The 57129-nt window shown below is 41.8% G+C and overlaps 1 protein-coding gene across 6 annotated transcripts; it reads right to left on the reverse strand.

The window, feature by feature from the left end:
• Positions 1–1702: 1702 nt before the first annotated feature.
• dennd3a (DENN/MADD domain containing 3a) lies at positions 1703–47426 on the reverse strand. Of its 6 annotated transcripts, XR_006080492.1 has the most exons (27): positions 47134–47426; positions 31670–32108; positions 31068–31362; positions 30643–30758; positions 28247–28377; positions 27931–28042; positions 27602–27721; positions 27127–27345; positions 26111–26122; positions 25655–25770; positions 23782–23937; positions 23165–23261; positions 22920–23023; positions 22277–22461; positions 20643–21170; positions 18931–19029; positions 17817–18076; positions 16682–16852; positions 15489–15618; positions 15149–15256; positions 10312–10454; positions 9694–9854; positions 9108–9247; positions 7625–7743; positions 4995–5116; positions 3006–3143; positions 2501–2642 (listed from the first exon to the last, which is right to left on the reverse strand). XR_006080492.1 is itself a non-coding variant. In XM_024395415.2 (26 exons), the coding sequence occupies exons 2-26, from the start codon at positions 31748–31750 to the stop codon at positions 2442–2444; spliced, it is 3933 nt and encodes a 1310-aa protein (XP_024251183.1). In that variant the 5' UTR covers positions 31751–32108; positions 47134–47419; the 3' UTR covers positions 1703–2441. The 6 variants fall into 6 exon arrangements, 5 of the variants coding, with proteins under 5 accessions (XP_024251183.1, XP_024251182.1, XP_024251185.1 ...); XM_024395415.2 differs by lacking the exon at positions 4995–5116 and having other exon boundaries at positions 1703–2642; positions 28247–28368; positions 47134–47419; XM_024395414.2 differs by lacking the exon at positions 4995–5116 and having other exon boundaries at positions 1703–2642; positions 47134–47419.
• Positions 47427–57129: the final 9703 nt, after the last annotated feature.

Below are 57129 nucleotides of genomic sequence, written 5' to 3' on the forward strand. Positions count from 1 at the left end.
TAGGGAATCATCCAATCCCCATGATTTACAGAAAACAGGTTTACAGAAAAATGACAGAGACCCAGGTCAGGACAATGGTGCTCCAAGACCATCTTACATAATGGTTTGGTAAATTGGTAATGCAGTTTTGCTAGGGATTTATCTTCAATATTTCATGGCCTTTTACTGTAAATACAAATAGTCTGTGAAAAAACACCCCCACTATCAGCCATTATGAAGCAACACTATATGACCAGCAACCAGACCTTACTCTGTATAGTAGCTAGGTCCCAAATGGCATCCTATTCCCTATATAGTGCATTACTTTTGACAAGGGCCCAGATCTAAAGTGCACTGTGTAGGGAACAGTGTAGGCTGCTGAGGGGAGGATGGCTCATAATGTCTGGAACGGAGCGAATGGAATGGCATCAAATGAATGGAAACCATGTGTTTGATGTTGTTGATAACTTACCACTTATTCTGCTACAGCCATTACCAGCCCACACACACAATACTTCTTCTGGGAATTGATATGTCTGTGAGGGGAGGAGTCTTCCTGTTATATACTGTACGTGTGTATAAATGATGTCATGATGTGTGTTGGACTAATCTTGTTGCTGTCACCCAGTCTGTGGGTTGGTAGCAGGTAGCCTACCCATAGTAGCTACCGGCACTGGGCCAGTAACCGAAAGGTTTCTGGTTCAAATTCCCAAGCTGACTAGTTAAAAAAAATCTGTTGAATTATGCCCTTGAGCAAGGCACTTAACCCTAATTGTGACTAAGTCGCTCTGGATATGAGTGTCTGCTAAATGACTTTATGTATAGATGCTTGATTCAACAGGGCCCCTGTGTAATGTAATCCTAGTATTATAGATTCAACCTCAAAAGGTCTTAAACGGCCCTGGATTCAATTACTACAACTCATAGCAAAGTTGTAGTTATGACCAAAAAACATTGTTTTTAAAAATCCCCCATCTCTAATCTACAGCTGGATTTAAAATGTGGTCTGTGATTGTTTATGTGTTGCATTGTATGAACACAGAGAGGAGAGGGATTTATATTTGTAGAGCTGGCAACAGTTAGATAATAAAAATTGGAATACTCTGGCATTTGGATGATGATTTTGCCATCTGCTGGTGTGATTAATGAGAGGATTCTCAGATGATGTAGATACGGGCTTGCCTGTAGACACCTTAACGGGATTTAATACAAATCTGAATAAAGATTACTGCATGAAGGCAGCCAAATTATTACATCTGATTATATATGGGCCAAGAGGGTTAAAATGTTATAATCCTCAAGAATAAAAAAATGGTACTATAGCTGAATATTGTTGTTGTGCTGTGGGATGAATCAAAATACTTTTTGAAAAGGTACTGTAGATTTTCAGGAGTTGGGCAGGGACTCTGCTGTCCTGATGTTAGGGGGAAGCTTGTGCCACCAAATCGCTATATAGAGAAATTAAAGTATTTAGTATGTCATTACAATGTCAATCTCATGACATGTAGCCTACACAAACAGTTTACAGAAGACAGTTCTGGGATGTGAATTAAAATGTAATAGAGGCTGTACTGTCCCCTGGTGGAAAAAGGCATATTACAAAACAATATATACTACTATAAAGAACATACAAGAAACTAATATTAATGGAAAATATTTCACTTGTTCATTTAAAATGTTAGAAGAAGTAGCTTGTGTCATGTTATATGAAGACTGAGACAAATACATTACTAAACATTTTAATAACACTAAAATGCATAGTTTGGGTTGAGTGTATTAAACATACAAAAACATATTTAGAAGAAAAAGCACATACATCCAAATAAGTATTTCATATTTAATGTGAGTAACTTGTGAAGCATCCCAATATAAAAAGATCTAAGGTTCCTCCTTTGATGTAAATAATACAATAAGCAGTGTACCGCTTAAAAGGAAAATGACACCCAAAACTGTTTTGGTATTTGTTTCATTAGTCCATTGTTGATCTAGTCCAAAAATGCATCACAACGGCAGTATTTCTGTATTTTTTAAATTAAATATCTTGAAAAATGTTTTTCTGATATTCAAAACATGTTGGGATTATATCAACAATGGACTAATGAAACCAATACCTAAATAGTTTCCATTTAACATAAACAATAAGATACATGCGTTTAAAACTATAGGTTGGAAAGTTTATTCCATCAATTAAAAGACATCCTATGCAATCAGGTGAACTTTGGTTTGGTCATCCATCCACAGGCAATCACAAATCATGACAAGAGTTGATTTCCCAACTGTTCATAATCACCTGGGTTATTAGGGCACACCTTAGCAAAACAATTTTCAATGGTTAACAAAAATGAGCATTTCTTATTGAACAAGTTCCTGTTTCAGTCCGTTTTCTACCGTTTGGTGCCTACTGAACATGATCCTGTTCTGACCCCCAGCTACCAGGTGGCAGTGTTGAATTTCCACTCAAGTTACTCCACTTTCCAGATGGCTATCTTCCCGTCCTCGCGTGCTGCCCCACTCAGCACATAGCGGTCCTCTGCGGAGCACAGTGCCTGGACACAGTCTGTGTGAGCTACCAGCTCCTTCTCCACCGTGTGTCGCTGGGCATCCACTACGTAGATCTTCCCCCTGGACTTCCCCGAACTCCACCCTCGGCCCCCAACCCAGATCTGACAGGACCGGTTAACAGATTATGGTGATGAAATAAAGGACACATCTCATTTCTGGTTTTAAGACATGCTGAATTGACAATTGACATGACAGAGTGCATTGTGATAGGAATGATCTAGTCAGTATTTGTTTAAAGCGGGGAAAAAAGGCGGGAAAGGAGCGGGAAAGGGAACCCATGGTGATTTGGGCCTGTTAATACTTTAAACCTAGGTTAAACTTTCACATAATACCTTAATACAGAACTAAGTAATGTAACTAATCCAGTGGAGTATCCAAGCAATGCCATCTTATAGAAAGTACAGTAGAGTAGAATAGAAGCACACTCATTTTCCTCCTACAGTACAGTCTACAGACAATCTCACCTGGTTTTTGACCTTGATAAGGCAGGTGACGCCTGCACAGTCAGGCAGCTGGATCCTCTGGAAAGGCTTGGTGGGCTCCCTGAGGTGCCACACACACAGCTCCCCTACGTCTATACAGGCCGTCCACAGCTGCTCCCTCTGAAACACGTACGGTACACAACACGGCTCCAATCATCACTCCCATACCATGTCAAAGTAGCCCAGACCTCGTAGTAGGCTGTATGTAAACTATGACATACTATGTACATACAGTGGGGTCTGAAATGATTGACACCCTTGAAAAAAGATGAGCAATTAATAGAGTATAAAATAAATAAAATACTGAGTTATTGTATGCAACAAAAAAAAGGAAATTTTATTTTATACTACCGTAATACAATTGCTCAGAGAAAGATATTGTTTAACAGGTAATTTTTTTTTTCTCAAAAAAAAAAAAAGGTAGGATTAAAAATTGACAGCCCCTAAAGATTCTTATAGATAATGTAGTCAAAAGTGTAGTATTTGGTCCCATATTCCTAGCTTGCAATGACTTAATCAAGCTTTTGACTCTCAAACTTGGATACATTTGCAGTTCATTTGGTTTGTTTGATTTGGTTTGCCCAATAGAAATGAATGGTAAATAATGCATAGTGTCATTTTGGAGTCACTTTTATTGTAAATAAGAATAGTCGATGTATCTGAAGACTTCTACCTTAAATGTAGAAGCTACCAGGATTACAGATATGGTGAGAGGTTACCATGTCTTGGGGGTATGATCTTTGATCCTCATCATTATTCCATTTGAGATAATAAAATAAGCAAAATATATATACACACATTTCAGTTTGACACACTCAAAGCGGAGCGCCTGGCACCTTTTACCAGAGGTGTGGACTCGAGTCACAAATGACGATTTTAGACTCAACAAAATCAAAAAAGACTAGCAATTCAACTTTGACACCAATGACTAGTAACTTAACTTGGATTTGAGCCTTTTGACTCAAACTGACTTGATACCCTCCAAGCCAAAATATATACAAAATTATGCTATTAAAAAAAGTGTGCAGCGCATCAACTCTCATTTAACGGATTACAGTTTGAATCGGACAGCAGCCAATCAAACTGTGCCAACGGAGAAAAAGTTGCGTGTGGCAGAGGAAAGTCGGCGAGTGAATTCAAATGGAGCCCTTGGAAAGACACACCTAAGATTTAGCTACAACTGCTGTTCCTAAAACCATTGACACCATTGACATTAGCCTACTGTAACCACACACAGAGAGGTTGTGTGTGTGTGTGTTAAGGTTGGGCGATTGTGTACAAGCCTACGTCGCCCGATTGCGCCCCATAGCGATCCTCGATCGCTATATGGGGGGGTGCAGTGCAGGTTTTATCTCCCATCTTTTGGATCTGTATTTTTTTCCACAGACATTCAGGCCAGTGGAAAATTGTAGGCCTACTTGAAGTTCAGTAGCAGTTGTTTTGATGTACCTTTTAATAAATTATTGTAACTTTATGGCAGGATTGTTTTAGGTGTCTAGAGTATATCTAGAGAGAGAGAGCACTACAATATTTTGTTTTTGTTGTCATATTGACAAGCAGGTAATTTAATTTATTTCCATGGAAATATAAAGTTTATTTGGAAAACAATAAATATATGTTTAAAAGCATTCATGAATTGCGTAAATTTAATATGCTAACTATTACTCTTGTTAAAAATATGAAATGGTATTAAATTTGGTGAAGAGCACATTATGACTGGTTTAGGACTCGAAACTCAAAGTTTAGAACTTGAGACTTGACTCAGACTTGCCTGTCTTCACTTGGGACTTGACTTGGGACTTGAGTGCTAAGGCTTGAGACTTACTTATGACTTGTAAAACAATGACTTGGTCCCACGTCTGCCTTTTACCATACCCACCCACTTAGGAGCCAGGCCCAGACAATCAGGATGAGGTTTTCCCCCCAAAAAAGGGATTTATTTCAGACTGAAAAACTCGTCAGTTTCATTACCTGTCAGGGTGGCTGATCTCAGACAATCCCGCAAGTGAAGAAACCAGATGTGGAGTTCCTGGGTTGGTGTGGGAACACGTGGTCTGCGGTTGTGAGGCCGGGTGGACGTACTGCCAAATTCTCTAAAACAACGTTTGAGGCGGCTTATGGTAGAGAAACGGACATTATATTATCTGGCAACAGCTCTAGTGGACAATCCTGCAGTCACCATGCCAATTGCACACTCCCTGAACTTGAGACATCTGTGGCATTGTGTCGTGACAAAAATGCACATTTTAGAGTGTCATTTTATTTTCTCCAGCACAAGGTGCACCTGTGTAATGATCATGCTTTTTAATCAGCTTCTTGATATGCCACACCTGGCAGGTGGATGGATTATCTTGGAGAAATGCTCACTAACAAGGATGTAAACAAATTTGTGCACTAAATTTGAGAGAAATAAGCTTTGTGTGTGTGTATGGAAAATTGAGGATATTTTATTTCAGCTCATCACTCACACACACACACACACACACACACACACACACACACACACACACACACACACACACACACACACACACACACACACACACACACACACACACACACACACACACACACACACACACACACACACACACACACACACACACACGTGGGGTTGTTCAAAAAGGAATAAAATGTTAGTGTTTTATATCAACTGAATTGCCTTTGTGACTATACATGGAGTATAGCAAATATTAGGTACACCTTCCTAATATTGAGTTGCACCCCCTTTTGCCCTCAGAACAGTCTCAATTTGTCAGGGCATAGACTCTACAAGGTGTCGAAAGCATTCAACAGGGATGCTGGCCCATGTTGGCGCCAATCCTTCCTAAAGTTGTGTCAAGTTGGCTGGATGTCCTTTGGGTGGTGGACCATTCTTGATATACAAGGGAAACTGTTTAGCGTGAGAAACCCAGCAGCGTTGCAGTTCTTGACACAAACCGGTGCGCCTGGCACCTACTACTACCATACCCTGTTCATAGGAAATTAAATGTTTTGTATTTCCCATTCACTCTCAATGGCACACAATCCATGTCTCAAATCCTTCTTTAACCCGTCTCCTCCCATTCATCTACACTGACTGAAGTAGATTTAACAAGTGACATCAATAAGGGATCAGAGCTTCACCTGGTCAGTCTATGTCATGGAAAGAGCAGGTGTTAACATTTTATATACTCAGTATGTGTGTATAGATAGATGGATAGAGATATATACACACAGTACAGTTGGAGAGTATTCAGACACCTTGACTTTTTCCACATTTTGTTACAGCCTTCTAAAATTTATTACATATTTTTTTCCCTCAATCTACAAACAATAATACTCCACAATGAAAAAGCGAAAACAGGTTTTTAGAAATGTTTGAGCTCAGGTGCATCATTGATCATCCTTGAGATGTTTCTACAACTTGGAGTCCACCTGTGGTCAATTAAATTGATTAGACATTATTTGGAAAAGCTCACCTGTCTATATAAAGGTCCCACAGTTGACAGTGTATGTCAGAGCAAAAACCAAGCCATGAGGTCAAAGGAATTGTCCGTACAGCTCTGAGACAGGATTGTGTCGAGGCACAGATCTGGGGAAAGGTACAAAAACATTTCTGCAGCATTGAAGGTCCCGAGCACACAGTGGCCTCCATCATTCTTAAATGGAAGAAGTTTGGAACCAAGACTCGTCCTAGAGCTGGCTGCCCAGCCAAACTGAGCAATCGGGGGAGAAGGGAATTGTGCCCGGGAGGTGACCAAGTACCTGATGGTCACTGACAGTTCCTCTGTGGAGATGGGAGAACGTTCCAGAAGGACAACCATCTCTGCAGCACTCCCCCAATCAGGCCTTTATTGTAGTGTCCAGACGGAAGCCACTCCTCAGTAAAAACGCACATGACAGCCCACTTGGAGTTTGCCAAAAGGCACCTAAAGGAGTCTCAGACCATGAGAAACAAGATTCTCTGGTCTGATGAAACCAAAATTGAACTCCTTGGCCTGAATGCTAAATGTCACGTCTGGAGGAAACCTGACACCATCCCTACGGTGAAGCATGGTGGTGGCAGCATCATGCTGTGGGGATGTTCTTCAGCGGCAGGGACTGGGATACTAGTCAGGTTCGAGGGAAAGATGAACGGAGCAAAGTACAGAGAGATCCTTGATGATAATCTGCTCAGGACCTCAGACTGGGGTGAAGGTTCACCTTCCAACAGGACAACAACCCTAAGCACACAGCCAAGACAACGCAGGAGTGGCTTCGGGACAAGTGTCTGAATGTCCTTGACTGGCCCAGCAAGAGCCTGGACTTGAACCCGATCCCAAGGATCTGCAGAGAAGAATGGGAGAAACTCCCCAAATACAGGTGTGCCAAGTTTGTAGCGTCATACCCAATAAGACTCGAGGCTGTAATCGCTGTCAAAGGCGCTTCAACAAAGTACTGAGTAAAGGGTCTGAATACTTCTGTAAATGTGATCTCAGCTTTTCAAATGTCTAAAAATGTGTTTTTGCTTTGTCATTATGGGGTATTGTGTGAAGATTCATGGGGGGGAAGTGGAAAAAGGGGTCCGAATACTTTCCGAATGCACTGTGCATCTCTATATGACCACAGACACTACCCACCTCATGGTAGAGCAGGAGGCTGCTGAAGGCAGTTGGGGAGCCACAGAGCTGCTCAGGAAGGGAGATCTTGCGATGTAACATTCCATTTTTCCACACCTCCATAATGCAGTCTCTGGCACCTGAATGATGTAGGAGGAATAACATTCCCAAATCACAAATAAAACTATCAATAAGAATCCATCTGTCATCTGTGATCCACCTCCAAGCAGACGACACCATGTTGTATACTTCTGGCCCTTCTTTAGACACTGCATTAACAAAGCTCCAGACGAGCTTCAATGCCATACAACTCTCCTTCCGTGGCCTCCAACTGCCCTAAAATGCAAGTAAAACTAAATGCATGCTCTTCAACCGATCTCTGCCCACACCTGCCTGCCGGTCCAGCATCACTACTCTGGACGGTTCTGACTTAGAATATGTGGACAACTACAAATACCTAGGTGTTTGGTTAGACTGTAAACTCTCCTTCCAGACTCACATTAAGCATCTCCAATCCAAAGTTAAATCTGGAATCGGATTCCTATTTCGCAACAAAGCATCCTTCACTCATGCTGCCAAACATACCCTCGTAAAACTGACTATCCAACCGATCCTTGACTTCGGCAATGTCATTTACAAAATAGCCTCCAACACTCTACTCAGCAAAGTGGATGCAGTCGATCACAGTGCCATCCGTTTTGTCACCAAAGCCCCATATACTACCCACCACAGCGACCTGTATGTTCTCGTTGGCTGGCACTCGCTTCATATTCATCACCAAACCCACTGGCTCCAGGTCATCTATAAGTCTTTGCTAGGTAAAGCCCCGCCTTATCTCAGCTCACTGGTCACCATAGCAGCACCCACCCCAGCAGGTATATTTCACTGGTCTCCCCCAACGCCAATTCCTCCTTTGGCCGCCTTTCCTTCCAGTTCTCTGCTGCCAATGACTGGAACGAATTGCAAAAATCACTGAAGCTAGAGACCCATATCTCCCTCACTAACTTTAAGCACCAGCTGTAAGAGCAGCTCACAGATAACTGCACCTGTACATAGCCCATCTGTTAATAGCCCATCCAACTACCTCATACCCATATTGTTTTTTTGTTTTTTTGCTCCTTTGCACCCCAGAATCTCTACTTGCACATTCATCTTCTGCACATCTATCACTCCAGTGTTTAATTGCTAAATTGTAATTATTTCGCCACTATGGCCTATTTATTGCCTTACCTCACGTCATTTGCACACACTGTACATATACTTTTTCTATTGTGTTATTGACTGTTTGTTTGTTTATTCCATGTGTAACTCTGTGTTGTTGTTTGTGTCGCACTGCTTTGCTTTATCTTGGCCAGGTCGCAGTTGTAAATGAGAACTTGTTCTCAACTGGCCTACCTGGTTAAATAAATGTGAAATAAAAATAAATAAATATATATACACAGTAGTATAGTACAACCAGAAGTTATTTTAAGTACCCTATTTTTATGCTTGTACGTGTACTTACAGCACCATAGGGTTCCATTGCAGAGCTGAACGGACTGGAGACGGTCGCAGGAGACCCGGAACCGTTTCCTGACCTGTAACGTGGACACGTCCCACACTATCACTGCACCCTCCGCACTGCAGGAGTATGCCACCTTGGGGCTGCAACAGGGAATACATGTTCAGGTAAAGATTCATGTTATTCATAACCACAGGGAAAAATCAGCAGGGTCATGTTTATTGTGGCACACAGTGGCGAAATGTTTTTAAAAAACGGGAAAGAGCATTTCATATTGGACACGTTCAGATAGTCGCTTCCTGCTTAAGTCCATTGTCCTCCTTTTGGTGCCTAATGAACACGACCCAGGCATAAAGAAAGGATGTTATACTTAAAACAATTTTACTTCGAGCTGGGACTGCTCATTGATGCTGTTATCATGCGGTCCTAAAAAGACAGCTCTCTCTGTGGATATGATGCCAGTAGTAGCTGTATGTTTAACTTCACTATATTACATTTCATTTTACAAGGACAGTGCTCATTAATCAACATTACTGTAAGTTTAAGCCAGCCGGATAGTTTTCAACTGCATGTCATCGTCACCCCTCACCTGTATTTCTCGCTGCGTTCCCCTAGGGACAGCCCTGTGACCTCACTGCGGTGGTCTGTCAGTTGCTGTTTACAGGACATGCTGCGGGTGCTGATTATGTAAATTACTGAATCCTGGGAGCCAATCCACACTTGCTGCCGGTCCACTCCCAGCATGCAGTTCTGGACAAAACAACAAAACATGGAATCTCAGGACCATGTTACCAGACAGGCTGGCCTACCCATTTCAAACCAGGTGGCCTGCCTATTTCAAACCAGGTGGCCTGCCTATTTCAAACCAGGTGGCCTGCCTATTTCAAACCAGGTGGCCTGCCTATTTCAAACCATGGCACCAAGACATTTCAGACATAAAACACAATTTCAAAAACATAGAAGCAGGTCCAAGCAGGTCATTTCAGTCATAACATACTGTACCCACCAGGGGTCAGCAGAATCCCTTGAGTTATTTTCATCTACACAAACACTAAATATAGCCAAATGGGACCAAGCAGAAGACAACTAAATGTGGTAAGTGAATTACTACTGCTTTTTGATAATTCTATAAATTGTCCTCCTCCCTTCAATTTGCCTACTCCTTTAAAATAGTGGTCCCATCCCCATTCCACATAAACAGCCATACCACTCGTGAAGTTCCCACTTGGACTTGGTTCTGCTGCATGGACCAGCTGGCTGCATCAAACACCACCACCTTCCCGTCACTCAGGGCACACCACAGTTTGGGGTTCCCATCACCCTCAGAGTCAGACGACACGCCCAGCTGGCCTGAGAATGTGAACAAAAATATTGCTGAATTCAGGAACCCCTGAATCTGCATTTTCTATGCATCTATTTATATTGTCCTACAAGCATGGCAGAATATTTCTCATATGCTGAAAAAGTCTTTATACTGTAGGTCTGATTCAAATACAGTAAGTAGCTCATGGCTTGACTAGTAGAGATGGTAACTACAGTGCATTTGGAAAGTATTCAGGCCCCTTGACTTCTCCCACAATGTTATGTTACAGCCTTATTCTAAAATGGATTAAATAGTCCCCCCCCGCCCTAAACATGCATGCAATAGCCCATAATTACAAAGCAAAAACAAAGCTCCAAGGACAATTCCGTCGACCTCATGACTTGGTTTTTGCTCTGACATGCACTGTCAACTGTGGGACTTTATATAGACAGGGTGTGCCCTTCCAAATCTTGTCCAATCAATTGAATTTACCACAGGTGGACTCCAATCAAGTTGTAGAAATATGTCAAGGATGATCAATGGAAACAAGATGCACCTGACCTCAATTTATAGTCTCATAGCAAAGGGTCTGAATACTTAAATAAGGTATGTTTTAAATTTTTTGCAGAAATGTCTAAAAACTTTGTCATTATGGGCTATTGTGTGTAGATCTTCTTTTTTTAATTAAATACATTTTGAATAAGGCTGTAACCTAACAAAATGTGGGGAAAGTCAAGGGGTCTGAATACTTTCCGAATGCACTGTATACAGTTAAGTTAAAAATATAAAAAATCCCTGATGAAGGCTGAGGCTGAAATGCATTGAATATTCTTCATTTATAATAAATACGTATATTCTAATACATCTAGTGTCTTATGTGCATAGGTGAATCTCTCTCACACACACACACTGAAGAAGTGTAAACATTTAGTTACACAATGGCTTACATATGGAACGTTTCAGACATCAATCCATATTACGGAATACAACCTAAATCTGTCCTCCTTCAGCCTAGCTGTTCCATTTCCTCTTACGGCCTAACATTTATTTTTCAAATCATAATAGGAAAAAGAAAAGAACTTGATGTGTCACATCCTCCCTTTCTTGGGGAGGAGTGATGAACAGAACAGAAAGGAGGGGAGGAGGGAATCTGGACTCTGTCCAAGAGTACATAAGTGACCTACATTTAGTCCCAGTGAGCTGGGACTTCAACGGTGCTCTGAGCTGATGTAGCACTATTACTAATGCCTAGAGCGGTGCTTCTCAAACCTCTCCACCTAGACATTTCACAAGTTTGTTGTAGCCCTGAACTAGCTCCCCTGATTTACCTATTCAAGGGTTTGATGATTAGTTGACAAGTTGAATCAGGTGTGCTAGCTCTGGAATTGTTCAAAGATATGGAACGTCTTGGGTGTCTCCGAGAAGAGGCTTGTGAACCACAGGCCTAGAGTGTCATGTCCAGGCCCCGTACCATGGTCACTACCATGCCCCCTTCTAATTGGTTACAGATGGACCAATCAGGGGGAAGGCTCAGACAAACACACCACTGTCTGTGAGAGGACCAGGGGAAGGAGTAGGGAGAAGGGACACGGTGTTAAACAAAGAAGCTGCTGTTGGTTCCTTGATGTCACTAGGGTAGCCTAGTGGTTAGAGCTGACAAGGTACAAATCTGTCCTTCTGCCTCTGAACAGGCAGTTAACCCACTGTTCCTAGGCCGTCATTGAAAATAAGAATTTGTTCTTAACTGACTTGCGTAGTTAAATAAAGGTAAACTAAATCAAATAAAAAAGACACAGGCTCCTTTACACAGAGTGCTGGGACTGAGGAGCCTTGGAGACTAGAGCATGTTTCTTACGATGTGCCCAGTGAAAACACGAACCGTACAAATGAGTCTGAGAAAAACAACGCCGATTCAAACGAGTGATGTGAGATGTTCAAGATGTGAAATTAATACAGAAGTCAGAATCAAACATCTCACTGTGTCAGATAGTGTAAGGTCTGTGGAAGTTTACATACACTTAGGTTGGAGTCATTAAAACTTGTTTTTCAATCACTCCACAAATGTCTTGTTAACAAACTATAGTTTTGGCAAGTTGGTTAGGACATCTACTTTGTGCATGACGAGTTACTTTTTCCAACAATTGTTTACAGACAGATTATTTTACTGTATCACATTTCCAGTGGGTCAGAAGTTTACATACACTAAGTTGACTATACCTTTAAACAGCATGGAAAATTGTCATGGCTTTAGGAGCTTCTGATAGGCTAATTGACATCATTTGAGTCAATTGGAGGTGTACCTGTGAATGTATTTCAAGGCCTACCTTCAAACTCAGTGCCTCTTTGCTTGACATCATGGGAAAATCAAAAGAAATCAGCCAAGACCTCAGAAAAATAATTGTAGACCTCCACAAGTCTGGTTCATCCTTGGGAGCAATTTTAAAACGCCTGAAGGGAACACGTTCATCTGTACAAAGAATAGTACGCAAGTATAAACACCATGGGACCATGCAGCCGTCATACCACTCCGGAAGGAGACGCGTTCTGTCTCCTAGAGATGAACGTATTTAGTGCGAAAAGTGCAAATCAATCCCAGAACAACAGAAATGGACCTTGTGAAGATGCTGGAGGAAATGGTTACAAAAGTATCTATAAAAAAGTATCAGTAAAACGAGTCCTATATCGATATAACCTGAAAGGCCGCTCAGCAAGGAAGAAGCCACTGCTCCAAAACCTCCATAAAAAAAGCCAGACTACGGTTTGCAACTGCACATGGAGACAAAGATTGTACTTTTTGGAGAAATGTCCTCTGGTCTGATGAAACAAAAATAGAACTGTTTGGCCATTATGACCATCGTTATGTTTGGAAAAAAAAGGGGGAGGCTTGCCATGGCCATGATCTTGCCTGGCCATGCTGCTGCTCCAGTTTCAACTTCCACCTGACTGTGCTGCTGCTCCAGTTTCAACTGTTCTGCCTTATTATTATTCGACCATGCTGGTCATTTATGAACATTTGAACATCTTGGCCATGTTCTGTTATAATCTCCACCCGGCACAGCCAGAAGAGGACTGGCCACCCCACATAGCCTGGTTCCTCTCTAGGTTTCTTCCTAGGTTTTGGCCTTTCTAGGGAGTTTTTCCTAGCCACCGTGCTTTACACCTGCATTGCTTGCTGTTTGGGGTTTTAGGCTGGGTTTCTGTACAGCACTTTGAGATATCAGCTGATGTACGAAGGGCTATATAAATAAATTTGATTTGATTTGATTTGCAAGCCGAAGAACACCATCCCAACTGTGAAGCACGGGGGTGGCAGCATCATGTTGTGGGGGTGCTTTGCTGTAGGAGGGACTGGTGCACTTCACAAAATAGATGGCAGGAAAATGTGGATATATTGCTTGGTTGCAAATCGGTCTTCCAAATGGACAATGACCCCAAACATACTTCCAATGTTGTGGCAAAATGGCTTACGGACAACAAAGTCAAGGTATTGGAGTGGCCATCACAAAGCCCTGACCTCATTCCTATAGAAAATTTGTGGGCAGAACTGAAAAAGTGTGTGCGATTAAGGAGCCCTACAAACCTGACTCAGTTACACCAGCTCTGTCAGGAGGACTGGGCCAAAATTCACCCAACTTATTGTGGGAAGCTTGTGGAAGGCTACCCGAAAACGTTTGACCCAAGTTATACAATTTAAAGGCAACGCTACCAAAAACGAATTGAGTGTATGTATGTATACTTTCTGACCCACTGGGAATGTGATGAAAGAAATAAAAGCTGAAATAAATCTCTACTATTATTCTGACATTTCACATTCTTAAAATAAAGTGGTGACCCTAACTGACCTAAGACAGGGAATATTTACTAGGATTAAATGTCAGGAATGGTGAAAAACTGAGTTTAAATGTATTTGGTTAAGGTGTATGTAAACTTCAGACTTCAACTGTAATATAAACATTTGTGGTTTGAGTAGGAGGAACAATCACAGTGATTCTATTTAGACTATTATATGAGTCTACTATCAGTAAGCACTGCATGAACCTAAGGATGAAACTAAGGAACAAAACAGGAAGTGGTTGGTGGTGATGAGTTGGGAAAAGCTGTGCCTCATTATTTGTTTAAGAGGCAGTGAAATAAAATAAAAACGCCTCTGGCCCTTTCTGCCAAGCCTCCTCCTGTAACCTGACACCGTCACTGTCCAAGCAGCAGTAGCGGTGTGACAGACCTGGGTTCAAACTCCATTTAAAATACTTAAGCTATGCTTGATTGAGCTTGCCTGTTGTAATGGAACCAATTGAATAGTCACAAAAGTGCAAACCCCACGCACCTGGCACTCAAGGCAGATTAAAACAAACACAAAGTATTTGAAGGATTATTAAATAGTATTTGAAACCAGGTCTGGAGTGTGACATATGTTACTAGGACACAGACAACATGACTCTCGGGTGTTGTTATCATGCAATACCTCGACTACAGAACACAGATGAGGTGTACTACCATGACAGTCATGATCTAAGGAGTACTGTGTGAGGGTACGTGGTATGTCCTAGACTGGAGGAGAGTTTAGGTTGAATGGGAAATACCAGCAGTACCTACGTGACTTACTGAGCATCCTGTAGGGTGTTTATAGTACTGGGAAATCATTCTATAGATATGTAGTGTTACCAGTTTGTTGAACAGGAACGGTGTCTGATGTCATGACTGACACATTCCTTTGAGACTGAAAGCGTGCCTGAGAGTTTACCTGGGGTGTAAAGCAGAACATCCACTGCCTGGGGGCTAGTCAGGCCCAGGGAAGGGTTGATCTTGTGCTTCAGGGTCTCTGACGTGGATTTAGGGACCATCAGCGGGACTGTTCAGGATGGAGAGAGGTCAGAGGTCAAAGTTTGAAATGTATAAAAAAATCTCCCGAAAAACAAACATTTCTGTAAAGTTATTCATTTCAATGATCTAAAATGTTGTGGATTTTTTGGTATGATCTGATGTTTTTCCAGTGTCTTTTTGTCATGTAAAAATATCAACTTTGGGAGACACAAGCTGCTTAAACCTAATTCATAGCTCCACAAATATCTCAGTTGCCATACCTTCCAGTTTCATTCTGTCAAAGTGTGCCAGCTTGGTTGCAGCAAAAATGGCCTTTTGTGACTGCAGACAGCCAACCACTGCATCCATCAACAGGGCGTTGGTCAGAGCCTGCTGCATATACTGGGGGTCCTGAGAGCAAGGAAGAGGGAGAGAGAGTAGGAGAGGAAGAGCGAGAAACAATGCAGATTTGAGATTCTATTCATTAGTATATGAATTATGATGAACGTCAAACATTCTATGCTCCAGATGTACAAGAGTCTGTTTCCCATGACATCATGCTGACGTCAACATGAAAAAGAGAAGAGGAATAGAAAGCAAAATATCTCTAGGGCCAGTAGTTTGTAACCAGACCAACTGGCTCTTACGGTAACTCCATGGCATCTGAACCATGTGTTGGGGGAGGCTAGCCTGGTGCCAGATCTGTTGGTGCGGTCTTACCAACTCCTTGTCTAGTGTAGTTACTGTCATGCCACGACAGCACAAACAGATCCGGAGCTAGGCTAGCTGGAGGCAGCAGGGGATGAGGCCTTAATTAAAGAGAAAGACAGAACATAACCCTGGGAAATGCGGTCTTTCCAGTGATAACAGAGAAGACGACAATACATGAAGTGAGATGGGCCGGGGGCCAGAAGCGTCCATGTTGTTTCATGCAGTTTAATAGGGGAAACTGAAGGCTGGAGAGTGGTGCAGACTTTGGACTGGCTGAACAATAGAGCCAAGCCCATATGAAACTCCATAGCTCCCCCTCTTACATGGAATGTCAACCACACCCACTGAGCTACAGTCCAATCTGCCAGAGAGGCCCAGGGTGGGATCAGGACAGAATGGTTTTAGTGCTAATGTTGGCCATCTGTGCCGCTAAAGAAAAACTCCCTTCACAGTGTAGCTACATACTGGCCATACGGCAATACATAGTCGTATGCAGAGCGGGATAGAGAGAGAAGCTATGTCCCAATTATCTCTCCTTCCACCCCAAGGATGTCCTTGTTCACTTCCATTTATGGATTTGAAAGGAAATATCTAGTACAGTAAAAGACATATGGTGAAATAAGGCCCATGCCTTCACCAACCCAATTCCTAGAATTGTGGGAAGTAGTGAACAGGTGCACAATTCAGTAAAAAATATATATATAAATTGACACGCACCCAGAGACAGATTAACAAATTTTCCAATCACATTTTGACATACTACCTTGTGGTCGTCGGCCATCTTCCTTCCAGCCCACATCTCCTTGACCATGAGGTGCCAGAGGTCAACCTCTGACTTCAGGTTGACCTCGAACGTCTCCTTCCTCAGGGTGGTCTTGATCTTCAAAGACGGGATCCTCAGCAGTAGGAAGGGAGCAGAGGAGATCTTCACCTCCTGAGGTACAAAAGCCAAACGGTTATTCACTAGCCTGGTGCCAGATCTGTTTGTTCTGTATAGCCAACTCCTATGGTTGTAAAGACCACAGACCTGGTAGCAATTATTCACCTAACACCATCTTTGACATTCATATTTGTAATGTCATATTTAGTAAGACTTTGTATGATAGTACACATGTATAAGGCCTTATGAGTGTATTTATAGTGGCTTATGACATACTTACAGTGCACTGTAACACTTTTCTTTTTCTATAAGCAATCATAACATGGATAGACCCAGGAAAATGTCCTGTTTCTCAATATGACAGTATATGAAATAGAGTGTTTTTAAAAAACAGATGTAGTTGTCTACATTAGCTGCATAGCAGAGCATAGATTACACATCTATAAGCACATCAAACACACTTTTATTGTATAGATTACTGCATGGATGGGCAACTTTGATGGGGGTGGGGGCCACAAAACATCTGAACTGCATACCCATGCATACACCATGTTTTACAGCTAATTTCCTACAATTCTACACATTTTTCCATACGATGGAGAGAAATGTTTGCAGTTTTTAAAATGATATCTGAGTGAGACTGACTAACAAAATCAAATGCCCCCACCCCCCAGCCAGTAATTCAACCATGATTACTAAGTTTAGATAGCTGGCCGCTACCAATCGAAAAATGTTAGCTGACATGGGCTAATTGAATGACTATCAGTGATTGACATAGAAAAACTGTTGATGTACAACCAAATTTCAAAATTGCACCTTGTGTATTCTACTATTCTAACTTCCAACACTAAGTTGAGACCCCGAAGGAGTGAATAAAACATTTTTTCATTATTGATCCGAGAGCCTTCAATGTATTCACATACTGTAGTAATATCTATAAAAATATATAGTATCATGAATAATATACAGTATATCACAAAGTGTAGTAGTATCGTAGATCAATTAGATCCTAACTCACCTCAATGTCTCTGAACTTGGTGACCTCCATGTACCCGGGTCGTCCTTCGGTCAGCAGGAACAGCCGTCTCTGTGTCATGGCGATCTTGCCCACGCCGTGGCTGGTCTTGACCGAAGAGGACAGCTTGAAGACACACTCATTAGCCTCCAAGTGCTCCAGGGCCGAGGCCGGCAGGGCCACTTCCTGAGCCTCGGCCTCAGTCTCCTTCCAGAAGGTGTAGAACACGCGGAATATCTCCGGGTCCACCTGTTTCTGCTGGCCTGCAGGGAGCAGTCTAGAGTCAGGGTTTTGCAACCATAGGGGCAGTTTACATTCACTGTAAACTGGGTGTGATTCAACTAGGTTTCTCATTCAAAACAATAATCAATGAGCTAGAATGGAAAGGTGACTAGCAGGGTTGGGGAAGGAGTTATAGTATTAGGAACCACATTAAACAGCCTTTTTTTGATTGGCTGGTGGAGCAAGTTCATGGTGTGTGGGTTTACTGGAGAAAAAGATTCACACAAAGCTCACTGGACGTTAGGGCCGGGACCATAACAGTATAACAATATTTTCTCCATGGCAAAATTGAAAACACGAAGCAGACTAAACTCTTTAAAAACCTGCTGTATGTAAAATATTGTGTTCTATAGCTTGGAAAATAAATAAATGTCACTCTGGATGACAACATAATGATGTTTGTTTCCTACATTAGGGCTGTTTTTCTAAATATGTTAAATCCGCTTCATGTTTTGTTTCGATACTGATATTGTCCCTGGCCCTACTGGACGTGCACAGTATGGCTCCTATGTAAAGTGAAACGTGAGGCACTTTAACACACTTCCATGAGGCTACTCACAGTCCAATAGACCATTGTAAGATAAGAGTCCTGTAACAGTCAATTTAACACATAGGACGAATAGTATTCGTCCTTCAAAACAATCAAAGAAAATATTACCTAGACGTCAGCCATGAATGCTATGTGAGGTGTTTGAAGCGACACTAATGTTAAAAGCAAACACTTCTCAGATTTAAGACCCGAGGGGATAGTTGATTAAGCAGAACACACACAGGCCAAGATAGGAGTTGGGCACAGCACAATCTGCAGGCAGTCAGGGTATAATGCTATGCTTACCCTCCAGATTGGAATCAAGGTAAAAGATAGACTGGGAAGAAGCCTTCACCGCAGAGCCACCACCACCACCATGCCAACCCAAGCTGCTCTTACAACATTCTGATCAGGTAAAGGATAAGAAATTAAGCAGATTCAATAGTCAGATGAATTAGCATGGCCATTCACACTACATGTAGTAAGGTATTAACACATCGATCACAGGGACTGGAGTGATTACGGATTATAGGCCAAGTATTATCAATTGGATTATGTTCATACAAGTCCCATACAACAAGGGGCTACTGCAAAACTAACATAGAAGAAAACCTCCACCAAAATAGACAACCCTCTCTCCTTTACTCTCACTCATTATTTCCCTCTTTCTAAGCTTGGTGTCTGTATTAGAGGTCAACCGATTAATCGGAATGGCCGATTAATTAGTGCCAATTCCAAGTTTTTATAACAATCGGAAATCGGTATTTTTGGGTGCCGATTTACCGATTTTATTTATTGTTTTTATACTTTTATATAACTAGGCAAGTCAGTTAAGAACACATTCTTATTTTCAATGACGGCCTAGGAACGTGGGTTAACTGCCTCTTTCAGGGGCAGAATGACAGATTTTCACCTTGTTAGCTCAGGGGATCCAATCTTGCAAACTTACAGTTAACTAGTCCAACGCAATAACGACCTGCCTCTCTCTCGTTGCACTCCACAAGGAGACTGCCTGATACGCGAATGCAGTAAGCCAAGGTAAGTTGCTAGCTAGCATTAAACTTATCTTGTAAAAAATCAATCAATCATAATCACTAGTTAACTACACATGGTTGATGATATTACTAGATATTAACTAGCGTGTCCTGCGTTGCATAGTATCTGACTGAGCATACAAGTATCTGACTAAGCGGTGGTAGGCAGAAGCAGGCGCGTAAACATTCATTCAAACAGCACTTCGTGCGTTTTGCCAGCAGCTCTTCGTTGTGTGTCAAGCATTGCGCTGTTTATGACTTCAAGCCTATCAACTCCCGAGATGAGGCTGGTGTAACCGAAGTGAAATGGTTAGCTAATTAGCGCGTGCTAATAGCGTTTCAAATGTCACTCGCTCTGAGCCTTCTAGTAGTTGTTCCCCTTGCTCTGCATGGGTAACGCTGCTTCGATGGTGGCTGTTGTCGTTGTGTTGCTGGTTCGAGCCCAGGGAGGAGCGAGGAGAGGGACGGAAGCTATACTGTTACACTGGCAATACTAAAGTGCCTATAAGAACATCCAATAGTCAAAGGTTAATGAAATACAAATGTTATAGAGGGAAATAGTCCTATAATTCCTATAATAACTACAACCTAAAACTTCTTACCTGGGAATATTGAAGACTCATGTTAAAAGTAACCACCAACTTTCATAGGTTCTCATGTTCTGAGCAAGGAACTGAAACGTTAGCTTTCTTACATGGCACATATTGCACTTTTATTTTCTTCTCCAACACTTTGTTTTTGCATTATTTAAACCAAATTGAACATGTTTCATTATTTACTTGAGGCTAAATTGATTTTATTGATGTATTATATTAAGTTAAAATAAGTGTTCATTCAGTATTGTTGTAATTGTCATTATTACAGCAACAAAAAAATATATATATTTTTTAAATCGGCCAATTAATCGGTATCGGGCCTCCAATAATCGGTATCGGCATTGAAAAATCATAATCAGTCGACCGCTAGTCTGTATGACTTCCTTACCCACAGTGAGAGCCTCAAACAGCCGGTGAATGGTCCCCTGGTCTTTGACAATCCCAGACTCCTGCACGTGCCTCACAAAGTCCTCCAACTGCATGTGCTTTTTCGGGAGTTGGAACCGCTTGACACCTTCGTCGACATGGCGCGCCCGCTCCCTCTCATGGTCCCTCTTTACTCGACTAATCAGGTGTTTGATTTCGGGTCGGCGGTCAGCCAGTGCCTGTTCGCCCTCCTGTAGAGAGTCCACCAGCGCGTTGACCAGCTCGCCAGGAAAGATGTCTGTGTCTGTCTTGTAGAGGTTCTGGAAGTCTTCTAGAGCATCCAGGCGTTTACCGGCCACTGTGTTGACGAAGCCCCTGAGGTAGTGATAGCGAGCCAGGAGAGAGGAGTCCCCGGAGGCCACCCCGCTGATGGCCTTGCCCAGGAGGGTGATCATCTCCTGGTAGTAATTCTGGACGTAGTGGTAGGCCAGCGGAGGGGGGAACTCAGGAAGCTTGAAGAATCTAACGGGCCTCTGGGGAGACTTCATACCTATGGGGTTCCATCACAAAGGTTTCAAGAACTGAGGTCAGTGTTTCTTAGATTAAATCCATTCATACAGAGGAACCCTTAAAAGGGCCAATCAGCAATTGGAACAATAACAAAGGATTGTCCAGACCACAGTTTCGGTAAAAAGATAGATAAATAGATAGAGCTATGAATGCAAGGACCGACCATCCAAATAAAATAATTAAAAATCCACGGTATCCAAATTAAAGTTAACCATGTTGAGGCTATGCAGTGCTTGTTTACATTTACCTTATTTACAAACATTGGAGTAAAACAAGCTGATATTTTGGGTTCTGATGGGGTACACCAGTTAAACCAAGCTCATGAGGCATTTCTAAGTTATATCAGGGGTGTTGAATCGAGCCCTCAAGTGGTTTGAGTAAACCATTTTACCACATCCAAACTGTGTAGAATGATAATGGATTCTTGACACTCCAGCTTGCTAATGAATCACTAGACAGTCAGGGAGCATTGCAAACTATTTTTATAATACATTTTCAGTGCGGCCCTCCGGACCTCGTTGAAGAACGATTGCGGTGACCCCTGAGTTAAATTCTTCGCCGGTCAATGGTAGTAGCATAGAGGAAAAGGCAAAACGGGAGGCTTTACTCCAGAATTCTGGTATGGAGGTCAATGATTGTAGAATTTGGTCAACAAAAAATAAATGTAATTGGTCATTTGCTACATGAGCCTTATCTGATCGAATAGAAGTTTCGCATTGGTTAGGTTGTTACAAATACACTAATATAAAAGTTGACACACGACATTTCGCCAACTTTGGAAAACAACATATCGAGGTTGTGCCTGTTGTCATAGAGATAGATAGAGGACTCATAATGGATATAACTGTTTTAGCATGGTCATTGCCATTAAGGGCCTCCACCATTCCACCAAGTAGTACACTGGGTGGGGATTCCTAGAAGTTGGGAGAAATCAGCCAATTAATAAAATTGACAACGTTAAAATGCCCATGCCATCACAAACGCTATAATGGCAGATACAAAGATGAGTCCTCTCTCTCTCTCTATGGCTTGTTGTTCACATGCGTAGCTGTCCACCTGAACCTACCGCTGTCCACCTGAACCTACCGCTGTCCACCTGTATGTTCTTGAAGGAGGTCTGCCTGAGGGGCCCCGCCAGAGACGCCCCACTCTCCCCCAGGTTGGGCAGGCTGGCCCCCAGCCTCTTGCTGAGCCGGCTCTCTGGGCTGGTGTATTTACGGGCCAACTCCTGCATGGTGGGCCGCCGCGGAGACTCTGTCATGGACCTCAGCCTGAGGAAGAGGCCAGAGGTGGAGGGTGAAGTTGCCTCTAGATGCTGATCTTGGATCAGTTTAGCATTTCCCAACTAATGGTAAAGGTTAGGGGAGGGGAAGCTGATCCTAGATCTGCACCTAGGGGAAATGTCACCCCGGAGCGAGGACAGACATCAGCGGAAAGGCTGTGCTTATACCAGGAAGGGAAGGACTTGGGATGTGCGTTTGAAGATACAGTACTGCAGTGTTTCCCAATCCTGGTCCTGGGACCCAATGGGGTTTTTGTTTTTGCCATAGCACTAACACACCTCTAAAGGGTGATGAGGAGTTGAATCAAGTTTGTTAGTGCTTGAATATTTGTTATTTTTTTAACCAAATTGAAATCCTATTGAATCCAATTCCATTTGCAAGGTTAATATAAACTCTTACTAGTTTAAAGGTAAATATTTATGCTAAACTCTCATCTTCCCTCTCACCTGTAAGCTTCTGTCCGAGTACTCAGCTCCATACGTGTGAATGCGTCCATCTTCCTGGTCAGACGATCCCTTAGGAATGAGTGGAAGATGTGTGTGTCCAACACCTGCAAAGACGACAAAATATACTGCATTCACTTTCAATTGGATCAGATTCTGGACAGAAAATATTGCCCCAAATATTGTAGGTTAGAAGTCAACAGAGATTGACATCTCACTGGACAGACAGACCAGGATTTGTATCATACCTTCTTGTAAAATGGCTGGTCTGCTGGCTCTCTAGACTTAAGGAACTCTTCACTGTTGAAGACTCTGTGCTCATAGTTGAGGTGATCGTGGACTTCTCTGTCGTGGTGGTTGGGGTGTGGAGTATGGGGGGGTAATAATCACTAGATTAGCTTTCCTGTCCTGATATTTTACAGGATATTGCTGTGATTTTGCACAGGGAATTGCAATTGTATTGGTTGTAATAAAGCAAGATTTAATAGGATAACTAAGAGTGTTAGAATGTCACTATTTTCTAAATAGTTAATTTGATTATCAAAAGGCTTTGCTTGTGAGAGAAATAGGCATCTTTGGTCCAACCCAAAATGTATGACTAGATATTCTCAATGTGAGTCTCAATTATCAAAGTTACATAATTAAAGCATGTCAATTAGGTTATAATATTGTAACAACTATGTAATAAAATATACTGTATACTGTACATGATTATTATATTAAGTCATAGTGAACGACGGTGTATAACAGTATATATTTGATGCCTTTTGTCTCTTGCTAGGCAGTCACTGTAAATAAGAATTTGTTCTAAATTGACCTGCACGGTAAAATAAAGGTCAAATACAATTTTATAAATGATACTGACCTGAAGATGTTGACGATGAGTTCCAGAGTGATGTTCTGGATGTGTGTGTTGAGTTTGCTCTGCCACTGCTTCCTCTGGGCCCTCCTCGCATTCACCTCTGTACTGTCCCCCAGGTGACACACCTCCAGGTCATAGTGCACCTGGAGACCCTCCACCCTGCACACACACCCACACTTAATGGGGAGGGGTAACAAAACATTTTCTATTCCAATACTCGACTTGGTGAAATATTCTGAAAACATGTGGCACACTTATCTGCATAACATCCCTATTCATTACAATACACATTGTAATAAACTCAGCAAAAAAAGAAACGTCCCTTTTTCAGGACCCTGTCTTTTAAAGATAATTCATAAAAATCCAAATAACTACACACATCTTCATTGTAAAGGGTTTAAACACTGTTTCTGATGCTTGTTCAATAAACCATAAACAATTAATTAACATGCAACTGTGGAATGGTTGTTAAGACACTACCAGCTTACAGACGGTAGGCAATTAAGGTCTCAGTTATGAAAACTTAGGACACTAAAGAGGTCTTTCTACTGACTCTGAAAAACACCAAAAGAAAGATGCCCAGGGTCCCTGCTCATCTGCGTGAATGTGTCTTAGGCATGCTGTAAGGAGGCATGAGGACTGCAGATGTGGCGAGGGCAATAAATTGCAATGTCCGTACTGTGAGACGACTAAGACAGCGCTACAGGGAGACAGGACGGACAGCTGATCGTCCTCGCAGTGGCAGACCACGTGTAACAACACCTGCACAGGATCGGTAACTGCCCGAATTACACTAGGATTGCACAATCCCTCCATCAGCGCTCAGACAGTCCGCAATAGACAGAGAGGCTGACTGAGGGCTTGTAGGCCTGTTGTAAGGCAGGTCCTCACCAGACAACACCGGCACCAACGTCGCCTATGTGCACAAACCTACCGTCGCTGGACCAGACAGGACTGGCAATAGGTGGTCTTCTCTGAGGAGTCGTGGTTTCGTCTCACCAGGGGTGATGGTCGGATTCACGTTTATCGTCGAAGGAATGTGCGTTACACCAAGGCCTGTACTCTGGAGTGGGATCAATTTGGAGGTGGAGGATCCATCATGGTCACAGCATCATTGGATTGAGCTTGTCGTCATTGACGACAATCTCAACGCGGTGTGTTACAGGGAAGACATCCTCCTCCCTCAGGTGGTACCCTTCCTGCAGGCTCATCCTAACATGACCCTCCAGCATGACAATGCCACCAGCCATACTGCTTGTTCGGTGCGTGATTTCCTGCAAGACAGGAATGTCAGTGTTCTGCCATGGCCAGCGAAGAGCCCGGATCTCAATCCCATTGAGCACGTCTGGGACCTGTTGGATCGGAGGGTGAGGGCTAGGGCCATTCCCGAGAAATGTCTGGGAACTTGCAGGTGCCTTGGTGGAAGAGTGAGGTAACATCTCACAACAAGAACTGGCAAATCTGGTGCAGTCCATGAGGAGGAGATGCACTGCAGTACTTAATGCAGCTGGTGGCCACACCAGATACTGACTGTTACTTTTGATTTTGAAACCCCCTTTGGTCAGGGACACATTATTCCATTTCTGTTAGTCACATGTCTGTGGAACTTGTTGAATCTTATGCTCATATAAATATTTACACATGTTAAATTTGCTGAAAATAAATGCAGTTGACAGTGAGAGGACGTTTCTTTTTTTGCAGAGTTCATCTTAGGACAGCAGACTAACTGTGAGTCTTGTCCTCTAGGTAAAATTCATTAGGCACCAAACGAAAGAAAACAGACTGAAACGGGGAGGGACATGCCGAACAGTCCAATAAGAAACGTTTTGCAACGGCGAGCCCTAATGAACACTCCCCAGATGGTCTCCTATCCTACCGTGTTATAAAACACTCTGCGGCCGCCAGCGGGACATCCGGCAGGTCAATCCCATCAGACCAGGAAGATGACACGGTCCCATCATCAATATTAACCAGGATCAGATCATCAGTTTCCTGTCATGTAGGGAAAACACAGAAATCAACACAACACAGTAATACACAACACTGCCCCTCTTAGAGAATACTGTGTGACGGAGGATAACAAAGGATTAGGGACAAGTCAAGTGGATAAGCTAAAATTAACTTGACTCTTAACGCCTGTACTTTATGTTAGTTAGGACATTGAACCACATGATCCTCTATACCGTGTAAGCAAGTGGAAACTGAAAATAAATTATACATCTTAATAAAGCATGATAAACATGGGTTTTAAATAAGAAATAAATCACTGATGCCAGAAAAATTCAGACTGAGAGGTGTAAACATTCTCCACTATGGTACGAGTGCTCCTTACCGCGGCTACCTCCTTGTAGTGGTGCAGGTGGCAGACCATGAGGTAAGGGAAGGTAAAAGAAAATGTACTTTATTGTCCATCAACGTACAGAGAACAGAAATGTGTCTTTATGCTCAACCCAACCCCCAGAGACACACACCTATGAGGGGCTGGGAAATGAGTCAGCCACAGTGCAGTGCCCCTGGAGCAGTTCTAGGTGGTTAAGTGCCTTGCTCAAGACCCACTTCTCTAATCACTAGGCTACCTGCCGCCCCAGGTAGAGGTCACCACCACCACCACTTTAACCTCTGGGGTAGGAGGCAGTATTTTGACATCCGGATGAAAAGCGTGCCCAAAGTAAACTGCCTGCTATTCAGGCCCAGAAGCTAGGATATGCATACAATTGGTAGATTTAGATAGAAACTTTAGAGTGTTTTCTAAAACTGTTAAAAAATTATGTCTGTGAGTATAACAGAACTGATATGGCAGGCAAAACCCCGAGGACAAACCCCCCCTCCCCAAAATAAATAAATAAATGCAGTGGGTGGATTATTGACTGAAGCACACCAGCTAAACTGAGTTATTATGGATATAAAGAAGGACATTATCGAACAAAAGGACCATTTGTGATGTAACTGGGACCCTTTGGAGTGCCAACAGAAGAAGAAGATCAAAGGCATTTTTTATATTGCTATTTCTGACTTTCGTGTTGCACCTGCCTGGTTGAAATATGGTTTCATGCGTTTGTATGCGTGGCGCTGTCCACATATAATCGCATGGTTTGCTTTCGCCTTAAAGCCTTTCTGAAATCTGACACAGCGGCTGGAAGAACAAGAAGTGAAGCTTTATTTTGATGTATTAAACTTGTGATTTTATGAAAGCTTTATTTTGATGTAATTTTATGAAAGTTAAAAGAAGTTAACCACCACCACTTTAACCATCATTATAGTGATAACTGTCACAGTAACCATCTCTATAACTATCACTATCGGATTACACCATTCTAGCATGGCCATGTAGTGAAAATCCATCCTTACCGCAGCCACCTCTGCATAGTGGTGCAGATGACAGCCCATGAGGTAGGCGGTGGGCGCCATGAGGAAGTCCAGCATCTGGCGTGAGAGGATGGGCACGAAAGGGTGCTGCCACACCAGGGGATGGATGAAGAGCATCAGGCTCTCTGCCAGCAGGGTGAGCCGGGCCCAGTCACAGGACAACAGTACTACCCTCTGCTCTATCAACAGGCTGGTAATGATCTGAAGAGCAGAGGCACCAGCACATGCCCGCAGGCACACACACACACGGCTACATTGATATAGAGATATACACGTCTTTTACCAATCAAAACAGGTTGACAGAAACATACTGTATATTTGCACATAATCCCATTTCCAGTCTTGCACAGTAGACTTTCTTTAACTGCATTGAAAGAACAGATTGTGTAGTGGGTTAGGCAGTTTAGTAGAAGTACAATCAGGCTGTGTGGGACAGCTATGTACTGTCTGTCCTCACTTGGAGGAGCTGTCGGGGTCTAAAGCACAGGAAAGGCAGATGGAGGTCCAGGTCAATAGCCGGCCGGTCCTTATCCTCCCGGGAGGGAAGCCCAATCTGGAGAGGCCTGAGGTTAAAGACCTGGGACAGGACAGAGGAACAACATAGACCACCAACAACAGATATTATCCTGCTGGAACATTACCAACATAACACATGACAATAGAAGAGAGAAACATGATGTGGTCCTGTATGGCTCAGTTGGTAGAGCATGGCGCTAAATGGCATATAGTACAGTTTAATAATGCACGTATATCAAAGCGAGATGGAGAGAAAAACAGTTGGCTCACCACATGAAGTTGCCCAGGTGGGGGAATGGGCACCAGCGCCAGCTTGGCTGAAAACTCCTTCACCCTCTCCTCAAAGTCCCCCATCCAGCTGGGCTTGAGCTGGGTCAAGAGACTGGGAGGGACACCGTTCAGTAAAAACATTAACATAAAAAAGGTCAATAGGTGCCTAAGATGAGTAAACTGATCATTGACACATGATGATGGCCCAAGTCTGGCTGGATTTAGTATGATATGTACTGTTTGGTATTCTCTTCCGGTATTTACTTGAATGAACACAAAGACCTAGAGGAGTAGGAGAACAGTGAATTGTTCTCACCATGACAGGCAGTCCCGGAGAGCGTTGTAGTAAGGATATTTAGAGATGACACAGATGCCGTATGCCGTGTAGAGACGGGACGACTTGGAGGACGACAGGTGGCCATTTTGGTGCCCAACATCCTGAAAAAACTGGGAAGCAAACAACCAATCAGTGACCAATCACCAGATGAGGATCTCTGGAATGGTGAAATTACTGTAGGTCTACTATGTCATGTGTCCTTCTAAACCAGGGGTGTCAAACTCATTCCATGGAAGGCCTAGTGTCTGCAGGTCTTTGGTTTTTCCTTTCAATTAAGACCAAGACAACCAGGTGAGGAGAGTTCCTTACTAATTAGTGACCTTATTTCATCAATCAAGTACAAGGGAAGAGTGAAAACCCACAGACACTCAGCCCTCCGTGGAATGAGTTTAACATGTGTTCTAAACAATACACAGACAGGTAATACACATACCTACATTTTTAGTGCAGGATGGCATTTATTGGGATGACTCATGTACTGGAGGCAGCTCTGCAGGGTAGTCACTAGCTGGCACAGCCACAAAGTCATTAAATCGGATTTTAAAACTTCTTTGGGATAGGGGGCAGCATTTTCACTTTTGGATGAATAGCGTGCCCAGAGTAAACTGCCTCCTACTCAGTCCCAGATGCTAATATATGCATATATTATTAGTATTGGATAGAAAACACTCTGAAGTTTCTAAAACTGTTTGAATGAGGTCTGTGAGTATAACAGAACTCATATGGCAGGCAAAAACCTGAGAAAAAATCCAAACAGGAAGTAGGAAATATGAGGTTTGTAATTTTTAACTCAGCCCCTATCGAATACACAGTGGGAAATTGGTCGTTTTGCACTTCCTAAGGCTTCCACTAGATGTCAACACTCTTTAGAATGTTGTTTCAGGCGTCTACTGTGAAGGGGGGCCGAATGAGAGGGGAATGAGTCAGAGGTCTGGCAGCAGCCTCGATCTCAGTCACGCGCATTCACATCAGGTAGCTCTCGTTTCATTGCTTTTCTACAGACAATGGGATTCTCCGGTTGTCACATTATTGAGCATTTATGATATAAACATCCTAAAGATTGATTCTATACAAAATTTGATATGTTTCTACGACCAGTAATACAACTTTTTGAACTTTTCGTCTGACGTTCGGCTGGACCTGAACGAGCGTTTGGATTTGTTTACCAAACGCCCTAACAAAAGAAGCTATTTGGTCATAAATTATTAACTTTATCGAACAAATCAAACATTTATTGTGGAACTGGGATTCCTGGGAGTGCATTCTGATGAAGATCATAGAAGGTAAGTGAATATTTATAATGCTATTTCTGACTTCTGTTGACTGCGCAACATGGCGGATATTTCTTTTGGCTGGTTTGGGCTCTGAGCTCCGTACTCAGATTATTTATTGCATGGTATGCTTTTTCCGTAAAGTTTTTAAAAAATCTGACACAGCGGTTGCATTAAGGAGAAGTGTATCTAAATGGAACATGCATAACACTTGAATTTTCATCAACATTATAATGTGTATTTCTGTGAATTGATGTGGCTCTCTGCAAAATCACTGCATGTTTTGGAACTACTAAACATAACACGCCAATGTAAAATGAGATTTTTGGATATAAATATGCACTTTATCGAACAAAACATACATGTATTGTGTAACATGAAGTCCTATGAGTGTCATCTGGTGAAGATCAAAGGTTAGTGATTAATTTTCATCTCTATTAGTGACTCCTCACTTTGGCTGGAAAAATGGTTGGGTTTTTCTGTGACTTGGTGATGACCTAACAATCGTTTGTGGAGCTTTCGCTATAAAGCATTTTTGAAATCAGACACTGTGGCTGGATTAACGAGATTTGTATCTTTAAAATGGTGCCTAATACTTGTATGTTTGAGAAATTTGATTTATGAGATTTCTGTTGATTTGTATTTGGCACCCTGCAATTTCATTGGCTGTTGGAGAGGGGTTCCGCCAGCGGAACCAGTCCTAGACAGGTTAACCCTAACCACACTACTAACCTTATGCTGAGCCCTAACCTTAAACACATTTCTGTTGTTATGAATGTTTATGATATATTGCCAATTTTTACTTTGCAGCTAGCAAAGTGGAAATCTCTCAGCTCTGCCTCCAGGACAAGATTCATCCCAATAAATGTCAACCTGCATTTTAAGTAGACTTCTAACTCAGCAGTGAACAGGAAACCTGTCCATAAAAGGCTTCAGATGTCCATGTTTGTAATCAATCCATCTTTTGATTATCTAAACCTAGCTAATATAGGCTACATACCCAGGGAATGTAACAGTAAGCCCCTTTGTTTAAGCTATTTTCTTTCCAAGAATCCAAAGCATTCCAGTTGGCATGAATAAAGCTCAGCTGGTGAGCCGTCTCACCTGTATAGGCCTGTAGTACTGCACCACTACAGCATGTGTCCTGTTCCCAAAGACATCAGTAAACACCAGGTAATGGTACGAGTCTTCTCTCTGCTCGCTGGCTATCTGAAGACCACCTGGTCAATGGAAGAATACCAACAAGGTCTCATAAGCATGACAAGAGGAATCACATCACTGCTTCATATACAGTTGTGTGTGATAATCAGAACATAGATAATCAGCTCATAGTGTATGTGCCGTGTTTTGTCCTAATTTGATGGATTTAATTTACTAGACAGGGATATCGTACAGTAATCAACATCTCAATACTAATGGTATATGGGATTTAGCTAGACAGCTAGTTTTCATCCATCCTTGTCTAGCTATTTCACTATCATGATTCTAGTTTGAATCAAAACTGCGACTTCGACATCACGCTGTGTCACCTGGGAAGCAGAGTTGAGGCAGGGCGATGAGGTCCAGGTCCTTGGGGACACTGATGTCTTCTGTGGTGGTGCCGCCTCCTCCATCGCTACCCTTGGCTGTCTCTCCATTAGCTATTCCAGCCCTCTCCTTCTTCTTCTTGATGAAGGAGCGCCTCCTCTGGACCCTGCTGAAGGCCGGGGCGTGACCATGGGTCTCGCTACTCGCACTCTCCTTGGTCACAAAAGGTGGGGCGTGAACCTGCAGTACCTCTGCCCCCAACAGGGGAAGCTCTTTGATTTTGCCCTGTTGATGGGACTGGCAGGAAGTGGAAACATTTTCAATATGTAACATGCTGTACATAACATACATAGACCTACATATGATGTGTATAAGTATGTTTCTTACATTTACTTTAAGGGACTTGCCCAAGGACACCGGCAGATTTTTCACCTAGTCGGCTCAGGGATTCAAACCAGCAACCTTGCGGTTAACCACTATTCCACAGTGTTCTTATTGATATGATGTGGTGGTAGCCTAAGCCCACAATAACCAATGTGTTGCAAAAACAACAGTGTATGCCCCCACCATGTATCAGTCCATTGATTGAGTCAGCAGTACCTACCTGATGGACTTCCCTGAGTTTTTCGTTGGCTGCTCCAACCACTACACAAGCCTCCAGCAGTCCAGAGGGAATATCTGCCATCAGAGCCTAGACAACAGCAGAGCCTAGACAACAGCAGAGCCGGCCAGATACCACAGAGTGTGTGTCTACCAAGCTGTCTGGTTACAGCATTGTCTTCTGTTTGGAGTCCAACAGGTGGCGTCACTCCTTCGTAACACTCCTCCTATATAACGTAAGATCAACCGAGTGTGGACAGAGTCACACCATCTGACGTGAAGCAATGGTGTCTGTCTACAGTCCATACATCCAGACTAGAGTCAGAATGCTAGGCGTCCTGCTTCTTCCACCTCTTTCTTCACCTTCACAGGACCCATCTGGACCAGAACCACCTAGAGGAAAGGCCCATCTCAGTAGAATCATCCAGACCATGACCTCAGGTCTAGGAAATGACAGACAGACATGAGTCAGTTAGGTTAGTCATTCTATAAGCCACTGAGATGCTTGCCTGCCGGCCTGGTAGTCGCTACACTCCCCCAAACACATAGTCATCCCACCAGATGTTGGGGTCTGATCACTCAGGCAGATAACCACAATCACATCCTTAAAATGTTTAAAATGCATCTGAAGCCCAGGGGAGAAAATCAAGAAACAGTTGTTACCGTAACTTGACAAAAGTTTCATCTGAAAGTCTAAACCTGATAGTTCCCGTAGATGCAAACCAGAACTGTTTAGAGTTTAACCTCAAACTACCCAAGAAAGTGTTTCCCAAACTCTGTCCTCAGGACCACATTTTGTTTTTTTCCCTAAGCACTACAGACCAGATTCAAGCTTGATAATTTAAATCAGCTGTGTAATGTTAGGGCAAAAAACTAAAACGTGCACCCCTTGGGGCCCTGAGGACAGAGTTTGGGAAACGCTGACCTAAGACATGTTTTCCTCATATCTTCGCCTACCTATTTTCCTCTGCTGTTGGCTATGGTAGAGAAGAGATATGCCTTCACTGATGTAGGTTACACAAAGGAGCCATTCTAGGAGTGAAGATTTCTAGGTATAGTTTTTCCTCAGAACAAATAACCGACGTTACACATTCCTCTGCGGACTGTGTTCTGAAGCCTCAGATGGTGAATTACAATCTGTCTGCATTCTTCTGCCCGCTTGAAGATGTCAGACATATATAGCCTACATCAGTTATTCACACAGTGTACAAAACAGCGTTCCACAGGAATACTGGCCCATGTTGACTCCAATGCTTCCCACAGTTGTGTCAAGTTTGCTGGATGTCCTTTGGGTGGTGGACCATTTTTGATACTATCCTGTTGCCTAGTCCCCTTACCCCTACACATATCTACCACCATCACTCCAGTATCTCTGCACATGTAATCATTGTATTGGAACTGACAAATATTTCCTGTATATAGTATGCTTATTTTGTGTTTCATATTTATCATTCTTATTTTTCATGTTTTTTTCTAGTAATACACATACTGATTATTGTGTTGTTGGGTTTTGAGTTTGCAAGAAAGGCATTTCACTGTACTTGTGCATGTGACATTAAAACTTGATTCACCTGGTCAGTCACGGAAAGGGCAGATTTTCATAATGTTTTGTACACTCAGTGTATGTCATAGGCTTGTATCAGTATTGATGCATAAGCATAGCTAGATCAGTTCTCAGTAAATCTTACTTACACACTGCTGCCAGTACTACTGCTGCTGCTGCTACTACTACAAATAGGGGCGGTGTCATGTAAAAAGCTCACAATCGATTATAATTGTGAGCATTTTTACGCTTATGACTGGCTGTGATTGTGATGTCAAAGACTGAAAAAGCTCAGCTTGAGAATTCTCACGCTTCTGCCACAGAGTTTCTAAACCCAGAGGTGCAACATCACGAGACTTCCGGGAATGCTAGCGAAACAGACCAATAAGATTGGCACGTGGTAATTTTCACATTGTGACGATATTTCCGGCATGTGTTATAACGGTGAAAAAGCTCATAGTCAATCATAATCATCGATTATGAGCCGTTTCACCCGTTGAGCTTTTTCACATTACAAGCAGCAGGTAGCCTGGAGTTTAGAGCGCTGGGCCAGTAACCCAAAGTTTGCTGTTTTGAAATACCGGAGCTGACAAGGTAAAGGAAAAAAACGAGATCTATGTATATACAATGGCTTGCGAAAGTATTCAACCCCCTTTGCATTTTTTCCAATTTTGTTGCATTACAACCTGGAATTAAAATATATATTTTGGGGGTTTGTATCATTTGATTTACACAACATGCCTACCACTTTGAAGATGCAAAATATGTTTTATTGTGAAACAAACAAAAATTAAGACAAAAAACAAACAAAAGAACTTGAGCGTGCATAACTATTCACCCCCCCAAAGTCAATACTTTGTAGAGCCACATACACATGGTTAGCAGATGCTAATGCGAGTGTAGCGAAATGCTTGTGCTTCTAGTTCCGACAGTGCAGTAATAACCAACAAGTAATCTAACTAACAATTCCAAAACTACTGTCTTATACACAGTGTAAGGGGATAAAGAATATGTACATAAGGATATATGAATGTGTGATGGTACAGAGCAGCTGCAAGTCTCTTGGGGTATGTCTCTATAAACTTGTCACATCTAGCCTCTGGGATTTTGCCCACTCTTCAAGACAAAACTGGTCCAGCTTCTTCTAGTTGGAGCGTGTAATATCTGAAAATGTAGCTAGCTAACGCTAGACAATATTACCTGTATACGTCATCATGCATGATGGACCCGTCTCCCTGTCAGGATGCCATACCACGGTTGCACTTAGTTTGAAGATGTAATCTGGAGACAGGTGTTTTCTCCATCTCTTTAGCTATCATACTCTAATTCCACTGACTTAAAAACTTGATCCTACAGAAAGTGGAGAGCAAAACGTATGCAGCTCCACTACACAATTTTTAAAAAATTATATCCGGATTACCAACACAGACTGATGACTAACATTAGTTTAAATTGGCTCAATTAGGAAGAACAACAACGGTTCAGAATGACATGTTCATGACTGTTGATATTCACAGGGTTCCGCTTGTGTACAGCAATTTATTTCACCTTTATTTAACCAGGTAGGCCAGTTGAGAACAAGTTCTCATTTACAACTGCGACCTGGCCAAGATAAAGCAAAGCAGTGTGACACAAACACAGAGTTACACATGGAATAAACAAACAGTCAATAATACAATAGAGAAAGTCTATATACAGTGTGTGCAAATGAGGTAGGATAAGGGGGGTGAGGTAATAAATAGGCTATAGTGGCAAAATTATTACAGTATGGCAAATTAAACACTGGGGTGCAAAGGAGCAAAATAAATAACCAATATGGTGATGAGGAAGATGGATGGGCTATTTATAGATTGGCTATGTACAGGTGCAGTGATCTGTGAGCTGCTCTGACAGCTGGTGCTTAAAACTAGTGAGGGAGATATTTGCAGTTCATTCCAGTCATTGGCAGCAGAGAACTGAAAGGAAAGGCGACCAAAGGAGGAATTGGATTTGGGGGTGAGCAGTGAAATATACCTGCTGGAGCGCATGCTGTGGGTGGTTGCTGCTATGGTGACCAGTGAGCTGAGATAAGGCAGGGCTTTACCTAGCAACGACTTCTAGATGACCTGGAGCCAGTGGGTTTGGCGATGGATATGAAGCGAGGGCCAGCCAACGAGAGCGTACAGGTGGCAGTGGTGGGTAGTATATGGGGCTTTGATGACAAAACAGATGGCACTGATAGACTGCATTCAATTTGCTGAGTAGAGTGTTGGAGGCTATTTTGTAAATGACATCGCCGAAGTCAAGGATCGGTAGGATAGTCAGTTTTATTAGGGCCTTTCCTTCCAGTTCTCTGCTGCCAATGACTGGAACAAACTGCAAAAATAACTAAAGCTGGAGACCCATATCTCCCACACTAACTTCAAGTACCAGCTGTCAGAGCTGCTCACAGATCATTGCACCTGTACATAGCCCATCCAACTACCTCATCCCCATACTGTATTTATTTATTTCTCTCCTTTGCACCCCAGTATCTCTACTTGCACATTCATCTTCTGCACATCACTCTTAATTGTTATATCGTAAATACCTCGCCACTATGGCCTATTTTATTGCCTTACCTCCCATATCTTACCTCATTTGCACACACACACACACACATATATACATATATATATATACACACACACACACACACACACACACACACACACACACACACACTTTTTTTCTACTATATTATTGACTGTGTTTATGCCATGTTTGTGTCGCACTGCTCTGCTTTATCTTGGCCAGGTTGCAGTTGTAAATGAGAACTTAGAGACTAGTCAGGATGGAGGGAAAGGTGAACGGAGCAAAGTACAGAGATCGTTGATGAAAACCTGCTCCAGAGCACTCAAGACCTCAGACTGGGGGTGAAGGTTCATCTTCCAACAGGACAATCCCAAGCACATAGACAAGACAGCCAGAGCCCGGATTTGAAACTGATTGAACATCTCTGGAGAGACCTGAAAATAGCTGTGCAGCGACGCTCCCCATCCAACCTGACATCTCTGCAGATCCTCTCAAGCCAAGAATGGGAGAAACTCCCCAAATTCAGGTGTGCAAAGCTTGTAGCGTCATCCTCAAGAAGATTTGAGGTTGTAATTACTGCCATAAGGTACTTCAACAAAGTACTGAGTAAAGGGTCGGAATACCTATGTAAATGTAATATTTCTATTTTTGCTTTTGGGTGGCAGGGTAGCCTAGTGGTTAGAGTGTTGGACTAGTAACCGGAAGGTTGCAAGTTCAAATCCCCAAGCTGACAAGGTACAAATCTGTCGTTCTGCCCCTGAACAGGCCCACTGTTCCTAGGTTGTCATTGAAAATAAGAAGTTGTTCTTAACTGACATGCCTAGTTAAATAAAGGTAAAATAACATTACGGGGTATTGGGTGTAGATTGATAAAACACATGAAATCAGTTTTAGAATAAGGCTGTAACGCAACAAAATTTGGAAGAAATACAATGGGTCTGAATACTTTCCAAATGCACAGTGTGTGGGTAGATAGGAGTGGCCACCATCATTCTTAAACAGAAGAAATTTGGAACCACCAAGAGCGCTCACCCGCCTCTCTCCACACACACACAACCAGTCAAAAGTTTGAACACACCTACCCATTCAAGCGTTTCTTTATTTTGACTATTTTCTACATTGTAGCATAATAGTGAAGACATCAAAACTATGAAATAACACATGGAATCATGTAGTAACCAAAAAAAGTGTTAAATCAAATATTTTAGATTATTCAAATTAGCCACCCTTTGCTTTGATGTTGCACACTCTTGGCATTCTCTCAACCAGCTTCATGAAGTAGTCACCTGTAAAGCATTTCAATCCCAAAATCCAGCAAGCGCTATGATGAAATTAGGCTCTCATGAGCTCCATCACAGGAAAGGAAGACCCAGAGCTACCTCTGCTGCAGAGGATAATTTCCTTAGAGTTACCAGCATCAGAACGCAGCCCAAATAAATGCTTCAGACTTCAAGTAACAGACACATCTCGACATCAACTGTTCAGAGGAGACTGTGTGAATTGCTGCAAAGAAACCACTGCTATAGAACACCAACATGAAGAGACTTGCTTGGGCCAAGAAACACGAATAATGGACATTAGACTGGTGGAAATCGGTCCTTTGGTCTGATGAGTCCAAATTTGAAACGTTTGGTTCCAACCCGCAGTGTCTTTATGAGACGCAGACCAGGTGAACGGATGATCTCTGCATGTGTGGTTCCCACTGTGAAGCATGGACGAGGTGGGATGGTGCTTTGCTGGTGACACTGATGTATTTAGAATTCAAGGCACACTTAACCAGCATGGCTACCACAGCATTCTGCAGCGATACTCCATCCCATCTGGTTTGCACTTAGTGGCACTATCATTTGTTTTTTAACAAGACAATGACCCAACAAACCTCCAGGCTGTATGACAGCTATTTGACTACAAATAACCCAACCTAAAGCCAATTGAGTCAGACCTAGGGTTGTACATTTTGAGGAATATTCAGAGGTGGAAACTTTCCATGGGAATTAACGGAAATATATGCAAATTAATATTAATACCACTTAAAATGCAGATGTTTTTGCATTGGATATATTTACCAGATCATATGGAGGCAGACACATAAACCTTTTACCTTAAGTAGACAATTGCAAATTATTAAATCCTTCAATAAATTTTACGAATTTAACTTTAAATGCTATTTAATCAGCTTCTTGATATGCCACACCTGGTGGCATGCCACACCAATATACCTGGTGGCATTGATATGCCACACCAATATAATCCAGGTGGATGGATTATATTGGCAAAGGAGAAATGCTCACTAAACGGGGTGTAAATAAATTGTTCTGTTTTAGGTCAGTTAGGATCACCACTATTTTAAGAGTGAAATGTCAGAATAATAGAAGAGAATTATTTATTTCAGCTTTTATTTATTTCAAAACATTCCCAGTGGTTCAGAAGTTTACATGCACTCAATTAGTATTTGGTAGCATTGCCTTTAAATTGTTTAACTTGGGTCAAACATTTCGGGTAGCCTTCCACAAGCTTCACACACAATAAGTTGGGTGAATTTTGGCCCATTAATCCAGACGGAGTCAGGTGTCTGGATTTACAACAAGTTTATCTTTAAAATGGTGTAAAATACTTGTATGTTTGAGGAATTTGAATTATGGGATTTCTGTTGTTTTGAATTTGGCGCCCTGCAATTTCACTGGCTGTTGGCGAGGTGGGACGCTACCGTCCCACATATACCAGAGAGGTTTTAAGGCGCGTGCAGTCCAGACTAAAAGTTTTAAAAAGTCAAATGAAAGTTAGTAGAAACATGCCAAACGATGTTTAAAATCAATCCTCCAGTTGTTTTTGTCATAAATAATAAATAATATTTCAACCGGACAAAAGCTTCATCAATAGGAAAGAAGAAACAAGAAAGGCGCATTCCCGATCAGGGCCATGGCTGATGAATGTACATTTTCACTGGCCACTGATTGAAAGTGCTGTATCTCCCTCGTTTTTTTAGGAGTAAAAGCCTGAAACAATGCCTAAAGACTGGCCACATGTAGAGGAAGCCATAGAGGCCGTGAACTGGGTCCTAAGTCTTTGTATGGTGGATAGGCTTCTAATGGAAAAACAGCCTTTCAAAATAATAGTACTTCCCGGTTGGATTTTCCTCGGGTTTTCGCCTGCCATATCAGTTCTGTTATACTCACAGATATTATGTTAAGTTTTGAAAACTTTTAGAGTGTTTTCTATCCAAATCTATGAATTATATGCATAGCCTATCTTCTGGGCCTGAGTAGCAGGCAGTTTAATTTGGGCACACTTTACATCCAAAATTCTGAATGCTGCCCCCTACCCTAGTGAAGTTAAAGTGTTCACTCAGTATTGTTGTTATTGTCATTACTTTAAATAAATCAAAAATACAAAAAAAAACACACAAAAAAAAAACGACCGATTACTCGGTATCGGCCTTTTCTGGTCCTCCAATAAATCGGCCGACCTCTAATATCTCCTTCATTGTCCACCCAATCATAGGATCTGAGAATGAATCTAGTATTGAAAGCATAAACTACAGCTAGCTAGCGCTGCATAAAATGTGGTGAGTAGTTGACTCAACGAGAGAGAAAGATCATTTGTTCAAAACTGTCAAACTAATTCCTTCAAAAATTAAGAAGGGAGATATATAGTTTTATTTGTTGCAGCTAGCTAGTTTAGCCTATTCAAACAGAGAGGGATGCTATATTAGCTAGCTGGCTCTGGCTATCCAACACTGGAACTATTCCAAGTCAAGGTAAGCTTTTGGTTTTTATAAAATTATTGCCACCGGGGCCCCGCCACTCTAACTGCTAAACTGCTTTTTGATTGTAATGCATGATTGTAGCGGGTTTACGAACGCATTAGATCTAGTAGCTCTGTTGACTATAACATTAGCTAATATGGTGACAACAGTGTAAGGCTGTGTGTAGTAATTACCAGCTATGATATGAAGGTTTGGCTTGGAAAGGTTTTTTTGCCTGGTCACAGACAGCGGAGGTGCTATGCACTTAGGTCCACAAGTGAAGGGATAAGGTGAGAGGAGATTGCGTAGATGCGAGAAGGAATAATACAATGAGCAAATGATCATGCTGTTTGTATGTGGCTGCCATAAAAGTGAACTGTATGTGTGTGTGGGTGATCAGGGGTGTCTTCATTCCGCCGAGTCGGTTGAAAAACATTTCTTAAAACAGACGCAAAACGGAACGGGGGTAAACATACCTGAATTTGTCCAATAGGAACTTTAGTTTGCAACTTCTGGACTAATGATTACACCCTAGCTTAGATAGATGCAGGCAAGTGTGCGCAAGGCGGTATTGAATGTCACCGTCTGTCACCTTGATTACTCTAATTTCTCTCTCGACCTACGTTGTAAACTTTAATTCGTAGACAAGGTTGTAACAACCTCATGATGGGTATAGGGAAAATTTGAGTATAATGTAGTAGCTTAACCTATCTATGTTACATTGAACTGGGTGAATGGAATATGAATGGCAGTCATCCAATATGCTCTAATAGAAATAAGGCTGTGCTCATTAAAAAAAGTTGTCATCTTAAAAACAGCAATGCTTTGGTTATATTACATCATCTGGTGTACAATGTGTAGCCTAACCTTGTGTAATGGAAAACCCTAGCAGTAATGTTAACCTCTCTCAGAATTCACACTTTAGGAAAAAAATGTAACTTGACAAAACTTAGCAGTTCTGCCTGTTCGAAAGGGTTGAAGGTGCAGTTTCAGAATAGTGATCTGTCCAAATGTTGACAAGTAAGACATAGGCTACAGGGTTTCCGTTAGGAAAATGTGAGTGGCACCGGACATTTGAGAAATCTCCCGTACCCATATGCATTGGATGCGTAACCTGATCAGGAATCACATTTAAATTATGGTAATTAATATTAATAGAACATACAAGTTGAGAATGCAATGATGTGCTGTCCTTCTGACTGATTTCTGATGTGCACTTTGAAGAGGTTAGAATAACTGTCCACATTAACATTTCCTCAGCCAGCAAGACGAGTGACAAACAGCAAAATCAGCCTATGTCAATCTACTATCCCCCATAGAAAAGTTTGCATATAGTATTGGTCAGCTTGTTGAGAAATAGCCTATTCCAAAACAGACTGTGGTGGGAAGATCGAGTCCAAATTCATACTAACAGTTGGCCTAGGCTACAAACATACAATTCTTTTATAAAGCAATTGGTCTGATGCAACAGATCAGAACAGTTAGCTTAAAATGTTGATAAACTATCATTTCTTCACATATAAGCGCAGCAAGGCAGTAGTCTTATGTGCAAATGTTTGTTCCATAATGCAATTAGCAGGAAAACACAATTGTCAAAAGAGCACTGCAGATGTGAGCAGTTTCATGTGACAGATGAAAATAGCCCTTCGAAATATAGAAAGAGAGGAGATCTAATTGGGTACTTTAAAGCAAGGTACAACATGCCTCATAATATGTATTAATACGTTCAGGTTTTTTTTAAATGAAGTATGTTTTCAAAATGCATAGCCTACTGCCTCCAGATCATTACAAAGTGGTGTGCGACACGCTCATGAAGCCTGCCTTCCGTTGCCATTTGAGAAGCTGCAGCAGCTCTCGCCTGTCTGGCAGATATTCCACTCAGACTGTATGGGTGTGATAAATAAGATACATAATGAATATACTGTAGCCTAAACACGCACCAATTTAATTCCACTAAATTATGCAAATTGACCTATAAGCATGACCCGTCAAATGTATTTACATCGACTGGTATTTCCACAATTGAATAAGCTAAAAAGCAGTAATACCAAATGCTAATTTTATTTACCGGCTTTCCTATTTTTGTATTGGCCAAAATCTGACTATTACTGCCTTATGGAAACCCTGGCATTGTACTACATGCATGACATCAAAAGATGAGTCTTAAAATATGATTTTCCAAATATAAACTTGGCTATGGAGCCCTAATATACAGTACATACAGTATAGTCCAGGGTGCCAAACATACAGCCCGGTACAATCAGGCCCCTCGGTGGCTTGAGTAATGCGTATTTTAATTAACTCGGCTCTTTCTGAGTCCTCCTCCTTGGTAGTGTGACAGTCAGTGTGACACTGGTCATTCTAGTTTTCAGGTATGTCGTAGGGGTGTGCCTCAGAGCTTGCTGATAAGGGGATATTTATAGTCTCCTGACAGGTAGACAGATCATTGTCCTAATCTATAAGTGCATGTAGACATCTCATTGAAGACGTGTCGTTTTAAACTTAAGAACACAACAAGGGAAAAAGTGATTACATTATATACGACAGCATACGCTGCATTCAGCTTTGACAATACTCAGTGTTGTAAAGTACTTAAGTAAAAAATACTTTAAAGAACTACTTAAATAGTTTTGGGGTATCTATACTTTTCTTTACTATTTATATTTGACAACTTTTACTCCACTACACTCTTAAAGAAAAGAAAGTACTTCTTACTCCATACATTTTCCACGACACCTAAAAGTACTCATTACATTTTGAATACTTAGCAGGACAGGAACATGGTCCAATTCACACACTTATCAAGAGAATATCCCTGGTCATCCCTACTGATCTGGCAGACTCACTAAACACACATGGTTTGTTTGTAAATGATGTCTGAACTGTGAGATGTAGTAGGGAGTTCGGTCAAATATTGGCCTTTCAGAGCATAACACATGGTAATTGCCTACAATGAACATAATCCATTGTGCATCTACACTACATGACCAAAAGTATGCAGACACCTGCTCGTCAAAAACCTAATTCCAAAATCATGGGCATTAACATGGAGTTGGTCCCCCCTTTGCTGCTAAAACAGCCTCCACCCTTCTCCACCCTTTCCACTAGATGTTGTAAAATTGCTGCAGGGACTTGCTTCCATTCAGCCACAAGATCACTAGTGAGGTCGGGCACTGACGTTGGGTGATTAGCAGTCAGCGTTCCAATTCATCCCAAAGGTGTTCTTAAGGTTTGAGGTCAGGGCTCTGTGCAGGCCAGTCAAGTTCTTCCACACCAATTTCAACAAACCAGTTCTGTATGGACTTTGCTTTGTGCGTGGGGGAATTTTCATGCTGAAACAGGAAATGGCCTTTCCCAAATTGTTGCCAAAGTTGGAAGCACAGAATATCATTGTATGCAGTAGCGTTAAGATTTTCCTTCACTGGAACTAAGGGGCCTAGCCGGAACAATGAAATACAGCCCCAGACCAGTATTCCTCCTCCATCAAACTTTACAGTTGCACTATGCATTGGGGCAGGTAGTGTTCTCCTGCCATCCAACAAACCCAGATTTACCCATCGAACTGCCAGATGTGATTCATCACGTTTTCACTGCTCCAGAGTCTAATTGCGACGAGCTTTACATCACTCCAGCCGATGCTTGGCATTGCGCATGGTGATCTTAGGCTTGTGTGCGGCTGCTCGGCCATGGAAACCCATTTCATGAAGCTCCTGACTAACAGTTCTTGCACTGCCCTTGCTTCCAGAAGCAGTTTGAAATTCGGAGTATTGCAACCGAGGACAGACGATTTTTACGAGCTTCAGCACTTAGTGGTCCCGTTCTGTGAACTTCTGTGGCCTAACATTTTGCGGCTGAGCCGGTGTTGCTCCTAGATGTTTCCACTTCACAATAACAGCAAACAAATACAGTTGACCGGGCCAGCTCTAGCAGGGCAGAAATTTGATGAACTGACTTGTTGGAAAGGTGGCATCCTATGACAGTACCACGTTGAAAGTCACTGTGCTCTTTAGTAAAGCCATTCTACTGCAAATGTTTGTCTATAGAGATTGCATGGCTGTGTGCTCGATTTTATACCTGTCAGCAATGGGTGTGGCTGAAATAGCCGAATCCACTAATTTGAAGGGGTGTCCACATATTTTTGTATATATAGTGTACTTCTCCGGTCTGTGTTTCTTTTATGCCTGCTACGTTAGGTTAGTGTGGGGCAGACATGGAGAGAAGAAAGCGCGATCGTGTGGGCATATAGAAAGCAGCTGTTGCTTCAGAAGGTATTTCTACCTGACAATACATGATCTAAGTGATTGATAGTTGCTAATCAGCAGTCATAAAAGTATGCCTTATGTACTTTGAACTACAAAACGGCCTATTTCTCAGGACCAGATGCTAGAATATGCATATAATTGACAGCTTAGGATAGAAGAAACTAAAGTTTCCAAAACTGTCAAAATATTGTCTGTGAGTATAACAAAACTGCTATTGCAGGCGAAACCCTGAGGAAAATCAAATCAGGAAGTGCCTCTTATTTTGAAACCGTTGTGTTCCTATGCATCCCTATTGGCCATTGAAAGGGATATCAACCAGATTCCTTTTTCTACATATTCCCTAAGGTGTCTACAGCCTTTAGACGTAGTTTCACACCTTTGTTGAAGAATGAGCGTAAACGACTACATTGCGTAAGTGGCCAGCTGAGGGCTCTCAAGAGTGATTCTTGCGTAAAAGCGTCATTTTTTTTTTTTTCTCTTGTCATTTTTCCTCTAGCTCCTACTGAAAAGCCAATTGTCCCGGGTTGATATATTATCGAATAGATATTTGAAAAACACCTTGAGGATTGATTATAAAAAACGTTTGCCATGTTTGTCGATATTATGGAGTTAATTTGGAAAAAAGTTCGCCGTTTTGAAGACTGAATTTTCGTTTTTTTTTGGTAGCCAAACGTGACGCACCAAACGGAGCAATTTCTCCTAAACAAATAATCTTTCAGGAAAAATGGAGCATTTGCTATCTAACTGAGAGTCTCCTCATTGAAAACATCTGAAGTTCTTCAAAGGTAATGATTTATTTGAATGATTTTCTGTTTTTTGTAAAAATGTTGTCTGCTGATGCTAACGCTAAATGCTACGCTAGCCGCGCTAGCTGTTACACAAATGCTTATTTTGCAATGGTTGAGAAGCATATTTTGAAAATCTGAGATGACAGTGTTGTTAACAAAAGGCTAAGCTTGAGAGCTAGCATATTAATTTCATTTCATTTGCGATTTTCATGAATAGTTAACGTTGCGTTATGGTAATGAGCTTGAGGCTGTATTCACGATCCCGGATCCGGGATGGCACGACGCAACAGGTTAAGAACACATTCTTATTTTCAATGACGGCCTAAGAATGGTGGGTTAATTGCCTCGTTCAGGGGCAGAACGACAAATTTTCACCGTGTCAGCTCGGGGGATTCAATCTTGCGACCTTACAGTTAACTAGTCCAACGCTCTAACCACCTGATTACGTTGCACTCCACGAGGAGACTGCCTGTTACGCGAATGTAGTAAGCCAAGGTAAGTTGCTAGCTAGCATTAAACTTATCTTATGAAAAACAATCAATCATAATCACTAGTTAACTACACATGGTTGATGATATTACTAGTTTATCTAGCGTGTCCTGCGTTGCATTTAATCGACGCGGTGCGTATCGTTGCTCCAATGTGTACCTAACCATAACCATCAATGCCTTTCTTAAAATCAATACACAGAAGTATATATTTTTAAACCTGCATATTTAGCTAAAGGAAATCCAGGTTAGCAGGCAATATTAACCAGGTGAAATTGTGTCACTTCTCTTGCATACATTGCACGCAGAGTCAGTGTATATGCAACAGTTTGGGCCCCCTAATTTGCCAGAATTTTACGTAATTATGACATAACATTGAAGGTTGTGCAATGTAACAGGAATATTTAGACTTATGGATGCCACCCGTTAGATAAAATACGGAACGGTTCTGTATTTCACTGAAAGAATAAACATCTTGTTTTCGAGATGATGGTTTCTGGATTCGACCATATTAATGACCTAAGGCTCGTATTTCTGTGTGTTATCATGTTATAACTAAGTCTATGATTTGATAGAGCAGTCTGACTGAGCGATGGTAAGCAGCAGCAGGCTCGTAAGCATTCATTCAAACAGCACTTTCGTGCGTTTGCCAGCAGCTGTTTATGACTTCACTCCCGAGATTAGGCTCGTGTAAGCGATGTGAAATGGCTAGCTAGTTAGCGGGGTGCGTGCTAATAGCGTTTCAAACGTCACTCGCTCTGAGACTTGGAGCAGTTATTCCCCTTGCTCTGGGTAACGCTGCTTCGAGGGTGGCTGTTGTCGTTGTGTTCCTGGGTCGTGCCCAGGAAGGAGCGAGGAGAGGGACGGAAGCTATACTGTTACACTGGCAATACTAAAGTGCCTATAAGAACATCCAATAGTCAAAGGTTAATGAAATACAAATGGTATAGAGAGAAATAGTCCTTTAATTCTTATAATAACTACAACCTAAAACTTCTTACCCGGGAATATTGAAGACTCCTGTTAAAAGGAAGCACCAGCTTTCATATGTTCTCATGTTCTGAGCAAGGAACTTAAACGTTAGCTTTCTTACATGGCACATATTGCACTTTTACTTTCTTCTCCGACACTTTGTTTTTGCATTATTTAAACATGTTTCATTATTTATTTGAGGCTAAATTGATTTTATTGATGTATTATATTAAGTTAAAATAAGTGTTAATTCAGTATTGTTTGTAATTGTCATTATTACAAATAAATTAAAATCGTCTGATTATTAAGTATCGGCTCTTTTTGGCCCTCCAATAATCGGTATCGGCGTTGAAAAATCATAATCGGTCGACCTCTAGTCACTACCATCATGGGACTTTTAGGAAGTTTTATCCTGTGTTACAGCAGCATTCCATCCAAATAATCGAAACAAAAATCTGCAGTTATTTTTTCTCAACCGAACCGCCCCAAAAAGCACTAATCGCTCAGCAGGGTTAGGGGAAAGATTAGCTAACATGTAATTCAGTAGTTGCAAAGTAGCAAGTAGTTGAAAAGTTACTAATGAGCTAAAATTTAAAAAAAATGTCGTGATGAGATTCAAACATAACCTTTGGGTTGTTAGAGATTCGCGTTATACGCCCACTCATCCACTCCGACTTACCACCCTCTCGTTTTTGGTTTAAGTAACCCCTCTTATGTAACCATCCCAAACGTAACACATCATACTAATTTGGTTATTCCAGATGTACTTTTACTATGTTACGTCTAGTCTGAGACCAGTCTGGACTATCAGTGACTGACAGAAAAACTGCTAATGCACAACCAAATTTCGAAATGCCACATTCTGTATTATAATTACGTTATTCTAACTCGCAACAGTAAATTGAGAGCCCAATTGAGTTCCTAAAAAACGAGAGAAAGGGGCAACCACCAGTTGCCCATCCCTGCAATAGGGTTTATATATCAAATAAAACATAACATATAGTTAGCTAGCTGAATAAAATCAACTCCATAGTGAAGGAAACAGGAGTTGAGTTTAATCAGCGAACAAAAGCTAGCGCTTTTATGACACGTGTAGAAAACACAAGACATCACCAACCTCTATTCAATCGGTTATTTTTCATCCGTGTCTTTGTTGGAGAAATAACGAAGGCGTCAAATCCTGCTTAATTGGGGATAACCTGGACACGTAGCTCTACACAGCTCGCCGACGATTCCACCAGTGAATGGTCGTTCGCGAACCGCTATTCTTGAGTGGCTCTTTTGTGGTGAATGTCTCGAAGCGAATCGCATTGGCGAAAGAGCCGTGTATTTGACTCCCTGATGTGCATACTGCTAATACTGCTTTATGAGCTCAAAACGTTTTTCTGCAGATAAGTTACAACATAATGATCTAAAAATAGTGAATCCTCACTGCAGAAACAATAAATAGTCCAATCAGGTCCACGCTGATTTGTTTCAGTGCGTAAAAAATATGTACTTGTTTTTTTTGCAGGCCATATAATAATTTGGCCAGGTGAGTTACCATTTTATTTGAGCGCGCATTTCACTATCTGACATAATGGTATCCAACCTTTTGGGCTTTACATTGGAGATTTGCTCATTTTTCTTCGTTCCAGCAAAGATTTGTATAACTAAGCCAAGATAGACCGGAGCCTGTAGTTTCCAATGGGAGAAAAGTTATCATAGGGCAGACCCAACCACGAGCTAGTGAGATCCTATTGGCGTGTTTTAGCATTTATTTGCATATTTCAGTTATGGAACGCCTACTCTGTGAAGTGCACATGTGCAATAACTCAATTCCCCTTGCACTCCTTCTAAACAACGCAATTTTATTTTTTACTTTGTCAAAGGATAAAGTCTAAAAAACGCAGTCCCCTATTTGTTACAGAGTCTATATTTGTAAACAGACAGCTGTATGGAGATCAAATGTTTAATCGATGAGAAAATGTGCAGAATTTCAGCCAAAATCTCTCGCACCGTCTTCTCTCACTGCCGGCAACTGTGCTTCCTCTCATCACCATATTTGGTAGTGAGTGGAAATGCCAAGCGGATGCTTCACATTTAAACATCCGGTGATCTGTGGATCTAGGTCGATTTTTAAGCGTTTTGAACCAAAAGCCCGTTTGGGAGCCAAATGAGCCGGCTCCTTTACGTGAGCGGAGCGGGATGAGCTGCATTGACTCCCCTCCTGCTCAGCGGATGCTCGCAGGAAAATACATAATGAGCATAGAGAAGAACAATACATGTTTAGAACTGATCATTGATGGTATGATGCATGAATGACTGCAATTCATTGATTATTTAATGTACTGATGGACACAGCTTTGTAGAACCAAAACATACACAGCCTCTGCTCAATAAACTCTAGAGCAGTGGTTCTTAACCTGGGTTCGATCGAACCCCAGGGGTTCGGTGAGTCAGTCTCAGGTGTTCGGCGGAGGTCAAGACACACATCCAACTCATATGATTCGTGATGACACGCCCCGCTTGGCCATCATTGGCTGCAGGTGATCACACTACATCACTTGGCCTATCTGTGCTGCAGGGAATTTGGTGCGCTCAGTAGTCGACTTGTGACTGTTGTGATGGTACGTCTTGTGATTTCTTTCTTAATATTTTAATCCCTTCATACTTACTATGTCGAGCAAAAAAAGAAAGTGGTCGGACGAATATGTACAATATGGATTCATGTATAACGGAACGTGATGGGAGTCAGCGTCCTAACTGCATGATTGCAATGCCAAGTTGAGCAATTCTAGTCTAGCACCTGCAAAACTAAGAGAACCCTCCCTTAAGCTGCATGGAGATGGAAAATACAAGAACACAACGCTCGCTGAATTCAAGGTGAAGAGAGACAGATTCGATGAAAAGGCTACTCTGCCTGTTCTCGGCTTTGTACCCATCAACAAACTGATCCTCACAGCATCATAGGAAGTTGCTTACCTGATCGCAAAGTAGGGCAAACAACACACGATTGGTGAAACACTCATAAAACCAGCTGTGTTGAAGATGGCGAATATAATGCTGGGAAAAGAGGCTGAAGTTAAGTTATCCCAAATTCCTCTTTCAAATGACACCATCAGCGACAGAATAGAGGACATGAGCAAAGACATCTTGGCTCAAGTAGTTGCAGATCTGATTTCAAGCCCGGCAAAATTCAGCCTTCAACTCGATGAGACCACAGACGTTTCCAATCTAAGCCAGCTTGCTGTATTCGTGTGCTATGTGAAAGACGATGTGATAAAGGAAGATTTTTTTATTTTGTAAGCCTCTTACAACAACAACTAAGGCAGCCGATGTGAAGAAACTTGTGGATGACTTCTTGGAAGACAACAATTTTTTGTGGGATTTGGTTTCTGCAGTTTGTTTGGACGGAGCTCCAGTCATGCTGGGAAGAAAGTCTGGTTTTGGTGGGCTAGTGAAAGCCGATGCACCACACATCATTGTTACGCATTGTATTCTGCACAGGCATGCGTTGGCAACAAAAACCTTGCCTCCAAAACTGGCAGAAGTATTAAAAATTGTAGTGGAATGCGTGAACTATGTGCGAACTAGTGCTCTGAGGCACCGCATCTTCAGTGCGCTGTGTAAAGAAATGGGCTCTGAATTCGAGGTACTTTGCCGTGCGTGTGGAATTAGCCCTGTTTTTGCAAGAGCACCAACATTGTCATGCAGATTGCTTCAAAAATTCTGAGTTCATTCTCATTTTAGCATACATGGCTGATATCTTCGCAGCTCTCAATCATCTCAATCAAAAGATGCAGGGAGGTGGAGTCAACATCATCGAAGCGGAGGAAAACCTGAAGGCTTTTTTAAAAAAGCTACCGTTATGGAAACGATGAACAGAGAACGATAACTTCGCAAACTTTCCCCTGCTGGACGACTATGTAAGTAAGATTGAAGATGTATCTGGAATCGGAGACATTTCTGTACCCGCGGAACTGAAGCAAGCAATTGCCACGCACTTATATGAGCTTGCAAAGTCTCTCGACGGATACTTCCCTACAAGAGAGTCATATCCAGCATGGGTGAGACAGTCGTTCACGTTTAGTGTTGAGACAACAGATGTCAATGATGAATACCTCTATGAAATCATTGAAATTCAGCAGAGCCAGGTTCAACAGCAACTCTTCAGAACAACAACGCTTTCAACGTTTGGTGTCAACAAATGGTAACGTACCCTGTTATTGCTGAGAAAGCTCTGGAGATTTTCATTCCGTTTGTTACAACATATCTTTGCGAGCAATCCTTTTCGAGGATGCTGGACATAAAAACGAAGAAAAGGAACAGACTTTGTTGCAAAAATGACATGAGAGTGGCACTTGCCAGGGTGAAGCCGCGCATTTCTGGACTGATCTCTGAAAGGCAACAGCAGAAGTTACACTGATTTGCAGCAAATATTCATTATTATGTTTTTGTGTGAAAATCATGTTTTGATGATTTTGTTCTTTGAACACAGTGATGTTGATGCACGGTTCATTTTGTGCACCAGTAAACTATGTTTTGAATTTGAAAAAAATCATATTTTATTTTTCCAATTAAGAAGGGTTCGGTGAATGCGCATATGAAACTGGTGGGGTTCAGTACCTCCAACAAGGTTAAGAAACACTGCTCTATAGCGAATTGTTTGGGGGGCTGCAGTTCGTGAACAACTGCTTATTGTATTGCCTGGCAACACAAACTCCTATTTCCCAAACGCTACACCACGCTCACGGACGTTAGTTTCTTTTCTGCGAGAAGTATCAAAGATAGAACACATAGAGACCCAGATAACATGCACCTGTTTAGGTGATCAAAAAATACTATTGACATTTAAATGAAATTATTTAAGAGTCCTGTGTAGTATTTTAGAATGTTGATACTTTGTGCAAGGCAATTGATAAGCATTAAAAACTTTGTGGATGGAACTTCCCGAGTGGTGCAGAATTTCTACAGATGGTGGTTCGAGACCCGCACAATTGGCCCAGCGTCGTTAGGGTAGGGTTTGGCCAACCGGGATGTCCTTCTCCCTCAGCACTGTAGCGACTCCTGTGGCGGGCTAGGCGCATGCACGCTGACATGGTCACCAGGTGTATGGTGTTTCCTCTGAAATGAAATGTTTTTTTTGTGGATGGATATAATTTGTATGTATAAAATGTGTAATAGTAATATTAAAAATGACTAAAATCGGGTAATTTTGTATACATTTATTTAAATTAGCATTGGGCCGCTTCTGGGGGGATTCTGGTAAGATGCCGGCAAAGTAGGCTGAATTTTGGTAGACGGAAATGGCCCAATATACTTGGGCCGATTCTGTGCTGTCATTCATTTTGATTAAGGGCCGAGTCCGACACCTGATTCTGGGCCGATTCAATCAGTTTCGGTCCCCCTAATGAGGGCCGCTTCTGGACCGATTCCTCATTGCTAGCTGGGTGTGCAGTATTTTTTTATGTATTATTTTGTACATTGTTAAGCCAGAAAATCTTAAGTGTTAATTCATACAGCCGGGAATCACTATTGAATATCAGAGAGACGTCACCAGCACAACCAGCACTACGACCAAGAATACAACTTTTCCAAAGCGGATCCTTTGTCTGTACCTCCCAGGGCATTTGAACTGATTCCAGAGGTCAACCCAAAACAATGCTGTCAGAGGAGAGGATGCCAGAGCGGTCTTCTAGTGAGGCTTTGGATGCGCGCACACCACCCACCCTTACCGAGTATATTACTCGCTAATGTCCAGGCCCTAGTTTACAAAGTCAACAAAATTAGGACTAGAGTTGCTTTCCAAAGAGATATCCGGGATTGTAACATACTCTGTTTCACAGAGACATGGCTAGCTGGGGACATGCAGTCAGAGTCCAGACAGCCAACAGGATTTTCAGTGCATCGCGCGGACAGGAACAAACATCTCTCTGGTAAGAAGAATGGCAGTGGTGCATGTTTCATGATTAACGACTCATGGTGTAATTGTAACAACATACAAGAACTCAAGTTATTTTGATAACCTGAACCTAACCACTAACACAGAGAGGCTGCTGCCTACATACATACTTGAAATCATTGGCCACTAACACTTTATTATTAATGCCACTTTAATAATGATGTTTACATATCTTGCATTACTCATCCCATATGTATATTGTATTTTATACCATCTATTCCATCTTGCCCATGCAGCTCGGTCATTGCTCATCCATATATTTATATGTACATAGTAGCAAAATGCTTGTGCTTCTAGTTCCGACCATGCAGTAATATCTAACAAGTAATCTAAAAATTTCACAACAACAACCTTATACACACAAGTGTAAAGGAATGAATAAGAATATGTACATAAAAATATATGGATGAGCGATGGCCGAACGGCATAGGCAAGATGCAGTAGATGGTATAGAGTACAGTATATAAATATGAGATGAGTAGTGTAGGGTCTGTAAACATTTTATAAAGTGGCATAGTTTAAAGTGACTAGTGATACATTTATTACATCCAATTTTTTATGATTAAAGTGGCTAGAGATTTGAGTCAGTATGTCAGCAGCAGCCACTCAATGTTAGTGATGTCTGTTTAACAGTCTGATGGCCTTGAGAAAGAAGCTGTTTTTCAGTCTCTCGGTCCCAGCTTTGATGCATCTGTTACAAAAAGGACCTCGCCTTCTGGATGATAGCGGGGTGAACAGGCAGTGGCTCGGTGGTTGTTGTCCTTGATGTTCTTTTTGGCCTTCCTGTGACATCGGGTGGGGTAGGTGTCCTGGAGAGCAGGTAGTTTGCCCCCGGTGATGCGTTGTGCAGACCTCACTACCCTCTGGAGAGCCTTACGGTTGTGGGTGGAGCAGTTGCCGTACCATGCGGTGATACAGCCCGACAGTATGCTCACGATCGAGGCATCTGTAAAAATTTGAGAGTGATTTTGGTGACAAGCCAAATTTCTTCAGCCTCTTGAGGTTGAAGAAGCAATGTTGCACCTTCTTCACCAGGCTGTCTGTGTGGGTGGGCCAGTTTGTCCGTGATGTGTACGCCGAGGAACTTAAAACTTTCCACCTTCTCCACTACTGTCCCAACGATGTGGATAAGGGGGTGCTCCCCTCTGCTGTTTCCTGAAGTCCACGATCATCTCCTTTGTTTTGTTGACATTGAGTGTGAGGTTATTTCCCTGACACCACACTCTGAGGGCCCTCACCTCTTCCCTGTAGGCCGTCTCGTCGTTGTTGGTAATCAAGCCTGCCACTGTAGTGTCGTCTGAAAACTTGATGATTGAGTTGGAGGCATGCATGGCCATGCAGTCATGGGTGAATAGGGAGCACAGGAGAGGGCTGAGAACGCACCCTTGTGGGGCCCCAGTGTTGAGGATCAGTGGGGTGGAGATGTTGTTTCCTACCCTCACCACCTGGGGGATAGCCCATCAGTCAGGAAGTCCAGGACCCGGTTGCACAGGGCGGGGTCGAGACCCAGGGTCACAAATGACAGCTCCAATATTCTCATGACTCTTTCGAGTTTTCAGTTCCTTATTCGACGGTAGGTGGCCATGTGTGCTCTGGGCATTACTGACTCAAATTAACAAAATTAGTCTAATGATTCGTTATTTTTACTGAACAAGTCAAAAAGATCCGAGTCAGTAAAAAGACCCGAACTTCCCATCACTAGCTCAAGTGAAGCAAAAGTACCACAGCTTGCTGGTGCTGGTTCTTCTTCTTCGATAATTTGGCAGTCCGCAAACAAACGTTACAGCTGCATGCCGCCACCTACCGTACTGGAGTGTGTTAATCACAGTTCACAGACAAAATTAATAAAGAACCAAACAGAATCACACTACTACACAGGCAGCTACTATTGGCAACAGTTCAACAGCGTATACTGAGAGTTCATCTGTTAGTCTTTGACATATCTCCATATCAAATTGAGGAATGTAAACGCCTGCTTCTGTATGACCACTATCGGTTGCTGGCTCCATACAACTTCCTGGTAAAAAGGTGGCTAATAGCCTACACAGATTTAAATTGGATTCAGGAGTAATAGCCTATGTATGCTGACAGACAACTAATTGAAATCAAACGTGTTAAAAATGTATTGCGATTCAATTGAGAGTTCTATTGTAGGCTACAACTACAATCATATGTTACAATTAAGATGACTATAAGAAGAATGTATAGGACTGCTGGTTGCTATGCAGTTCAACTCGACCATCCAGCGGCAAGAAAAACAAATGAAATACAGAATAGTATTCAGGGGTGAGAAATGTAACAGTACATCACCACAAGGTGGCAGCCTTGTATAAGGGACTGTTGACAACATTCACAGACAAGTGGACATTTTTGTCCTCAAGGTGTCGTGTACATTATGTATGGTAGATATGATTTTATGTCCAAGTCATAGTATTGCAGTCTGGTAGATTTCCAGTAAAAAATGTTTAGCAAATATACCCATTGGGTCAAGAAGTATTATAAATTGGGTGGTTCAAGATCTGAATGCTGATTGACTGACAGCCTTGGCATATCAGACATTATATACAACTAATGTAGCCTATGACAACAACCGTTTCACCTTATCAGAAGCAAACATGCTCTTACAGAGCGTGGCTTTAATTGAAATAGGAAGCTGTGGTTAGCTCACTTTGCCTATCTATCAGTTGGATTGACCTGTGGTTTGACCTCAGTGATGGGCCCTTAAGTGACTAAGACTTTAGTATTGTGGGACTGGAATATGGTGTGGTGGTGTCACTATTCCCTCTCCCATTTTGTATTCATTTGATATCCCCTGATAAATGATGTTGTTGAGTCGCTTCATTTGTCCGTCTAATGCACTGATAGCTGTTGTGTCCGCTTCTTCATCTACAAGACCTTCGGACTTACTCACGTTGACCTAAAAACAAACCACCCTCTAACGTTAACATGACTTTATATTACGCTTGTACAGTTTTTCAGAGATGCTGGTGATGCAGTTTATCAGTATATGTGTAGATACATATCTAATAGTTAGTCTTCAAAATGCCATGTATGAAAGTGTAGTTTAATAATAAAGAGACAGAAGCTCTTTGGTTATTAAGAGTTTTTTTAAAGGTGCATTCAATACAGTGTTCTTCCATACTTCTACATATGAAGGCTCAAGCATATTTACACAACGTATATAGTACTTTAAAAAAAACTAATACAAATAATCAGCTTTTTTATAGCAGCAAAATAAACTAAAATAATATTTACAACTTTCATGACAAGGTATATAGTACACTGCAAATACTCTGTTTTCCCCATTACTAAATCTAAAGTAACATCCATGATTCATTTCATTAACAGAAAAAAATAGGTATATGCAACTCACATTGTCCTAAAATCAGATGATCTTATAAAAGGTATCTTTAACATAATGAGAGATGAATAATAGCATTTTCCAATCAAAAGCAACCACAGGGAAATTGATCTTAAGAACTAGGCCTATATGTATTCAAAGATATTTCTGTGTAAAAATATGTACAATTAAATGTTGGTAATGCAGCGCGACCTCAAGCTTTGAAAGTAAAGTGAATTGTAAACCAGATGATTGTGGAGACGTAGGAACAGGAAAAACTGAGGTGAGATTGAAATCTAACACGCACACACACACTCATTCGCACACACTCATGTGTTTCAAACACATTCCAGTCCTCTGATTACTGTAACATGCCTCTCTTGCATTTGTTACAACTGTAAATATCTCTCTTTATTTGTATATCTTTAAATAAAGTGAAAGTGTCCATTTAACGAGAAAATATCTAAAAATAAATATCCACAGTTTAGATTTTTTTTTCTTTTGCAAGATTATTCTTTTTTTTCTTCAAACTTTGTATGTGCAAGTTCTGTGCAATGTCAGACCCTCTACCCATCACAAAACAACAAAGATTTTACATTCATTACTTTTTCATTGTCACCTGATGGAATCAAGGAAACTCCAACACCCAGCAGGCCTTTCAACGTAGGCCACTATCTTAACATTCCAGAGTCAACGGCAAGAGGATCAGGAAAACTTTCATACACTTCCTTGTATCTTAGAAACACTCAAGTTGCACTTCAAGTATTCAACAAGGTGTGGTTCTCTTAAAACCAAACCAATACTATGCTTCTTTAGCTACGAGTACATGGTTGTTGTTTTTCTTTTTCATATAACTATGATACACATAGGCTACATCCACCCAGGCAGTCTAAAAGTTCACCTGACCCCAGTCTTAACACTTCCACCCTTGCTTACTGAGGCAGAAAACATTATTGCAACGATTGACAGATTTGTCAAAAAACTTGATGCTCCGTTTGTTTTCACTTCAAGTTTGGTATAAATCTCCTCGACACTGAAAAGATGTCAGCTTATTGTTTTTCAGTTTTACACTTATTAATAAAGGTTAAATTACACTTGCACAAATCTACCTCTATGGATTAACATGTATCCTAAACAAGAGACGACAGAGCGATGTACTCTAACTGTTTAATATAATAAACACGTAGTAGAAGGAAGCCATATCTCGTATACGGTAAGTATTCCTGTAGAAACACAGCCAACCTGGATAGTTTTTGGGTCGTCCCAGCTCTAGAGAGCGCTAAGAAGGCTCTGGTTAAACCTCCTGGGACCTGTCACAGCAGAGACACGTGGACCTGTAAAGCCATAACCAGCATATACGCTCAACGCAACAGACACACCAGCTGGACATTTAACCCCAATGAGTTTTACAGTGGAGCTCTACTTCCTCCACTTGCTTCCACCCTCAGCCCACCATGTCTTCTATACAAGAATGAAACTGAGCCCCCATTCCAGCTCAGGGTATACAGTGCATTTGGAAAGTACTCTGACCCCTTGACTTTTTCTACATTTTGTTGTTACACTCATCAATCTACACACAATACCAAACAATGACAAAGCATTTTTTGCAAATGTATAAACTCCCCCTGGAAATATCACGTTTACATAAGTATTCAGAACTTTTACTCAGTACTTTGTTGAAGCACCTTTGGCAGCGATTACAGCCTCAAGTCTTCTTGTGTGTGACGCTACAAGCTTGGCACACCTGTATTTTGGGAGTTTCTCCCATTCTTCTCTGCAGATCCTCTCAAGCTCTGTCAGGTTGGATTGGAAGCGTTGCTGCACAGCTA

The sequence above is a fragment of the Oncorhynchus tshawytscha genome, linkage group LG31, assembly GCF_018296145.1.
Source record: "Oncorhynchus tshawytscha isolate Ot180627B linkage group LG31, Otsh_v2.0, whole genome shotgun sequence".
NCBI classification, from domain to species: domain Eukaryota; kingdom Metazoa; phylum Chordata; class Actinopteri; order Salmoniformes; family Salmonidae; genus Oncorhynchus; species Oncorhynchus tshawytscha.

Bases quoted from the DNA above. Each gene is read 5' to 3' on its own strand.
- dennd3a (XM_024395414.2), bottom strand. From the start codon at position 31,750: ATGGCAGATATTCCCTCTGGACTGCTGGAGGCTTGTGTAGTGGTTGGA. The intron at 30,759-31,067 runs GTGACACAGCGT...TCCATTGACCAG, and splicing joins GCCTCAACTCTGCTTCCCAG to GTGGTCTTCAGATAGCCAGC. The intron at 22,462-22,919 runs GTGAGAGGGAAG...CCTCTTCCTCAG, and splicing joins ACTCGGACAGAAGCTTACAG to GCTGAGGTCCATGACAGAGT.